This window comes from Schistocerca nitens, chromosome 1 (genome assembly GCF_023898315.1).
Source record: "Schistocerca nitens isolate TAMUIC-IGC-003100 chromosome 1, iqSchNite1.1, whole genome shotgun sequence".
Classification (NCBI taxonomy): Eukaryota; Metazoa; Arthropoda; class Insecta; order Orthoptera; family Acrididae; genus Schistocerca; species Schistocerca nitens.
The window spans coordinates 908,378,632-908,450,720 of NC_064614.1; the positions used below are offsets into that span (position 1 = coordinate 908,378,632).

Here is a 72,089-nt window from a genome sequence, read left to right on the forward strand (position 1 = left end):
CATTTCCCCGACAGAGAAAAGTGAGAGAGCAGAATGGGGCGCGCCATGGAACTAACGGACTTCGAACGTGGTCAGGTGATTCGATGTCACTTGTGTCATACGTCTGTACGCGAGATTTCCACACTCCTAAACATCACTAGGTCCACTGTTTCCGATGTGATAGTGAAGTGGAAACGTGAACGGACACGTACAGAACAAAAGGGTACCGGCCGACTTCGTCTGTTGACTGACAGATCCGACCGACAGATGAAGAGGTTCGTAATGAGTAATCTATCCAGACCATCACAAAGGAATTCCAAACTGCATCAGAATCCACTGCAATTACTATGACAGTTAGGCTGGAGGTGAGTAAACTTAGATTCCATGGTCGAGCGGCTGCTCATAAGCCACACATCACGACGGTAAATGCCAAACAACGCCTCGCTTGGTGTAAGTAACATAAACATTGGACGACTGAACAGTGCAAAAACGTTGCGTATAGTGACGAAGCATGGTACACAATGTGGCGATCCGATGGCACGGTGTGCCTACGGCGAATGCCCGGTGAACGACATCTGTCAGCGTGTGCACTGGTAACAGTAAACTTCGGATGCGGTGGTATTATGATGTGGCCGTGTTTTTCAAGGAGGGGGCTTGCACCCCTTGTTGTTTTACGTGGCACTATCACAGCACATGCCTACATTGATGTTTTAAGCACCTTCTTGCTTCCCACTGTTGAAGAACAATTCGTGGATGGCGATTGCATCTTTTCAACACGATCAGCCACGGTCGTGATTACACGACAATAACACCCCTGTAATGGACTGGCCTGCACAGAGTCCTGACCAGAATCCTAAAGAAGACCTTTGGGATGTTTTAGAATGTCGACTTCGCACCAGACCTCACCGACCGGCATCGATACTTCTCCTCAGTGCAGCAAATCGTGAAGAACGGGTTGCCATTTCCCAAGAAACATTCCAGCACCTGATTCAACGTATGCCTGTGAGAACAGAAGCTGTCATCAAGGCTAAGGATGGACCAGCACCGTATTGAAACATCGATACTACTCCTCAGTGCAGCAAACCGTAAAGAATGGGTTGCCATTCCCCAAGAAACATTCCAGCATCTGATTCAGCGTATGCCTGTGAGAACAGAAGCTGTCATCAAGGCTAAGGATGGACCAACACCGTATTGAATTCTAGCATTACTGATCGAGGGCGTCATGAACTTGAAAGTCATTTTCAGCCAGGTCCCCGGATCACGTAGCGTAGGACCGCCACGTTATGCACAAAGCACATCGTAACCCCTTGACATCTACGTTTGCCATCCGAGATCGGGTAATGTTACCTCTGCTATTCTGTGTGTCACCGTGGACCATTGGTCGGAGCCTAGCGTAACCAACACTAGGGAATTATGGACCAATGGGTTGCTATCAACACCGTAACACAAATGGCTGCCTTAAGAGCAGTGCCTTGACTGGGAAGCAACAACTGCTGATGAATGGCGTCGCTATTGTGTTCAGCGATGAATCACGGTTCTCCACTGTCCACGGGTGACCAAGTCAACGAGTAAGGTGACGACCTGGGTAGTACTGTCGTTCTTACAATGTTTTGGACAGACACAGCGGTGTTAATCTTGGCGTCATAGTGTGTGTTATTGTGTGACGTCAGGAAGGCTGGTAGTGTTTGAGGTAATTATGACAGGACAACAGTACGTTACGTTCCTCCTGCGTCCTCGGTTATTAACCCTCATGTGACAGTATCTTGGTGCCAGTTTTAAGCCTAACGATAACTGTACACGCGTGATACGTACCTCTATGAAATGTCTGCCTGATTCTGAAGTATTCTCGTTGTCAGACTTGGACGTTTACTGTTTTCCCAGTGCCAGCTTCCAGGATATCAAAGGCCCGTTACAACAGTTTTGGGCTTCCTTGGATCGGACAAGGGTACAACGGCCTTATGACGCTCTTCCCAACAGAAGCATAGCACGTGTGAAGGCCAGAGTGTGTGCAACGTCATACTGATAGGTGGGCACATACTGCCAATTGTATGTAAATTTGAATCGATCGACAAAGTTTCATTTCGTTTCCTCCTTCGTATTCTGAGTACTTCATTTTTTTTTCAAATAGTGTACAATCAGCAAATTGAAAAGTAAAATTGTATAAGTTAACAATGAAATCATACAACCACCAGATGATTTATTTATTAGCTAAGGCAGCTGCGGACGTTGACTGCAGTGACCGGATGTAAATGAAACAAAATAAATAGAACAGTATCGGCAGGTTTCAAAACTAAGCCTGTGATGTGTGTGGAACAGAAAATTAACAGCCAGAGCACATTACCAATTTTCAATTACGGCAGTGAGACATGAATTGCTCCAATGTGAAAAGTTTCCAAAAACTGACTCAGCAAGAAATTGACACATGCATGGTGGGAATTAACAGCAGAAACAGTGAAACGATCGTCGATGAACCTAGAAGGTTTATACGGAATTACGAAAGATAAAATAAAAAACAGAGTCGACGACCCAGTGGATGATACATACTTGGCATTAGAGTCCATGTATAAAAGAAGGTCATATACAATAGCGTGGAGAGGTCGAGAAATGACCTTCATTAGCATGTGGGTGTCAAATGGCTGATTGTGATACGCTGTTGCCTAGTATTCTATGATGGTAAGTATTTTCTCAGATTGATTCTAGTTTTACATCCCATTATTTGGAATAAAGCAACTGGGGTACCAGTAATTAGAGAAAACATCACCATCGGCCACCTACATTGTTACTGTTATGTCTGTTACTTTCGCTAATCAATACCATTTATTTCTACAATACTAATAACTTCTTGCTAATTAAAAATACTTTGCTGCGGTCAAGATTCTTCACGGTCGCTTATTTGTACCCCGACCATAATGTGATCATAAGAGGCCAGTCCCATACGCGAGGCAGAATGTGTTTTGATGGGGTCTGATTTTAATGTATGTTTTCTTTCATGGAGAACCGTGTATTTCATGTAGAGGTTCTGTCATTTTTCCTGGGCTTCTTGCTGGCAGGAGACTCATGCATGGTCGGAGGGCAGTTGGTTATATCCGATGCAGAGCGTAGATGTGAGAGCAGATTTCTAATACCAGTCTCTCGAAGTCCTAGGGTGCGCGAACCAGTATTTCAGCAGCACTGCAGTTCAGATTGTACAGCAAGTTTCCATTATAGTCAACCGTGCGTCTCTTCCACCGGCCTCAAAATTCCTCACTTTATAGCAAACGTTATCAGTTACATTACCTGAAGAGGAGGACGAAGTAGGAGGGGGCCAAGTTCTACACTCCTGGAAATGGAAAAAAGAACACATTGACACCGGTGTGTCAGACCCACCATACTTGCTCCGGACACTGCGAGAGGGCTGTACAAGCAATGATCACACGCACGGCACAGCGGACACACCAGGAACCGCGGTGTTGGCCGTCGAATGGCGCTAGCTGCGCAGCATTTGTGCACCGCCGCCGTCAGTGTCAGCCAGTTTGCCGTGGCATACGGAGCTCCATCGCAGTCTTTAACACTGGTAGCATGCCGCGACAGCGTGGACGTGAACCGTATGTGCAGTTGACGGACTTTGAGCGAGGGCGTATAGTGGGCATGCGGGAGGCCGGGTGGACGTACCGCCGAATTGCTCAACACGTGGGGCGTGAGGTCTCCACAGTACATCGATGTTGTCGCCAGTGGTCGGCGGAAGGTGCACGTGCCCGTCGACCTGGGACCGGACCGCAGCGACGCACGGATGCACGCCAAGACCGTAGGATCCTACGCAGTGCCGTAGGGGACCGCACCGCCACTTCCCAGCAAATTAGGGACACTGTTGCTCCTGGGGTATCGGCGAGGACCATTCGCAACCGTTTCCATGAAGCTGGGCTACGGTCCCGCACACCGTTAGGCCGTCTTCCGCTCACGCCCCAACATCGTGCAGCCCGCCTCCAGTGGTGTCGCGACAGGCGTGAATGGAGGGACGAATGGAGACGTGTCGTCTTCAGCGATGAGAGTCGCTTCTGCCTTGGTGCCAATGATGGTCGTATGCGTGTTTGGCGCCGTGCAGGTGAGCGCCACAATCAGGACTGCATACGACCGAGGCACACAGGGCCAACACCCGGCATCATGGTGTGGGGAGCGATCTCCTACACTGGCCGTACACCACTGGTGATCGTCGAGGGGACACTGAATAGTGCACGGTACAACCAAACCGTCATCGAACCCATCGTTCTACCATTCCTAGACCGGCAAGGGAACTTGCTGTTCCAACAGGACAATGCACGTCCGCATGTATCCCGTGCCACCCAACGTGCTCTAGAAGGTGTAAGTCAACTACCCTGGCCAGCAAGATCTCCGGATCTGTCCCCCATTGAGCATGTTTGGGACTGGATGAAGCGTCGTCTCACGCGGTCTGCACGTCCAGCACGAACGCTGGTCCAACTGAGGCGCCAGATGGAAATGGCATGGCAAGCCGTTCCACAGGACTACATCCAGCATCTCTACGATCATCTCCATGGGAGAATAGCAGCCTGCATTGCTGCGAAAGGTGGATATACACTGTACTAGTGCCGACATTGTGCATGCTCTGTTGCCTTTGTCTATGTGCCTGTGGTTCTGTCAGTGTGATCATGTGATGTATCTGACCCCAGGAATGTGTCAATAAAGTTTCCCCTTCCTGGGACAATGAATTCACGGTGTTCTTATTTCAATTTCCAGGAGTGTATGATTTCGTCTACGTCTATGTATCATCAAAGAGAGGCTGTTGTTGCGTAAGTGTTATTTGTGGTGTTAGTCGGGCTCCATGACCGGTGGCTTTCTGCGAAGATTCCTTCTTATGTCTGCTTTCCTAACTAACAGATCCCAGGAGGTTGTGCTCGACGGCGAGTGCCTATCAGAGACAAGGATTTCGTCGAGAGTGCCTCACTGAAGTATGATAGGACCGCTGTTATTTTCAGTGTTCGTAAATGATCTGGCGCACAGGGTAAGCAGCAGTCTCCCGCTCTTTACTGATGACAATGGTGCATGGGAAGGTGTCGTTGTTGAGTGACTGTAGGAGGATACAAGATGACTTAGACAAAATTGCTAGTTGGTCGATTGAATGTCAGCTATTTCTAACTATAGATAAATGTTAAGTAATTAAAAATTGGTTCAAATGTCTCTGAACAGTATGGGACTTAACTCCTGAGGTCATCAGTACCCTAGAACTTAGAACTACGTAAACCTAACTAACCTAAGGACATCACACACATCCATGACCGAGGCAGGATTCGAATCTGCGACAGTAGCGTTTGCGGGTTTCCAGAGTGAAGCGCCTAGAACCGGTCGGCCGCCCCCGCCGGCATATCCATCACTTCAGTAAATATTGCGAGGATAAGAGCAGAATAATTCCAGTTCGAACAGCGGCGTTTGAGCAGTCATCCTTCCCGCTCCTACGCCATGAATGGAGCGAAAAGAGGCCTAATAACAGGCACAGTGGGACATATCTTCTACCATTCACTTCACAGAGGATTGCAGAGTGTCGATACTGGTGAAGATGTAGAAAGCACCCGCACACAAGAGCGGACTTTGGCCACAAACCGAGTAGCTGATGTTAAATTTGTGTTGACTCTTTTACCTATCTTGTTCGAATAGTAATGACACTTGTCAACCCTTGTCTCACGAGATGAATATTCTGTAACGTATATTACGAGGTGGAGTCTCTGAGACCCTTATGTTTAAACCGAGATTTAAGGCGAAAACCGTTTGAAATTTTAAATTTAAGTTAAATAAAATTTAGTTACATAATTACTTAAGTTTTATTTAAATACTCTTTGTGTACCTAATAGCGACAAATAAATTCTACACAAAGTCACACATTTTTTGCGGTTTTTTTAAATAGTACACGTGAACTAACTGATAGAGAAATAAATTTTACATTCTGAAAAATTATTGTATCAAGTAAATTTTCATATCAAACTAAATAGTAATGTTTAAACGTGCACATCAAAATTCCCCTCGATATGTAGAAAGATAAAATCTCCGAAAGTGAGATCCAGTGCTGGGATCAACAGTTTCTTCATCACCACTGAGAACACATTTGATTTTATCTAACACTTGAAGTATTTAATTGGAGAGAGCGCGATCACCAAAGTCCAGAACTTCTTCTTCTGAATGACCCTCCGCTAGCAGAACTGTGATCACTGGCTATTGTAAAATCGTCGTCGTTTCCATCTCTTTCTTGTTCTACAGGGTGAACATTAGTAAAACCGACAAACTGCAGGAATGGATTCCTGGCTGGAAATACAGGAAAAAAGGCCATATGAACATGTAACCGAAAATGGACGGTGTGCGTGCAGCGACAACAGATAGTCCCGCAACACTGTACAGAGCTGCATTTCATCCACGTCACAAAAGATATTCAAAACGTCCTCCGTGGGATTGCAGGTGATAGGAACAGTAGTGGTCGTCATGCGAAACAATCATAATCGTACTAAGGCTTACACCATGTTCGCGGGCCACTTGTCTCGAGCTTGTGCTAGGGTTCGTTGGTCGGTTGGTTGGTTTGTTGTTTAAAGGGACTAACTACTAAGGTCATTAATCCCCAGTGTTCGTCTCAGTATCCTGAAGAACGCGGTCCAAATCTGGTGTGTGCAGTCCGCCGCCTCACTGCACGGTCGTGTGCCAGAAAGGACCCACGACCACACGAACTCCCTAAGAGAGCTTGAAATGTTGGGTGATGTTTGGGTACTTGTATTGGTACAGCCATGTTGCCTCTTGGTCATTTCTGTCCTCTTGGGTGTACGCAAACACCATCCCGGCTTGTTGCCAATATGTTTACCATACCATTCTGCTGCTTATTGAACGCTGCGTCAATCACACGGCCTCCAACACACAACGAACACAGAGCGCGTCGTCAGATTAATTTCCATACGTCAGCGCCATCTACCGCGGCAACGATGCATTTCCGGTCACGTGTTCATACGATCTTTTTCCTCCATTTGCAGTCAGAAATCCGTCACTGCAGTTTGTCGTTTTATTAACGTTCACCCTGTATGTCATAGACATCTTCCTTCATCCACAGCGCGGGATATTCGCGCGGTCTAGGGCGCCTAGTGACGGTCCGCGCGGCTTTTCCCCCGTCGGAGATTCGAGTCCTCCCTCGGGCATCGGTGTGTGTGTTGTCCTTAGCATAAGTTTAAATTAAATTAAGTAGTGTGTAAGCTTAAGGACCGATGACTTCAGCAGTTTGGTCCCATATTATCCAAACACAAATTTCCAAATTTCCTCCATTCACTACAAATAATTTCATCAAACTTAATATCGTTAAAACAGACACGTTCCTATGAGCATAATGTGTACTACACTGAATAAAACAAGTACGTAGCTCACGAGGTTCGTTCTAGGAGACCACAACATATGTCAGTAATACGCGTCAGCAACAGACAACGAAGACGACGTTGCAAATGGCTCTGAGCACTATGCGACTTAACTGCTGAGGTCATCAGCCGCCTAGAACTTAGAACTAATTAAACCAAACTAACCTAAGGACATCACACACATCCATGCCCGAGGCAGGATTCGAACCTGCGACCGTAGTGGTCGCTCTTTTCCGACTGTAGACGACATTGCAACTGACAGCAAAACATTAGTTTTTGTATGTCCATCCTTCTATTTGAAGGGCTAAAGGATATTTGCTGCTCACTCATGTAATAAAATGGAACACCTGCCACCGTCCTTCCGATATTATTTATTGTATAGCTACCAGTTTCGATGATTCAGTACACCATCTTTAGATCTTATCTGAAGGGGTGAACTCCAGTCGAATACACGATCCCATCAGTGGTTTCGGTAGACTACTGCAACACCGATGTTGTGTCCGCAACAATCAATTACCAACTCACCATCTCTGTCACAGTAGTCTACGGTAACCAGTTCATAGATTTTGGCCACTGATGGGAACGTGTATACGATTGGAGATACACCCTCAGCGTCATTTAAGGCCTGAATATATACTGAATCACCGAAGTTGGTAGCTATGTAATACATACCAGGTGTACTGGTATGAAATGAGCGTTAAGATACAAATGTGTCGATAGGAAACATTTGTTGTGAACGAGCCTCAACATTTTTTTGTTTGGTTGGTGTGACATCTGTCAAAGATATTTAGTATACATCAAGTCATGGAACAAACAGCATCATATGTTTTCATCGTGTTAACAATGTCGAATTTTGTACCAGAAAGTGATGATTGGCGGAAAGCATAAATTTTTGGTTTTTATTTGAAAAAAAAGTGCTACTGAGTCGCATAGAATGCTTGTCGAGGCATATGGTGATCATGTTCTATCAGAGGCAACATGCAAAAGATAGTTTCAACGGTTCAGAAATAATGATTTTGATGTAAGAAATGAAGAACGTGGAAGACCACCAAAAAAGTTCGAAGACGCCGAATTGCAAGGAATATTGGATGAAGATGATACTTTTAGTGAGAACCAAGTGGCAGCAATGCTAAATGTTGCACAACAAACAATTTCTGAGAGTTTGAAAGCTATGGGAAAGATCCAAAAGTGTGGAAAATGGGTGCCACATGAATTGAATGAAAGGCAGATGGAAAACTGAAAAACCATTTGTCAAATTTTGCTTCAAAGACATGAAAGAAAATCAGTTTTGCATCGAATCGTTACTGGCGATGAACAATGGATTTATTTTAGGAATGCTAAACGGGAAAATTCATGGGTTAATCTGGACAACCATCAACATCGACTGCAAAACCAGATCGATTCGGCAAGAAGACAATGCTCAGTGTTTGCTGTGATCAGAAAGGTGTCTTGTATCATGGACTTCCAAAACCCGATGAAACTGTGAATACTAATCGCTACAGATCACAAATGATCAATTTGAACTGTGCATTGATCGAAAAAAGACCAGAATGGACCAGACGTTATGGCAAAGTAATTTTCTTACACGACAATGCACCTGCACACAAAGCAAAACTGTTTCAGGATACAATCAAAACATTGGCTGGGAGCTGCTACCCCACCCGCCGTATTCACCAGACTTGGCCCCTTCTGACTACCATTTGTTTTGGTTCAAATGGCTCCGAGCACTATGGGACTTAACATCTGCGGTCATCAGTCCCCTAGAACTTAGAACTACTTAAACCTAACTAACCTAAGGACATCACACACATCCATGCCCGAGGCAGGATTCGAACCTGCGACCGTAGCAGTCGCGCGGTTCCGGACTGAGCGCCTAGAACCGCTAGACCACCGTGGCCGGCACCATTTGTTTTCATCAATGGGACACGAATTGGCTGAGGAACACTTTGATTCCTACGAAGAAGTCCAAAATTGGGAGTCTGGTTGGTTTGCTTCAAAAGACGAACATTGAAACGTCCCCCTTTTGAACAATTATACAAGTCTGTGCTTATCCTGACACACAATATTTTTTAGCGCAACGTAATCTGACTTTCAAAAATCTCTACAAAAAAATGGCCCTGATCAACATTAACCTATACGTTTCGCAAATCACTTACCTCACAAAAATCTTCGTTACTCGAACTACTGCAATACAGCGAGCGCCACTACTGCCAGCTAAATAAAAGATTCAAACTACGGAAGGCACTAACTACTGATAGGCATAGTTAGCAAATTAAAGATTTTAATAGAGAACAAAAAATGTATTTACCTTAATAGTCATAATATATATAGCAGTTCATGACATCCAGTCTTACAAATTTCAAAACTCCGCCATTTCTCTCCCCACATCCACCTCTGCTGGCGGCTCACCTCCAACTGCGCAACGCTACGCGCTGTTCACAGCCAACTGCCCAACACTACAATGGCAGACAACAATGCAAACTAGCCACAGACTGCACACAGCACAGCCAGTGATTTTCATACAGAGCGCTACGTAACGTTGCCAATAAGAAAACATAAACAGCCTACTTACATAGCCCCCATGCTCCACACAAAAAATTTTACAAATAGTTTTGGGCACTGGCCAATACATATTTGTTGAAATTTTTTCCCAATTACAATAACAAAGAAATCAAATGCACACACTTATTGATACAATGATGTCCCAAAGCTAAAATTTTCTCACAGTCCATAAAGACAGTCCTGATCGTTCATCATAGTAAAATTGCAGTGTTCTTCTCAAAGTCTGAGCAGTAAAAGAAATTGCACATGGAAGTAGTGGATTTCCATGCAGTCTTGAAGAAGTAGTGTTGTCCTTCCAACAGAAAGACAGTGCTGACCCTTGACATGCTGACAGGTAATGGGCCACAACAGAGCAAACCCACAGCAGAGTCATTCGACGTTCTGAAGAATATTGGTAGGTAGGTCATCACAGAGCAGACCCACTGTAGTCCTGGTAGAGATTACGGTATTGGTGGGTCACCAAAGATGCAGACCCACTGTAGTCCTTGTAGAGATGGCCAGCAGCCATCTGTTGTGATTGTGCAGGTGCACAATCAGCACTGAAGTGTCTTACGGATAATATAGGAAGTCCATAACCACCACTTGTGCACTCACAAAGTTTTTGGAATTGACCTTAGAACCAGCAATGCTGTTATCCAGTCCCTTGCTGAATTATTAACACACGTGCAACCACTAACAGTCCCTACTTCTTGCATATTGTCCATATACTATGACCAACAGAAACGTGTGCAGTGAAATGGAACTTACAAGTTACTTAATTTGATGAACTGGTGTCAATTACAATTTTATAACATAAGAATACTATTACAAAGGTACTAAATACATCATTAAATAACATAACAATACAGATAACATTTGTAGTACAGGCTTTAAAAAAGAATCGAAATAACATATACATCAGTGTTAAAGGAATTATGACATAAGTTCATACATAAAAGATCAGAATAACTTTTGAAACATCAACTTCACATATGAGCATTAAAACAAAACAGAATAAATAATGTCTAAACATCTTTACAAGGAAAATAACATATTATTAGAAAAATTCCACAACATAACTCATATCAGCTAAACACATAAAGACAGGAAAAACACAAATATGCAAGAGTACACAAACACATAGCAGAATAACACAAGAGGAAAGGGCTGGGTTTGTTTTCAGTGTAACATTTGGTACTGCAGTCCAACCTAAAACTTCGTTCTGTAGATCTTTCCCCTTATTTCAATATTTGTTTCCACCAAAAAAAATCCTATCCAAGCATGCTTTCTGTATTCAGTTCACATCCCCTTTCAAAATACATTTTGGCCAAACCATTTTCTTATAGCTTCCCAATGCATTTCTTCCAATTCATCCCAACTCGTTCTCACATATAGCCTACCCCATCTTAAGCTAACTTAAATCTACTGAGCTCAGATGCTAAACTAAGGAACGAGGCAATGCAGCAGCACAAAACAATTAACACAAACAGCAATGATAAAAAAATACAAAAGGCAAAGCAAGCAGCATAAATTAGCAAAGCAAATGCAATATTACAACTAATATAAGGCAATGCGCAGCAAACAAGAAAAATAAATTCGTAGTAAAACTGGCTTAACAGAGTAATACAAAGTGAAATTTAGTAGCACTATGCCTGGCAAACAGCAGCAGCAAATGCAATAACTTATATCTAAACATGACATAGCTCAAGCAGAAAAAAATATTACACTAAAGACAACAATGCAGACAAAGGAAATGTATAATCACATGTTAATGTCTATGTAATTAAAGTGGTGCACCACAACTACTTCTACAAAAGAAATTACCAAGTGCTTGAAAAGAAAACTATATATGCAGTTACTGTTATTAGTCCCTTCTTATTGTTCTTTCCATTCCAAGAGCTCCTTTTTCGAAGAATGTGGGTCATAAAATAATTACTTAATAGATCTGTTGACAGAAAGTGTTCAAATTAGCAAATGCATTTAATTTTATTTTATAAAACCAATGCTGCAACATAGCTGGAAACCAGATATCAAATGAAATATGCAACTACGCAAACCAAAGCATAAAAACATCATTTATTAGTTATGTGGCATTTCGTAAGTCAGTAGCTCGCAACTCTCGTAGAAAGACACTTGTCATAATCAGGTTTGCAGGTGTAAGAATATTTCCCATCAATTCATAAGCATGACCGATCGATCGGTAATGCTTCCCTGTTCACTAATTGTTTCGCTGTCCACACCATTGTTTGCAGCCCGCTCCATTTCCCTATGCACAATTACCAAATTACTACTTTGAACATTAGTTAATTCATTACTCGGTGGCGCTAACACACTGCTTTCGTCTTCACTGTCATTTCTCAGTTTACTTTGGAGCCTAGTATTACGTTTATCACACGCCATTATGTCACAATATTTCACACGATAACACAGAAAAGCACAATTTGAAGAGCAAAAATAAGAGAACACATTAGCATAGCATTGAAAATAATATCTAGTTAATTGCAAGCGCAGCTGCGAAATACTTGCTGCAAATCTACATGCATGCCACAAGTGTTTTACTGTACAACAACAACTAAAAAGGGAATTCTCTCTATAATTACGCGCTAGCAATAAACAAAAGCTACACTAATTACACAAACTACAAGAAAAAATCAGAAGATTCCAGTGAGGTATCCTCGGCTAAGGGTAGACATATGAAACGTCCCCTTAGAACAATTATTCATGACTGTGCTTATCCTGACACACAATATTTTTTAGCGCAACGCAATCTGACTTTCAAAAATCTCTACAAAAAAATGGCCCTGACTAACATTAACCTATACCTTTCACAAATCACTTACCTCACAAAAATCTTCGTTACTCGAACTACTGCAATACAGCGAGCGCCACTACTGCCAGCTAAATAAAAGATTCAAACTACGGAAGGCACTAACTACTGATAGGCATAGTTAGCAAATTAAAGATTTTAATAGAGAACAAACAATGTATTTACCTTAACAGTCATAATATATATAGCAGTTCATGACATCCAGTCTTACAAATTTCAGAACTCCGCCATTTCTCTCCCCACATCCACCTCTGCTGGCGGCTCACCTCCAACTGCGCAACGCTACGCGCTGTTCACAGCCAACTGCCCAACACTACAATGGCAGACAACAATGCAAACTAGCCACAGACTGCACACAGCACAGCCAGTGATTTTCATACAGAGCGCTACGTAACGTTGCCAATAAGAAAACATAAACAGCCTACTTACAACCTTTCTATTGGCGTGCTGTCCACAAATTGCCAGAAAGGTGATCAAAATATATAGAAAGCAATGGTCAGTACTTTGAATAAAATGTTTTTACTTTTCAATTCAAAATTAGTGTTGCATTTTCACAAAAAACGCTCATTTGATACCGGAACACCTGGTAATGTCGAAAGGATGGCTGCAGTTGTTCCATTTTATTACATTAAAAAACATTATGGTTGGCGATTAAAGGAGAGTAGAGGGGATAAGGAAGCGTTCCGCCAAGAACGACCTTGGAGAGCGAGTTCGAAAATATTCGCGCTGACTGAAATATCAAATCTCTTGAGTTCAGGGATAGCGAGACTCAATCTTCCAAAAACTGCCTCTGCGACAGCACGGCGGAACGTGGCCTTTGAGAGGAGGGAAGCTGCCGGCGAACGCGCGGCGTTGCGCGCCGTGCGCGGTCGCGGAAAGGAGCGTCAAACGGCCGCCGAATTGCTGGCGAGCTCCAAATTTCGGCGCGAGAGCGGGGCCGTGGGCGTGGGCGGGCGCGCGGCGCGCGGCGCTGCCTTTGTGCGCGGCCGGTCGGACAAAGGGAACAAAGGGAGGCACGGCGTGGCGCGCCAGGCGCCGCCCCGCGCCGGGTATCGAAGCGGGGCCGCTAAGAAGCGGCGCCGGCGGACGGGCTGCTCCGCGCGCCCCTCGTGCCGCGCCGCCTGATCCCGGCGGTATTGGTTCGAGCCCCGGGAGGATTAGCCGCGTCATCAAACGGCAAAGCCGCTGGCTTACGCGCCCGATGCAGTATTAATGGGGTTTGTAAATGCGTCGCTCTGCCGCAAGGAGCGCCCCTCGCCCACCTCTAGTGGCTGGTGTTGCTCCGGCGGCGTTGCCGAGCTGCGCACCGGGCGGTCCGTGCTTCTGGACCAGGAACAAGAGAGCACGAGAAGTGAACTACTGAAAGACTTCTACACCAAACTTTACTCATAAGCTAAGGGATCTTCGAGAGCAACGAAAAGTGTATAATGTCCATAAATTACCACTATCGCACCACAAAAATATAACCAACTGTTGGAAACAGAGCATAGTGGTCGCTGTAGAAAGTATAACCACTCCAGAAGCTTTCTTTTCTGTTATGTAACAATTTCAATGTTCGCCCACTCGTCGGTCGTAGAGCGTCAAGGTGGCACCCGAGTTCTGTCCAACTACGGGCCAGCATCTGCAACATGGACAGTTCTGAAGACTACTTCGATTCGTACACGAAGGGCAGCAGAGTCATTGACTAGTCTTCTGGACACACATTCCTCGACGTAACCTCTGAAAAAAGAAGTCCAATATCGCGACATTGTGAGAGCATCGTGGTCCATCCACCTCTTAGGAAATGAATCATTCAGCACATTCCGTATGTTCAAACTCCAATGTCTGGATGCGCCATCATGCTGGAAGACGGACTGCTGGAACTCTTCTTTCTGTGGTTGTAGGAACTTTTCGAGGATGTCCAGGAAAACACTTCCCATTGTGGTATTCTCGGCGAAGAGAAATGGGCCTATCACCCTACAGCGCATTAAGTCATGCAGACAGTAAACTCCAGGCTATCCCGTTGGTTTTGTATGTGCAGAGTGAAGCGACGAATGAAAATCTGTACCAAGGCTGGAATTCAAACCCGACTTTCCTGCTCATTAGGCAGATGCGCTAACAACTACGCCGCCCTGACACAGTGGCTTGACACTGCTGATGGACTGCCTTATTAATGCGGCAGCCCAGTTGGTATTCCACCCTAACTCAAAAATGGTTCAAATGGCTCTGAGCACTATGGGACTCAACTTCTAAGGTCATCAGTCCCCTAGAACTTAGAACTTCTTAAACCTAACTAACCTAAGGACAGCACACACATCCATGCCTGAGGCTGGATTCGAACCTGCGACTGTAGCGGTCGTGCGGTTCCAGACTGTAGCGCCTAGAACCGCTCGGCCACACCACCCTAACCCGAACAGCACGTATGTGTTTATCTGTCTTGTTTTGGTTTTCAGAGCCAGATCACTCATTGTGCCTTCCCCTGGTCTGTTGCCATTTCGATGCACTCCAAATAGGCAAGGAAGGATAAAAGGAAGCTTCCTGGCAGATTAAAACCGTCTGCCGCACCAAGACTCGAATTCGGGATCTTTGCCTTTAGTGGGCCATTGCACTACCGTCTGAGCTACCCAAGCACGACTCAAGCCCCGTCCCCACAGCTTCACTTCTGCCAGTACCTCGTCTCCTACCTTCCAAACTTTACCGAAGCTATCCTGCGAACCTTGCAGAACTAGCACTCCTGAAATAAAGGATATTGCGGAGATATGGCTTAGCCACAGGAAGGTAGGAGACGAGGTACTGGCAGAAGTGAAGCTGGGAGGACGGGACGTGAGTCGTGTTAGGATAGCTCAGATGGTAGAGCACTTGGCCGCGAAAGGTAAAAGTTCCGAGATCGAGTCTCGGTCCAGCACACAGTTTTAATCTGCGAGGAAGTTCCATATCAGCGCACACTCCGCTGCAGAGTGAAAATCGCATTAAGGATAAAAGGAAATAAAAACTTTGTGATCAGATAAACGTTTGGACAGGAACTCTAGTAGTATATAATTTTCTGAAGTGATTGCGGAATTCCACGGACACTCTGTATTCTGCCATGTTAATGCTGTATAGACTGAACAATGGTGGGACAAAATAAAAAAAAGTCGTAACTTGCATGCTGCACGCTCGCCATAATACTCATTGTGCCTTCAACAATCGGACGAAAACTAAATAAGGCAATAAATTGCAGAGAACCGTCGAAGTTGCAATGTTAATTTCCTTTCTTACTCGACTAGTTTTGCGCCTAAGCTCATTATCAAATCATGAAATAGGCTACGCAGTGACATACATTACGACAGCCACATGAGTGTTGATTGTAGCTAAACCGTACGGAGCTGAGCTTCATTCGCCTAAGTGGAGTGAATTAGGTGAATGAAGTTCAGTCCCGAGCTGCTGTACAGTAAAGATATGTAAACTGCAAACAACATTTAAGTTGCTCTCGCAATATATGTAACTGCGTTGCTTATTAGATGATTTGATAATGAACTTAGGCTCAAAACCAGTCAAATAAGAAAGGAAATTAATATTGGAACTTTGAAGGTTCACTGTACTTTATTGCATTATTTGGTAACCAAATTAGCTTCCAGAAAGCTGGAAATTAGCAAAAAAAAAAAAAAAAAGCGATGCGTTGAAGCTGAGTTCATTACATACTGAGCAGGAACATTAATGTTCTTTTTTAAGGACAGTCCAGGCTTTCACTTAATCGATCTGGAGAAACCGCGGAAAATGTAGAATGACAGACAGGGGACGGAGTACGTCCAAATGCAAGTCCTGCGTCTCATCCCCCCTGCTTGGGACGACCATTACGCAGAGGTGGATACGAAGCTGCAGACTGCGAGTTATGCGTTTGGTACATAATATTCGAACTGTGAGGAAGAAACGTACCACAGTAAACATATTTGGATGCCATTAAGATTCACATTAAACGTCGCACTGGCTGTGATACAGAGTCAGCTCTCAGAGTTGAGTACCGCCCCTAATGTCATTTCATAGTTGTGAAAGAAATTCCAGGAGAACGCATTCAATGGTTATCCATGTAAAGTGAATTAAGTACTACAACCCATCCACATCCAGAAACTTTATCTTAGGTTAAGTGCCCAAACATACAAAACCAACATAGCACCTGCCCTTCCCGGAGCCTCTAGATACGTTGCGGCGATCTCTGTTTACAAGCTCCTGTCGTACTGTGTTAGATCGACATCCAGAGATGCCTCAATGGGCCGGCCGCGGTGGCCGTGCGGTTCTAGCGCTGCAGTCCGGAACCGCGGGGCTGCTACGGTCGCAGGTTCCAATCCTGCCTCGGGCATGGATGTGTGTGATGTCCTTAGGTTAGTTACGTTTAAGTAATTCTAAGTTCTAGGGGACTGATGACCTAAGATGTTAAGTCCCATTGTGCTCAGAGCCATTTGAACCATTTTATGCCTCAGTGTGCTCGCGAAACCTTCTAGCGCACTCTCCTCGTTAAATTCATCGTGAGGCTCCGTAAAGGTGGGGCGCGTCTTAACAACCACAGGTGGGTGCAGGAGAGTTGGAAAAGTGTCCGCTCTTGCGCGTGGCAAACTGTTCGCCAGGTGCTCCAAGTTTGGTGGGAAAATAATAAATAACAGTATTTAACGAAATCCATCAATGACCACCTCTTTTTTTTTCAGCAAGACAGAGTTTTTATATGTCCTGCGAAAAGACATAGCTTTAAAAATCAGTATAACTCTCGTTTGCGGTATAGACAAGCTCTTCCTTCCATGGAAAGATTTTCAAGTCATGTTTTCAGGTGGTTGTGTTGTTGTTGTTGCTGTTGTTGTTATCGTGATGGTCTTTAGTCCGATGACTGGTTCGATGCAGGTTTCCATGCTTGTCTATTCATCTTTCCACAACTACCGTGAAACTATATCCGTTTCAACGTGTTATCAGTATTCGAACCTTGATAACCTTCTTTATCTTTTACCCGGCTTCCTCCTGCATACACTTCCTTCCATGACTAAATTCACTCTTCTTTTAATCAGGTTGTACCATAAATTTCTCCCGCGTGGGGTAGCCGCGAGGTCTAGGCTTCTTGTCATGGTCCGTGCGGTTCCCCTCCGTCATAGGTTCGAGTCCTCCCTTGGGCATGGATGTGTGTGTCGTCCTTAGCGTAAGTTACTTTAAGTTTTATTAAATCGTGTGTACGCTTAGGGACCGATGACTTCAGCAGTTTGGTCCCATAAGACCTTACCACGAATTTCTATTTCCATATTTTTTTTTTCCAGTTCCACTCAGTACCTCTTCACCAGTTATTCGATATAACCACCTAATATTCAGCATTCCTTTGTATCGCCACCTTTCCACAGCTTCTATACTTGTATTGCCTGAACTGCTTAATGTCCATGTTTCTGTTATGTGCAATGCTACGCTCCAGACAAACAACTTCAGAAAAGACTTCCCAGCACTTAAATTGATATCCGATGTTAACACAATCCTCTCTTTTAGATTTGTTTTTATTTTGTTGCCAGTCTTCATTTTATATGCTCTCTGCTTCCACCATCGTCAGTCTTGTGCTGCCCAAATAGTAAACTCACCTACAATTTTTAGCGTCTTGTTCACGATACTTGCTTTCCGCACCCTCGGCAGGCCTCCTCAATTTTATAAATGGCACCTGTACTATAGAAGACGCCGGCGGCCATTTGCAGCAACAAGCATCAATACTCAAACTAAAGTTTTTTTCGGTGGTTTTGATCAAGTTAGAAATAGAATATTATTATAATGAAGTTTTAATACCACCTTACAGAGTTTATTAAATGAAATATGCCCATGAGTGGGACATAGACAGGTGATTAACTGAAATACGCATACCAAATATTCTGTGAAATGATAAGGGATTATGGTGTGGCTGGGAGAAGTCACTGTAACATATTTATATAATCACAATCACATTTATTCAATAAACATTACCATCTCAGATATTTCCTCTCACTTGTCACGGAATGCTGGCGTGGTACAAATAGTATAATATCTAAGTAAACTTAGTTAAACATCAAGCTAACATGTGTCGTGAATCGACAATGACTACCGCCTGCATATTTCTATCATCATTTAGCCACACACACACACACTAACATTCACTCTATTCATTTTATCTAACAGATAAAAGAGGAAGGTTCCCATATACCAAGTGGGACAACATTGGGAGAGAGCACATGGTTCCAACTGTAACTTTAATTCGGGCAAGTCCCGTCTTCACGTTTAACTTTCTCCGCGAGTTTTACTGGATATTATGAAGGAACAATTAAATCACACGCGTGAATTTACGTAGAACATCCAGCTCGATCACGAAATGTGATTACGGCGAGCAGAAGCTTCTCACCAAGAAATGCACGGGGTCTGCGGACCACGTGTTACCAATCTCTCCACAATCAGTAGTCAATAAAGACATTTAAATAAAATACACTTTGCATATATACTTCACACTCACACTGAAATGCAAATTGAGCAATTCTGAGTATTACTCGGCAATGAGCGCCTGTTCACTCCCAAGTGCAGTGAACACAATTCCCATGAAATTACTTGGCAAAAGAAATCATCTCCCTATCTCTCCTAACCGATATGATTCTAGGAAATACCATAGTGGCTTTCCTCAGCAGGGAAGCTGCTTCCAAGTTCAAAGTGAACATGGAATTCTAAATCTTCGCTAAGTGTCGGAGCGATAGAGCAGAGCGTGCTTACTCACCCAGGTCTTCCCAGCAACAACCCCGATACGGTCTCCCTCGTCCGGGTCCACACATCGTGGCCGCAAGGACTCAGAGATACTGCACACGGTTATTTGCCAACCTAACGAGCGCTAATGACGCGCGTGGAGTTTTTGCCTCTCTGGTCCAGTGCAGTCGCGCCCTACTAGATTCGAGGTTGGCTACACTTCCACTATGCCTATAGCACACCCACAGCCGACATCTCACGCATACCTCATCATACGTTCGCATTCACACTTTGCAGACAATTACCATATCTAATATTAAAATGGTCGTCTGTATTTAAATAACCCAATCTTACTAATTATCATCAGGCTCTTCCCTGAGTGTCGGAAGGGCACTCAGGTGTCTTCAGTTGTGGTGTCGAGCCATGTAGCGGCTCACATGGAGCCGTTACATAACCCTCCCCTTCTGACGAAAAAATGGGCAGCAAGTGTCCTTGCTTTTGGAAGGGCACTTTCAAGCATTTTTTTTTTACATAGTGGTCGGAGGTGTGTCATTTATCTATCTGATTCTTTACTGAGTTTATTACACATCCTCGTCATATGTTCCATAGAACGTAGTATTCAAATTCAAAACTCAGGCTACAAAATTTAACATTCAAAACCCTCACACATGGTTATCTCCTTCTGAGAGCATTATGCAGCTATTAACACATAAACATATGGGCCTATGCCCCTCTTAAACATCATCATTGAAACATATACAATTTACCATTAATATTTCAATTTAACACAAATTTTACCTACCATCTAGGCCATGCATCCGTTTTTCAAATGTAACATTAGTGAAAACTTTAAATTTTTCGACAAACATAATCAGTTCTTATAAACTAGACATTTAAATCTTTGTGGGCACTTAAATTATTAAAATCCTGTTGCCAGTGTGTCCCACTTTGAAATATTTCACATAAATTCTTGAAATTGCACAATTTAAACAATTTATATAATGAATTGAATTTCATACAACAGATAGACAAGTTGGTATTAAGCTTGTAGGTATTTAAATTCTTAGCGTCTTTTCGCATTTGTATCCCACTTTGAAACATTTGCGAAGCACAGAAAACATACAAAATCTATTAATTAGAGAAATTTTCAGTAAATCACATTACATCTTTAGGCAATTTCGTTCTTTCACTTCTGGATTGACGTGTTAAAGTTTTTTCTTCATCTCTTTCCCTATTTACTTCAGTAACTAGCCAGAATATATGCAAAATCAGTTCTGCTGAAAAGTAAACACACGCGCTACATATTGAATGTACGTGGCACTTTCAAACACCTTGCACTTCACTATGGGATCGGGGTACTTGGAGGACCACAGTTTTGGGCTACTTGGAGGACAGGGGAGGAAGTTATTCTGCAGGTGTCAGCGACTGCAGGCTCTCCGTCGATCATGCCGGCCGCCTCCTTGCATCAGGCCGCTCCCTCACCTTTGTCAGCTCCCCAGGACCCATGTTGCCTCGCGTTGATGGCTGCCTCAGGACGTGGTGGCACGCGTGTCCGCGTCAGGTGGGCGTCGACCTCCAGGGCAGAATAGCATCCCCCTAGCAGTCGTCGCCGCGTGCCGCATCGTGAGCGCCCGGACCCGTCTGGCTACCTCTCGTCGATATGTGAGCATATCCGCAATAATTGCTGACAGCCACACTCCTGACGTCACCCCCTCGGTAACATCACTCGCCTCTCTCTTCCGTCTGCAGTCCCGGCATGTCCGACTCAAGTGGTGAGTTTGACATGCCTCTTGAATCGGTACTGCGGACGTTGTAGGTGTGGTGGTGTCGTTGTTGACACGCCGCCACTGGTGCCACGCCCCTGGCGCGCACCGGTTCTCCTTCCTTGATCTGCTGCACCGCGACGCCTGACCTGGATACGCCAAGCTCGCCTCTTGCGGGTGCTGCAGTTTCCATCCCGGGTTTGTTTGTGACGATGTCTACCAGGCGTGACAGCGCGTCACCTCACGGGTCGTCCATACGGACTGCCCGTTACCATCTGCTGCTGTGCGGCGCCCTCAGAGTTGGGGGCGTGTCACCTGCTGGCGCGGGCGCTCGGCATATGTAGGTCACCGCCGCTCGCTGTTCGTCTGTTCCGTGATTGCGGCCGGCTACCTGGGTAGCCACCCCTTTCTTCCTGCATGTGGGAGGCCCGGTAATCGCCTCCGGCGCGTGTTGACACAGTCGCGGACAACGGCCGTCACTTAGGGAATCCCAAGTGCCATGCGCTCGCCCGACGTCTAGCCGCTAATTGCTTGCATCGGCGACCCGGTCTCCTCGGCTGCATTCTCCCCTGGTTGCTAATCGAAACTCAGGGAAGCTTGGCTATATCGATACATTTCAGACAAATTTTCCATCACAGTCCCCTACAGTTCTCAGCAATCCATAAGGTCTTCCTACATTACTCAGATTCTATTTCTCTCTCGCCATCTCCTACTGTGCCTTATGGGCGCTATCCTTCCAATGATATTTTAACATGGCTTTTAATTTAGCCGCCTTTTCATACATGAATCATTATCCTATCAATTTACAATAATTTTTTATTTCTTATTTGATCTCTTCAGTGGCTTTATAGTAGTGATATTTTAATCAACATTAATCTACGATATTTTCTTTACTGATGGACAAGAAATGGATAGAACTAGAATTCCATTTGTTTTAAATTATGATCTATAGTATTCTAAAGACTAACTTATCACACTTCCACGTCCTTCAGTAATTCATTTCTCACTCTTCTCACATAAATGCAACATACACACATAGGCACTCTTTACTAGCTACACAGCAAGCATTCCTTGTGACGTCACACATTTCGCATCCACAATTTCTCATTTAGGGCAACCTTCCCCTCTAGTTTACAAAATGGTTCAAATGGCTCTGAGCACTATGGGACTTAACTACTGTGGTCATCAGTCCCCTAGAACTTAGAACTACTTAAACCTAACTAACCTAAGGACATCACACACATCCATGCCCGAGGCAGGATTCGAACCTGCGACCGTAGTGGTCACGCGGTTCCAGACTGTAGCGCCTATAACCGCACGGCCACTCCGGCCGGCTCTAGTTTACAGTACATGCGCTACTGTAATAGGTATAACAGAGAATTAACTACAAAACATGCACTATTGTAACAACTACGACACATATAATTAACACCCAAAACATGCCTTATAGTAACAAAATCCTACACACACAATTACCGCTACTCCCACTACAACCGGTTTCTACGATAACTTACACCCTTTTTCTTTTGTACACCTCATTTGAGGTTTTTTTTACACTCAACGTATACAATATACTCTAAATCTATTTTACCTGTATTCTATTGTTCCACAGTTTTTATTCAATGAGGGGTTTCACGTTTGATACGTGATGAAGCCCTCTCGATTTTCTCGTCCTCAGTGTCAGTACTTCTATTGCGTTCGGATGGGGGATACGGCACACACGGTACGGACCACTGTACAGGCTTAGGAACTTCTTGCAGATTCCCTTACCTCTGTTTGACAGTTTGTGTGACCGAACCCACACCTTCTGTCCAATGAAGAATTTTATTTTTCTCGTTTTCTTTGGTACGCCTTTTGCCTCCGGTCTGCCGCACTCTTGATATTTTTCAGCGCTAGATCAACGACCTCCTTGTGTCTTGGTTGTCTTTCCTTTGGCCAAGGTATGACTTCCCTGATTGGATTAGGGAGCTCCTTATTCTTTAGCACTAACACCGGTGGCAACATCGTGGAGGCATTTGGCAATTCATTTAGGATCTCCTGAAACGTCTTTAGGTGTATGTCCCACGTGTTATGCTTCCTATAACAGTACAGCCTGCACAGCCGCCCTAATTCCTTCATTATTCTCTCGGCGGGGTTAGACGACGGGTGGAACAAGGATATAAAATTCGGCTTTATTTTCCTCCGCCTCAACATCCGCAGCCAATGTTTAGATCGGAACTGCGGTCCGTTATCCGATATCACTCGTTTCACCGGCCCGACCTCGCGCACGAAATCGTTCGCGAATGCCGCCGCCACCGTTTTCCCCGTTGCTTTCCTCAGCGGAGTAAAGCAAACGAACTTCGACGTCAATTCCACGGCTACAAGAATGAACGCGTAGCCAGATTTCGTTCGAGTTATTGGCCCGAACAAGTCCACCGCGGCGACCTCTCGCAACCTGCTTGGAATGATCGGGTACATCGGTGCAGCAAAACATGTGGTGGGCGGTTTAGTCCTTTGGCATGGTTTACACACTCTAATTACCCGCTGTCTCCTCTTTAGCATGTTACTGAAGTAACAGGCCTCTCGTAACTTCTGGAAGCACTTCCGTGCTCCGAAGTGTCCGTAACTTAGGTGTATATACCACACTAGCTTATTTATTAGCTCCTCAGGTATTACCGCCAGCCATCGCGGGTCTTCTATGCTCCGTTTCCGGAAGAGGATTCCGTTCTCTATTCTGTAGTACTGCCGAATAGCAGCTTGGGACCTGTCCTTCCACTTCCCTTTCACCTCCTTTAGTATCGGGTCCTTCTCTTGTTCGCACCCGACATTCTTTAGTGACATCGTCACAAAGTTTTCGAACGTGACGTTTTTCAGGTAGAGAATACTGAAATTATTCTCGCCCGGGTCACCGTCTATGCAGTGTTTTAGGCCTATCGGAGCCCGAGACAACGCATCTGCTATCAGGTTTTTTTTCCTGGAATGTATTTAACTGTGAAATCGAACTCCTGTAGATACAGCGCCCAGCGAGCTAACCTGCCGTGGGCCAACTTTGCCGACATCAGAAATTGTATTGCCCGATGGTCGGTGAACACTTTAGTATTTCTCCCATACAGGAAGTACCGAAATTTGCTAAACGCAAAGACGACAGCGAGTCCCACGAGTTCCGTCACCGAGTAATTTCTCTCTGCCCTCGACAGCACTCTACTCGCGAAAGATACGGGCTTCCATGTCAACATATCCTTCTCGTCTTCCCCTTGGAAGAGAACCGCGCCGAGGCCGTTTAATGAGCTATCCGTCATCAGATAAAATTCCCTACTCAAATCTGGATGCGCGAGAATCGGTGCATTCACCAATGCTTTCTTTAACCTCACGAACTCATTCTGTGCTTGCTCGTCCCAGTACCAGATCGTGTTCTTGCCAGTAAGCGCGCAAAGACGTGGCGTGGACAGCACACTTAGGTTTACAAATTTCTTAAAGAAATTCGCGACTCCTAAGAATCCTCTTAGTTGTCGCTTAGTCGTGGGTCTTGGGAACTCCGCATTTGCCTTATTATTTTGTGCGGGTCCGTTTGTATCCCGTCCACCGAAACTATATGTCCCAGGAACTTTATCTTCTGGCGCCCGAACTGCGACTTTTCCAGGTTTACGGTTACTCCTGCTCTTTCGAAGGCGTCTAATAATCGATTTAATACTTCATTATGTTCCTCCCAGGAACTTTCCGAGATTAATACGTCGTCGACGTAGATCGTAATTCCTTCACGCAGGTCTTCCGGAAGGAAGCTGTTCAAGCCTCGTATGAACGCCGCCGCCGAAACATTCAACCCGAACGGAAGCCGTTTGAATTGGTAGCAGTTACCGTAGCATAAAAATGCGGTATACTGCCAACACTCTTGATGCAACACGATTTGCCAGTAACTAGCTCACAGGTCTATGGAGGATAACACCTTCACTCCATGAAACCGTTGCAATAATTGCTCCAGGCTTTCCGGTCTGTCTGTTTCTGCTTTTATTACCGTATTTATTTATTTGCCGAGAATTCAGCACCAACCTTACCGATCCGTTCCTTTTCGGTACTACTAGGAGTGGTGAGTTGTATGTACTCACGGCGCGTTCTATAACGTCTTGTTCTAACATCTTCGCAATCTCCTTCTTGACTTTTCCTTATGCGCTAGTGGAGTCGGGTATGGCCTGACGAAGAACCTTTTATGTTCTCGTATTTGGAATTTGAACTCGAAGTTCCTTATCGCACCCGGTGCGTCTGAGAATATTTTCTCATGGTTCCTCAGAACTTCTAATAATCGTACACGGGCATCCTCTTGCATGTCTCCTACATTGCGCATGCTTTCCTCAATTATTCGCTCGAAGACCTCATCCTTTCCATGCGTGGAGGACGGTAAACTCACGCCATTTACACAGTTTATCAGGATCTCCGGCTCAGGGCGCAATTCCGGGTAAGTGAGAATTCGTAGGCAGCTAGTTTCCGCTCCGTCCCGTAGGACCCAATTATTGAACTTTAATTCTAAGGGGTTTCTATCTCTGTTCAGAGGCATGATGCCTCCACCCATGTCTACAATTGCCTGGTGAGCGCTCATAAAATCCATCCCGAGAATCATTTCTGTGTTCATTAGGGGCACAATGAAGAAGTTTGCCTCGAACTCTTCGTCCTGGCATTGGAACGTAATCCTAGTCTGCCACTTGACTTCTACACTTTTCCCGTATATCGCTCCCTTCACCTTTGTACCTCGCAACGGCAAAGTCGGCAAAGTTCCCGTCTCCTCGCATTTCTGGAATGCGGCCTCACTAACGATCGAAACCGGGCTTCCCGTGACGACTATGCAGTCCAGTGAAATTCCTTTCACCGAGATCGCAATTACTGGGCTGACGGCCGAAATCCGGTTATCCGTCTGCTCCTCCAGTAATGTTTCCCTAATGTCGTCCTGACCAATGTACCTTATCTCGCGGTTATTCGTTATCGGGGGTCGACTAAGGTTGTCTCCCTCGATTGGCACAGGTCATAATGTTTGATTTCCTCCTGGTTCTGGAGCATTCCTCCGTGGATCGGCCGATCTGATTTCTACGTCGTCAGTGATATTTTCCCTTCTCTTTCTCCCTGTGGCCTGTTCGCTTCCTTCACCCCTATTTTGTGGTGAATTCGCACGATTCCCGTGGTTGTTCCTACCTTTATCCCGGTTATCGTACCCATCGTGCCGCCCATTCTGCCCTGGGCCTTGTAGTAGCCATGCTTGTTACTATTTTTTCCAATTCGCCTTGTATGGCTGGAAACTGGTATTCGCATGCTCCGCTACATGTGAGCTTGTACACTTTCGCGTTTTACTGCGGCTGCGACTCACTCTCCTATTTCTTCCTACGTCCTCTCCTCCTTCTTGATCTTTTCCTTATGCGCTAGTGGAATCGGGTATGGCCTGACGAAGAACCTTTTATGTTCTCGTATTTGGAATTTGTACTCGAAGTTCCTTATCCGTCTGCTCCTCCAGTAATGTTTCCCTAATGTCGTCCTGACCAATGTACCTTATCTCGCGGTTATTCGTTATCGGGGGTCGACTAAGGTTGTCTCCCTCGATTGGCACAGGTCATAATGTTTGATTTCCTCCTTCGCAGCTTCGGACCAATATGCTGAGAGAAATTCACGCTGAAATTCCTTCACCGTTTTACAATTTCTCGCTATGGCTTTCATCCGTACTGCGGGTTCAGCCTCAAGATGCCCGCACATGAACTCGATTTTATACTCATCCGTCCAACTGGGCGGAAGACAGAATTGGTACTGTTCCAAGAAAGCCCGTGGGTGGATTCCGTTCACAGAATTTCTAAAGACTTCGAACTTCCACTAGCGCATAAGGAAAAGGTCAAGAAGGAGGAGAGGACGTAGGAAGAAATAGGAGAGTGAGTCGCAGCCGCAGTAAAACGCGAAAGTGTACAAGCTCACATGCAGCGGAGCATGCGAATACCAGTTTCCAGCCATACAAGGCGAATTGGAAAAAATGGTAACAAGCATGGCTACTACAAGGCCCAGGGACAGAATGGGCGGCACGATGGGTATACCCTTTCCGGTATACATTGTCCTATATCATACTCCAATTCTTGTAGGAGTAATTTAAACGACTCTAAATCGTCCTTACAACGCCCAGCTAATATGATATGGCGAAGCTGCGCTGGAAGCTTCATTATACACAGCCTTATCAATTCGCCCGGACTGTAAGGGTTGTACAAGAATTGGTTATTCTGCAACATGTTTTGAAACAGTCTTGCAGGACTCGCTAAACTGGATTGACTAAGACTCGGCAGTATTATTATCTGATGTTTCACCCGATCTTGTGCAGCTTCGGACCAATATGCTGAGAGAAATTCACGCTGAAATACCTTCACCGTTTTACAATTTCTCGCTATGGCTCTCCTCCGTACTGCGGGTTCAGCCTCAAGATGCCCGCACATGAACTCGATTTTATACTCATCCGTCCAACTGGGCGGAAGACAGAATTGGTACTGTTCCAAGAAAGCCCGTGGGTGGATTCCGTTCACAGAATTTCTACAGACTTCGAACTTCCACTAGCGCATAAGGAAAAGGTCAAGAAGGAGGAGAGGACGTAGGAAGAAATAGGAGAGTGAGTCGCAGCCGCAGTAAAACGCGAAAGTGTACAAGCTCACATGTAGCGGAGCATGCGAATACCAGTTTCCAGCCATACAAGGCGAATTGGAAAAAATGGTAACAAGCATGGCTACTACAAGGCCCAGGGACAGAATGGGCGGCACGATGGGTATACCCTTTCCGGTATACATTGTCCTATATCATACTCCAATTCTTGTATGAGTAATTTAAACGACTCTAAATCGTCCTTACAACGCCCAGCTAATATGATATGGCGAAGCTGCGCTGGAAGCTTCATTATACACAGCCTTATCAATTCGCCCGGACTGTAAGGGTTGTACAAGAATTGGTTATTCTGCAACATGTTTTGAAACAGTCTTGCAGGACTCGCTAAACTGGATTGACTAAGACTCGGCAGTATTATTATCTGATGTTTCACCCGATCTTGTGCAGCTTCGGACCAATATGCTGAGAGAAATTCACGCTGAAATTCCTTCACCGTTTTACAATTTCTCGCTATGGCTCTCATCCGTACTGCGGGTTCAGCCTCAAGATTCCCGCACATGAACTCGATTTTATACTCATCCGGCCAACTGGGCGGAAGACAGAATTGGTACTGTTCCAAGAAAGCCCGTGGGTGGATTCCGTTCACAGAATTTCTAAAGACTTCGAACTTCCGTACAGAGAGAAAGTGCTTATAGTCGAAGCCTTCCACTTCCCTCCGGTATGGAACTGCGCACGGTTTTAGGTGTCGTTCCCGACACGTCCCTACATTTCTGCGTTCGCTAGCCTCCTCGTAATCATCCTCGTGTCCGGAATCGCGACCCTCGCTTTCGCACGCGCCCTTGCGCACATTGACCTCCCTCTCGTCACCGCGAGTGAGGAGATTTTCCACGTGGGCCATGCATTCACATATGTCATTGGTAACTATCCGTTGCCGCCTACTGACTTCGCATTGGCCTTCTTGAAATTTCCGCAATGCCTGTATCTCCTCGTTATCCCTCGAGTTCAGAATTGCAGCACTCTCGCTTCCCTCTGATATTGTTAAGTCCGCAACCTTCCCCGCGAGTTTTACTAACTCCTCCTTTACTTTCTTTGTCTCCTCGCTATTTAATGTCTTAACCGTATCTATCTTTTCCTCGCGATTCACAATTGCCCTACTGTTTTCGTGAACCTTATCTTGCATTGCTTCTACTGCTTTTACTCGCGCTATTACCTTTTTCCTTTCGGTAATGCATCGTTCCCTTAAAGTTTGGAGCCCATTTTCTAATTTTTCTCCGCGGGTTTTCATGTCAATCCTAACTTTTTTTGTTCCTTTTCGAGGGCGTTTAGTTTACTGCCAACCACTTCGAATTTCTCATTGACGTCCTTTCGAACCCCTTCGATTTCGGACATAGTGCCCTCGAATTTCGCTTCCTGCCTTTTATTATATTCTTCCTGCCTTTTATTATTTTCTTCTAATCTGGAATTTACTCCGCTGAAGATCGTTCTCGCGTTCTTTTCCATCATTTTCAGCAATTCGGTCATTTGTGTCTGCATTGGTCGGCGCATTTTGGCTACTCGTTGCATTCTCTGATTCATCTGCGCTCGCGCTCGGTTCCGAAGTCCCGCTATTTGGTGTGGAATTGGCCTGCTCATTTTCCAAGTTCAACATTGCCGTAGCGCCGCTGAAATCTTGGTAATTCCCGTTGCCTGCCTCGTCTCTCTCCGCTGCTACCCGATTGAGGATAACTTCCTCCTCACCCGGCCGGTTTTCCCTAGCACCGCTCTTCGAGCGAGCACGTGTCTCCATTCTGGACACTAGGCTTACGCTTCGGGCTAAGTGCCTAAATAACGGCTTCGCTCGCGGAAACCAGACTTCCTACTTTCGATGCACGAATCGCGACAAATTCTCGTAGCTTAGCGTAAGTTAATTTCACACGCAACCTAGTACATTTATTTGGTCACACGCAATCTAACACATTTATTTAGTCACACGCAGCCTAACACGTTTGAATTTCCCCCAATATACATGGATAAATACACACAAGAAAATTGCCCCCAAAATCACACAAATAAAATCACAAGCAACGCAGTATATTCAACGCCGTATTCTCAACGCTGGTTCTATTCACAAATATGAATTGTGAATCCTGTGGAAATTTAATTTTGTTAGCACATCCTAGCAATCTCCCAGCATCACAAAGGGTTCCTAAACTGAACGAGATCCTGGCAGGCTCGCCATTATGCACGATACTTGCTTTCCGCACCCTCGGCAGGCCTCCTCAATTTTATAAATGGCACCTGCACTGTAGAAGACGCCGGCGGCCATTTGCAGCAACAAGCATCAATACTCAAACTAAAGTTTTATTCGGTGGTTTTGATCAAGTTAGAATTAGAATATTATTATAATGAAGTTTTAATACCACCTTACAGAGTTTATTAAATGAAATATGCCCATGAGTGGGACATAGACAGGTGATTAACTGAAATACGCATACCAAATATTCTGTGAAATGATAAGGGATTATGGTGTGGCTGGGAGAAGTCACTGTAACATATTTATATAATCACATTCACATTTATTCAATAAACAAAACCATCTCAAATATTTCCTCTCACTTATCACGGAATGCTGGCGTGATACAAATAGTATAATATCTAAGTAAACTTAGTTAAACATCCGGCTAACATGTGCCGTGAATCCACAATGACTACCGCCTGCACATTTCTATCATCATTTAGCTACACACACACACACTAACATTCACTCTATTCATTTTATTTAACAGATAAAAGAGGAAGGTTCCCATACACCAAGTGGGACAACATTGGGAGAGAGCACATGGTTCCAACTGCAACATTAATACGGGCAAGTCCCGTCTTCACGTTTAACTAACTCCGCGAGTTTTACTGAATATTATGAAGGAACAATTAAATCACACGCGTGAATTTGCGTAGAAGATCCAGCTCGATCACGAAATGTGATTACGTCGAGCTGAAGCTTCTCACCAAGAAATGCACGGGGTCTGCGGACCACGTGTTACCAATCTCTCCACAATCAGTAGTCAATAAAGACATTTAAATAAAATACACTTTGCATATATACTTCACACTCACACTGAAATGCAAATTGAGCAATTCTGAGTATTACTCGGCAATGAGCGCCTGTTCACTCCCAAGTGCAGTGAACACAATTCCCATGAAATTACTTGGCAAAAGAAATCATCTCCCTATCTCTCCTAACCGATATGATTCTAGGAAATACCATAGTGGCTTTCCTCAGCAGGGAAGCTGCTTCCAAGTTCAAAGTGAACATGGAATTCTAAATCTTCGCTAACTGTCGGAGCGATAGAGCAGAGCGTGCTTACTCACCCAGGTCTTCCCAGCAACAACTCCGAACTCCAGAAATCATTGATGAAATCCATGATTTGGTGATGGATGACAGAAGAGTTAGGGTGTGTGAGATTGCTAGTGCTGTGGGCATCTCGAATGAACGTTTACAAAATATTTGCCATAAACATTTGGACTTGAAAAAGCTATCCGCAAGATGGGTTCCGCGATTGCTTGCGCTTGACCTAAACGGAATCGTGTGAAGTGTTGCAAGGATGGTTTGCAGCAGGAAGAATCTGCAGGACTTTATACGTCGTTTCGTCACTGTGGATGAAACATTGATGCATTACTATACTTCTGAGACCAAACAACAATCTAAACAATGGGTTACCAAGGTAGAATCTGCACCAAAAAAGGCGAAGACGATTCCTTCGGCTGGAAAGGTTATGGCGACTGTCTTTTGGGATTCACAAGGGATAATCCTCATCGACTATCTGGAAAAGGGTAAAATTATTACAGCTGAATATTGTTTATCGTTATTGGACCGTTTGAAAACAGAGCTGCAAGAAAAAATCCGACAATTGGACAGCAAAAAAGTCATTTTCTATCACAACAATGCACCAGCACACACCTCAGCAGTTGTGGTTGCAAAATTAATGGAAATAGGATTCCAACTAATTTCACCTCCCCCTATTCTCCAGACTAGGCTTCCTCGGACTACTATTTGTTCCCCAATTTGAAGAAATGGCTAGCGGGACAAATATTTTATTCAAACGAGGAGGTGATTGCAGCAACTAATAGCTATTTTGCAGACTTGGACAATTCCTATTATTCGGAAAGGATCCACAAATTAGAAAAGCGTTGGACGAAATGTATAAGTCTAAAAGGAGACTATCTCGAAAAATAAAAAAGGGTTACCCCAAACTCGTAAGTAGTTTCCATTTTTGCACGGACGCCCCCCGTTAACCCACTACACCCTGCATACACATCCTGACAAAAAGTGAAAGACCCAGCAAATATGATGCACGTCACTGTAACTTCCTACATTTGCACACCATCGGCGGTTATGTGTATGATTGGATACGTATTTCTAAGTAACATGTAGAGTGACCACCAAAGTAGATAAATTTTTTACACGTTTACTATATTCAGCGCTAGCAGTCAAGGAAGTCTGAGTGAAATAAGCGCAGAAGCGAGTGTGTATCCAGTAGGGCAGTTCGGCGAAATTTGACGTTAAAGGGCTTTGGCAGCAGACGACTGACGCGAGTGTCTTGCTAACAGCACGACACAGCGCCCGTCGTGGGCTAATGTGGGATTAAAGGGACCAGACTGCAATGGTCATCGGTCGTGGGCTAATGATCATATCGGTTGGGCCCTAGATGACTGCAAAAACGAGGCCTGGTGAGATGAGTCTCGATTTCAGTTGGTAGGAGCTGATCGTAGGGCTCGAGTGTCGCGCAGACCACAAGAAATCACTGAGTCAAGTTATCATCAAGGCACCGTCACAGCTGCTGTTGCCACCATAACGACGTGAGCTGTGTTTGCATGGAGTACACTGGGTCTGAGCAAAAGAGATCGATCAATGACTGGAAATTGTTATGTCTGGCTACTTGGAGACCATTTGCAGCCATCCATGGACTTCGTATTCCCAAACAACGATGGAATATTTATGGATGACGGCGCGCCATGTCAGTGGGCCACAATTGTTCCGGATTGGTTTGAAGAATTTTCTGGACAAATCGAGCGAATGATTTGACCACCCAATCACCCGACCTGAATCCCATCGGCTTTTTATGGGATATAACCCAGAAGTCATAGAATACTACACCAGCAACAGATTCGCAGTAATGGACGGCTGTAGAGGCGACATTGCTCAGTATTTCTGCAGTGTACTTCCAACTGCTGTCTGATACTTGTCACATCGAGTGCTGTACTGCACCGGGCAGAAGGAGGTCCGAAGCTATAGAGCGTTGGGAAATTCCCGTTATAAACTTCAAGGACTTGTGGAGGGGAGTGAATATACAGGTTGTTTATAAATGAATATCGGGGTTTTAACGCTTTATAATATTTACTACATTAAACTTACAGGTATATTAGAAGAAGGGATGGGAACAATAACAGCTACTGAGGAATATAAATATTTAGGTGTGAAAATTACAAATGATGGGAAACAGGACAAAGAAATTAGATCAAGAATAAATTCTGGAAAGACGACAATCTCTTTATTGAATGGAATTCTCTGGGACAAACACATAACAACTGATAACAAAATAAGGATTTTTAAAACAATAGTTAGGAGCATTATTACATATGGTTCAGAAGTGTGGACAACAAAATGGCAACTGAAATCAAAATTATTAGCCACAGAAATGGATTTCTGGAGACGTTCAGCAAGAATATCAAGAGAAAGAATAAGAAATGAAGTAATCAGAGACAAGATGAAATGTAAAAATTCAATTATTGATTTCATCGAGCACAAACAACTTAAATGGTATGGACACATCAGACGAATGGAACAGGAAAGGCTACCAAAATGCATAATCGACTGGGTACCAATTGGAAGAAGAAAAAGGGGACGACCACCTGATACATGGATACAGGGAGTTCAGTCAGCAATGAGGAAGAACAACATTCCTGAAGATTTATGGACAAATAGAGAAGAGTGGAGAACAATAATTAGTGACTTACTGTAATCTAGAATAGGTGCTGGAAAAATGTACTCACATTGTAAATCCAGAATAATAATAATAAACTTACAGGTGTAAAGGATATGTCAAATGAAAGATCAACTCAAACAGTTTTACCAAGAACCTTATAAATGTCAATGTGAGCGCCATTTGACACACGGCAAACATCAAGTGTATAGCCGAGCTCTTCCCAAACGTTGATAAGTATGTCTTCAGGGCTTGCTTTGCATTGCCTCCAAGTTCACCCGACCTAACGCCATGCGATTTTTTCCTATAGGGCTTCATCAAGGATCGATTGTACGTGTCTCTTCTACCAGCAGACCTCCCTGAATTAAGAAACCGGATTGAAGCAGCTGTTGCTACAATTACGTCGTATTGAGTAATGTGATTAGACGTCTGTCCTACCTCTCTGACCTGATTCGAGCCTAAATATGATTCGGCACACGTTTGCAAAACACACCGACAGGAACGTTCTTTACCGCGAAGCTGACGGTAATGGAAGGGCTGCTAGTCGCTTTTATGAGAATCGTACTCCACGACGTCCGACTCCACCCTCTTCGCCACAGTTACGGAGCGGCTTCAAGAAACGGGTACCTTCACCAGCGGCAGGTGTGGCTGTGATATTGAAAAGAGGCGTCGCATGCCCGAATCGGAAGAGGCCGTATTTCATCAAGTTACAGAGAACCCGTCTGTGCGTGCAGTTGTACGTGCAATCGAAGTTACTTCCAGTAGTGTGTGGTGTGCTGTGGATGACCAACAACTACATCCATACCACTTCCAACACTCCTCACCACCTCTAACACTCACACACGTGAATGATGTTCGAACGTGTAAAACCTACCTAATAAACATGTGTTCAAATGGCTATAGCACGGAAACTGGAAACATGGTAAGGGATTCATTGACAATAGCTACAATCCTATGTTTCCTTTTTCGTAATATGTAACGTGTTTTTGTACTAGTTTCGTACCAGATGATGGTTATTAACCGAACCGGTAGTGCAATAAAAGAACCAAACAGAGATTTGTGTTATGAATTCTGCGAAACACATTAGCGCTATTGACAAATATCTGAAAAAAGTGTTCGAAATGTTACGTTGCATCTGATAGAAAGTTCGAACAAAATCGATACAAGGATCATATCAACAGCTAAGCCACTTAAAAAAATAACCCACTGTTTCATGGAAATGTCTTACACTTTTGAATCAGCATTTAGGCATCACTGTTTTTCTAATAATAAACTACAGTGCCGGAAAATATTAGTGCACCTGAAAAGATGACATTGATTTTGCTCCGATGACGGCATATGCCAACTGAAGGAAGTAGATGTATTGATAACGGTTTCAACGTCGTAATGGCTTAACTACCTGTGTCCACTTCTTAATAGGCAATGCTCACAGCCGGAAGGCTCAGTGTGTGCATATGTGTGAACCAAACAGGGAGCCATGTCACAGAGACGCGCTCGTGCTTACTGCAGCCAACTGAGCGAGTTGCAAAGGGGTTGAAGTGTGGCCTTCCGAGTAGCACGACGATCCTTTCGGAGAATTTCCATACAAGTTTGAGGTGCTGCATCAGTTCAACGATGCTGGTGTCAGTGGTCGCTTAGAAACCTTCGCGGAGATGGTGATTTCCCAGATCTCCAGGAACCTCATGCGTCCCGCAATAGTGAAACACGCCTCCTCGAGTTACATATCATTCAGCATCAACGTCGCAGCTCGACAACTCTTGCACTCGCAACGGTCTTTGGTAGCCGCCTTCCATAAGTCAGAAGCTGTTGTGTTGTCTCTCGAGATCCAAGAGCCGTTACCGCTGTCAGCACTGCCATACGACTTCTCGATCGAATCTCTGTCCTACATCTCCGATGACTGCTGCCTGAAATTCCTTCTGACTTCTCCCACGACTGCCGGCCAGAGTGGCCGAGTGGTTCTAGGCGCTACAGTCTGGAACCGCGCGACCACTACGGTCGCAGGATCGAATCCTGCCTCGGGCATGGTTGTGTGTGCTGTCCTTAGGTTAGTTAGGTTTAAGTAGTTCTAATTTCTAGGGGACTGGTGACCTCAGAAGTTAAGTCCCATAGTGCTCACAGCCATTTGAACCATCTCCCACGACTCCTGATGGAACGCCATCTAAGAAAATCTCTCCTCACCTCTCTACTCCAACGCACCCCGAAGAAGTTTTCCAGCCTGTTGGATCACTTAATGATCGCCAAGACAATTTGTAGAAAGGAAGTAATTTCCCCTCGCGGACACCTGAGAATGCGACGTTTCACCGCGGCCACCCCTCCCCTACTTTTATTTGGACAGCAGTTTGGCTGGCTCTGAGCACTATGGGACTTAACATCTGTGGTCATCAGTCCCCTAGAACTTAGAACTACTTAAACCTCACTAACCTAAGGACATCACACACATCCATGCCCGAGGCAGGATTCGAACCTGCGACCGTAGCAGCCGCGCGGTTCCGGACTGCGCGCCTAGAACCGCTAGACCACCGCGGCCGGCTGACAGCAGTTTGTAAACGAATTTCCCTCACGTTGACAAGTGTATTGGTCGCCCCAGGGCGTCTTTGGAAAATCTCCGCCAGCGAACGGGACGCGATCTACCATTCAGCAGGTCTGAAGCGACACACGCCAGGTAGGTGTCTTTACGGACAATCCTGAATTGGTGTCGAGGCTCACCTCCCACAGGAGGGTGGCCGCTGGGTGGTCTGTGGACGGGGACCTTCTGTTTCGCATCCAAGTTTGGTGTTTTCTGTACCAGAGCTTGTTTGGGACCACCACCCAACCTAACTGCGGTGAGATTCATTCCAGTCTCTAGCAGGAATACACAACTGACCTAATTAGAGACAACATACAGCTAGATAGCTACGCATTAAACTACATTAAAATTGTGTGTGTCAGCTGCTCGATCTTCGCAATCATTAACATTCCCTTGACATTAGGATTCTGATCTAGATTAATAAAACGGCCCAAGGAATATATAGGTATCCATCAGTCGATGTAAAGGAGATAAAATACAGATGAAGCTAGCTCACTCCCAGGCTGATGCCCATCTATACGCTATTCCAGTGTTGCAATCAGTTTCTCTCACGTGACTGGTCGCTTACTTAATTTAGTCTGGAAAAATATATGCCAATAACTAGATCCATACCACTTCCAACACTCCACACCACTAACACTCACACACGTGAATGATGCTCGAACGAGCAAACATAGCGAGTAAATATGTTTTCAAATGGCTATAGCACGGAACAGTACGTTTACGAACATGGGTTCCTGTTCAGAATATTATGTACTCAGCCCTCTCTACAAATATGAAGCCTATAACGGGAACTTCCGAAAAGCATGTAATTTAGGAGGTATCGCATGGCTTTTGTCACCACAGTGTATATTGTCTGTCTGGCTGACTCTGAGCACTATGGGACTTAACATCTGAGGTCGTCAGTCCCCTAGAACTTACTACTACTTAAACCTAACCAACCTAAGGACAGCACCCACATCCATGCCCGAGGCAGGATTCGAACCTGCAACTGTAGAGGTCGTGCGGTTCCAGACTGAAGCGCCTAAACCACTCGGGCACACCGTATTGTCTGTCTGCTGAAGTGACGTTTTCCAAAAGCGCTGGTAGCTCACCGTGCAGAAACCGCTAGTATTCTCTCTTGTTACATCTGGTCTCGTCAGTAGGGGAGAAATAAAAGATACAAAGCGTAATCCGCTCCACCCTCTCGTGTTGTGCCGCAGGCTACCGAGCGACGACAGAGGAGGCGGCGGTGCCCGTGCTGGGCGGCTGAGACGGAACTCGGCGCCGGTGCGTCGCGCGTGGCCGGAGGTCCGCGGATGCCGCGCAGGCCCGGCCCGGCAGAAGCAATAAAGCCGTGATCGGGCGGCGCCGCGCCTCGGCATGTGAGCCCCAGGCACGCGCACAATGCACACGCGGTCGCCGGCGCCGCCGCCGAGGAGGAGGCGGCCTCTGCCTGCCGGCCAGTTCCCTCCGGCTGCCGCCGCCGACGCGGCTTTGAGAGATCGGGCCTAATTTATAATGCTCCAGGAATTCCGCCCCCGATCCCTTGTATCCCTGAACCCCGCGGTGGGAGCAGCAGTTAACTAACTGACCGCCGTGTAAACCCGCCGCCGTTAAGCTTGACCCTCTCCCATCCCCCCCGGCCGTCGTGCGGCCGCGTCCTCTGTTGTCCTGTTCCTCTGCCAGTCGTCCGCTGCCCCCTGGAGGCTCCGCGCCCCTCCACCGAGCCTTATCAGCGCCCGTTCCGCCCGTCCTAAGACGTCCGCCCGCTTAACACGAATTTACAGTCCCAATAACGGAGTAAATTCGGGAGAAATAGTATCGCGCGGTTCTATCTTAATGTCCGGCCGGCCTACCGCGGGGAGGCAATTTAATTATCGTACGATTATCCCCGACGGCTCACGGGTGGCAAGGCGACGCCCGGGGGCTTCTTACGTCTCCCGGGGGACGCGTCCTCGCCGGACTAAGGGGGGCGCTCTCTGACTCCACGTACAAGCCGGCCACGGCGTACAGCACCTCTTGTGTTACACATTCGGCGTATTCGGGAACACAGCAGGGGATTGACTATCCCACTTCTCGCCACGCCACTCACGATATTACCATTTTCTCCTCTTTCAGTACTCTGATTTTGTTAACTGTTCGCATAGATACTCCAAACAGCCAATTTTTTATTCAAGTGCCGGCCGGAGTGGCCGTGCGGTTCTAGACGCTACAGTCTGGAACCGTACGACCGCTACGGTCGTAGGTTCGAATCCTGCCTCGGGTATGGATGTGTGTGCTGTCCTTAGGTTGGTTAGGTTTAAGTACTTATAGGGTACTCATGACCTCAGAAGTTAAGTCCCATAGTGCTTGGAGCCATTTATTCAAGTAAAAATTCAAAGAACTTTATTATTCCCTAAGGTGCTGCAGTCGTGGACTGTGCGGCTGGTCCCGACGCAGGTTCGAGTCCTCCCTCGGGCATGGGTGTGTGTGTTTGCCCTTAGGATAATTTAGTTTAAGTAGTGTGTAAGCTTATGGGCTGATGACCTTAGCAGTTAAGTCCCATAAGATTTCACACACATTTGAACATTTTTTTTTTAATTATTCCCCCTGTAATTTTTCTATTTCTGATGAAAATATTACAGTTAAGAAATGTGTTTGCATAGTCATCATGCGCAGCAGGCACAGAAATATTCTTTTCTAAGAAAATCCCACCTTTTTATTTCTGCAATGTATTTTATTTCTTCCAGACGTCTTTCATCTTGTTCTGTAAACCATCTTCAGTGGGATCTAGTATGATACAGCGCTGTTTTCATATGCTATTTTTGTAGACTGAAAAAAATTACGTCTTGTTGTTATCCGAGTTTTCGATTAATAAGTGATTACTTATCGTTATTCGAGTTTTCGACTCGAATCTGCGTTTCCTCTCATCTGCTCAAATGTAGAAAGTCGCACTATAACTTCACTTACGAAACGTAAGTACATTTCCTCGTTACTAACATTTTTCTTCAAAATTTTCAAGATATTTGTACCAATTACTCTTCTGCCACTAGTTGTAGATATTTCACTGACAACTCTGACTTAAATTCGTAACTACTGTGTGCTCTCTTTACGTCTTTACCTAAGAAGGGGCATAGGTAAAATACACACATTAAAAAAAAACATTTGCGTTACACCAGTTCCCAGAACTCCTGAAGATAGACGTTGACAGTGGATACTGTATCACAGACACAGTCCCTTTGACTGCCGCGCGGGGTAGCCGCACGGACTAGGGCGTCCTGTCACGGTTCGCGTGGCTCCCCCGTCGGAGGTTCGAGTCCTTCCTCGGGCATGGGTGTGTGTGTTGTCCTTAGCGTAAGTTAGTTTAAGTTAGATTAAGTAGTGTGTAAGCCTAGCGACGTATGAACTCAGCAGTTTGGTCCCATAAGATCTTACCACAAATTTCCAAAGTGTCTTTGACAGTTCAGAGATGTTACTAAACCCGCCCAAAGATGTAAACAACCATGCATGAGCAGCGCCTACTAGAGGAGAGTGTCCAGTCGTTCCACCAGGAAGGAGGTACACCGCTCGTGTTGCCTGTAGTTCGACCACGCCTAAATAGTTAATACAGCGGTTCGATCGCATCAGCATTGGATGAACGCTACCTACGGATTGTGGCTCGGGGGAAACCGGACAGCAACGGCCGGCCGGTGTGGCCTTGCGGTTCTAGGCGCTTCAGTCTGGAACCGTGTGACCGCTACGGTCGCAGTTTCGAATCCTGCCTCGGGCATGTATGTGTGTGATGTCCTTAGGTTTAAGTAGTTCTAAGTTCTAGGGGACTGATGACCACAAATGTTAAGTCCCATAGTGCTCAGAGCCATTTGAACCATTTGACAGCAACGCCACCATGTTAAATAAAGCTTTTCGTGCAGCCACAGGACGTCGTGTTACGATTCAAACTGTGCGCAACAAGCTGCATGATGCCCATCTCCACTCCAGACATCCATGGCGAGGTCCATCTTTGCAATCACCACACCATGCAGCGCGGTACAGATGGGCCCAACAACAAGCCGAACGGACCTCTCAGGATTTTCAGCACGTTCTCTTCACCGATGAGTGAGGCGTATGCCTCCATCCAGACAATCGTCGGAGACGTGTTTGGAGTCAACTCGGTCAGACTGAACGATTTAGACACATTGTCCAGTGAGTGCAGCAAGGTGGAGGTACCCTGATTTTTTGGGGTGGCATTATGTTGGGCCGACGTACGCCGTTGTGCTCATGGCATGCACTGAAACGGCTGTACGATACGTGAACGCCATCCTCCGACCGGTAGTGCAGCCGTACCGGCAGCATATTGGCGAGGCATTCGTCCACATGGACGATAATTAGTGCCCCCGTAGTGCACATCTTGTGAATGACTTCCTGCAGGATAACGGCGTCGCTCCGATAGAGTGGCCAGTATGTTCTCCATACATAATCCCTATCGAACATGCCTGGGATGAATTGAAAAGGGCTGTTTATGGGCAACGTGACGCACCAACCACTCTTAGGGATTTATGTCGAACCGCCGTTGAGGATCGGGACAATCTGGATCAACAGTGCCTTGATGAACTTTTGGATAGTATGCCACGACGAATCCAGGCATGCTTCAATGCAAGAGGACGTGCTACTGGGTATTAGAGGTATCGGGTGTGTACACCAATCTGGACCACCACCTCTGAAGTTCTCGCTGTATGGTGGTACAACATTCAATGTGTGGTTTTCATGAGCAACAAAAAGGGGGGAAATGATGTTTATGTTGATATCTATTCCAATTCTCTACACAGATTCCGGAACTCTCTGAACCGATGTGATGAAAAACGCTTCTTTGTGCGTGTATATACAGTGCTCCACAGCAATTAGCGCAACATGAAACTGTGAAGAAAAAATTAGGTGGTGTGAAATGCGATTATGTTTCATAAGTGATGTTATAATTGGACCTCAGCAATGTGACCACATGAGATGAAACGCAAATGCCAGCGAAAACCTCGAATAACTCTAATTTATTTATGTATTACATGAAATCAAGAAGTGAACTATTTTATGTCACACAAACATCAAATATCTAAACAAAACTGTATCATTCTAGATTCCACTGAAGAGCCCTTAAAGTGAAAAGCGAAACTCCAGGTTTCAAGACTTTGTAACTAAAAGTCTAACAAGGTCTTGCCTAGGGTATTGGACGGGTCACAGGTGGCGGATAGTGAACGGTTCATCAGATATGGTGGTCAGCTGCGAATACAGAACAAGCAGTCCCGGACCAAGGCAAAATAAAACCAAATCCACTCAGCGTCTGCCTTGTAGCAAGCGGCTAAGTGGTCAGTGTTTGTTCATCAGTGGTGCGGCTGAAATTCATATTCTGGAACTAACCCTCCAGTCTTAACACTCTGAGTTCACTCAGTGAGTCTACTCAACCCCACCTGATTCCATGTACAATCATCATGGAGCATTTTGATAATTACAATTTTACCGCTGGTGTTGAATCCACCGGCATGGCGCAGCTGGTCTTTCGGATTCTGAGGCGGCCATGTTAAAATGCAATGTGCTTCAACAGAGGAAGTCGGAGTCCTCTAACCAACTTAAAACCAAAACAAATACATTTTACAACACTTAACAAACACTTTTGTAGCCAGGTAAACTTCATAAATTGGGAGATACATTAAAAGAACAAAAGATTCAAATTTAGGTAATTCAAGAAACACGAATTTTGGACAATATCACCTTGTATTTCGCCAGGTATCTTCTTTTTAAAAGTAAAACTGATAAAAGAATACTTAATAATAAATCACATCTGGGAGTTTCTCCTGCAGTCTCCAAAAATATTTTAAACTCGTTAACGGAGGTAAATCCCATTAATAAGAGACTAATGACAATTTATCTTAAATGCAGAAATAAAGCATGCACTTTAATTAACGCCTATACGTCAGTCAATGGAGGATAACAGTAAAAAAACTGAAGAAGTTAATGAAGCTGGGGAAACGTTAGAAAGCTTCAGAAATGAAAATGGCAGTTTGGCTCTTAAGAACCAGGAAAATTGTAAAGTTACTTGCTAATTATTTTGAAAAATTATTGAACTGTCCAGAACCAGCGTATAAAGTCCAACCACAGCAAACTGATAACACCAACGTTAACTCTAAAGAACAGGACGAAATCGAAATAAGTAAGCAAATTAAGAGACTTAACAACACTGAAGCATACGGAGGAGACGGTATAATTGCGGCACTTCGTGAATCAGCTGGCTATAACACTATAAAAGAGATCACTCAACTAATAGGATATGTCTGGCAAACTGAGAAAATACCTGAGGTCTGAAAAACTGTCCTAATTATCCATTGCATACAGAATCGATGTCAATAAATGCTGAAGAATCCCTCTCCTCCATACTAAATTCTCTCGCAATGTTTGCTTGATAGAGCCCAAGAACAATTAGAACCTAAAATTGACTAACGCCAAGCAAGCTTTGGACAAAACAGATCCTGTCCAGAACGAATTCTTAATTTAAAACTAATCCCTAGGCACCAAAGAATTTCCGGTAACAATATTGTATGTACATTTGTGGATTATGAAAAGGCCTACGACTGAGTTGATCGTAAATCTCTGTTCCAGATTTTAAAGTAACATGTGCTAGATAATAAAACTCTAACACTGATTAAGAAATCGTTAACTGACACTAGCTACAAAGTTAAATTGAAAGAAGAAATTTCTGAACCATTTGACATAAAGACGGCTTTTACAGAGGGATATGGACACTCTCCATTACTGTTTAATTGTGTTTTGGAAAATATAATTGCAGAATGGCGAGAGAAAAAGTCGAGTCAAAATATAGCTCAGTCAATCAAGTTAGCTAGAAGTAATATTAGAGTAGACTGCCTCACCTTTGCAGATGATCTGGCAATTTTAACTAGAGATGTCACCACAATTCAAAAACAAATTTAAATTCTTTAAGAAGTTGCCGAAAAAGTAAGACTACATATATCTTTCGAGAAAACGGAGTTTGTGACATGCAACGAACATGGACCAAAGTTTTTGAACACGATATATGTAAAAATTAAAAGGATTTCTTAGTTTAAATACTTAGAGGAAATCTTACAAGAAACCGGTCTGGAAAAAGCAGCAAACGAAGATCGCTGTCAAAAAATGGGAACCGCATTCAGATTAACACAAAATATTTATAATTAAAAATCATTTTCTAAATTCAGTGAACTTAGGCATTACAGCTCTGTAATCAAACGTGTATGTCTTTATGCAACAGAAACTTTAATTTTAAAGAGAAAGAGGGATATTGAATAAATTCAAGGGAAAGAAAGAAACATTGCTAGGAAAATGTTAGGCCCCAAAATTACTGATGGAGTTACTTGTAGGCCGAGAAGTAATAATGAAATAGAAGACTACGCAGACATACATGGTGACATGAGAAAACGAAGAGTTAAATTTTATGGACACATTAAAAGAATGGTACCTACTAGGTCGACAAGACAAATAGTAGAAATTTACGAAAACAGAAGTATGGGCAAAACTGAGCCAAATACATGGATCGCTGAAGTTAAGGAGGACCTTCAAGTAGCCGGTGTTAGGAAAACGTTAAAGATAGAAAAACATTCAGCCACAAGATATTTGATAGGAAAGTTGGTCACAGGGAAATTAGAAAACCGACTGGAACATCGTGGTCTGATGAAAGAAAGAGACTTCATTCTGGAAGGGAGAAACAAATCTGCTCACAAAAGAAGGCCAATCATCAAAACCGACAATGAAGGATTGTACCGGGCGTGGTCCTATTGTGTCCATAGTGAATAATAATAATAAAAGGCGATACACATGTTGAGCAAATAAAATAGCTTGCAGCAAGAAAAGGAGACTCTGTTTATGAGACGAATAATGTTTATAGTTCACTTGCAAATTTTTTATTCAAGGAACATGGGCGTCCGCAGAAATTAATCCAAGAGGAGGGTCAAGATTTTAAAATAACAATTTTTTATGTTACTGATTCGACTGTTTTGTCAACGTATAGTGACAGGAATTGCACAAAACTGGTCATACCTCAAACAACTCAATGGTATTGAAATGGTAACCATATTTTATTAGTACATATTTCTGTAGTATTGACATAAATATTAATTCCACGATTGTGATTCAAACATCTGAAATTACATCCTTCTTTTGAGAATGCTTGGGGTATTCGAAAAGTTTTTCATTAGAAGTGTTTTTCTTCACAACCAGATTATGTGACATTACTACTGAAAAAAAAATTGAAATAGAGTAAATCAAAACGATTTAAATATCTTCTTAAGTGGCAACAAAATCTCAAGGGCAAATACTGCTCAAAGTGAAGAGACGGGAACATAAAAAACACTCTTCTTATAGAGCTAGGCAATGTGATTTTGTGTAATCACAGAATGTCAGTACGTTCCAAGAAGTTGGTGCCTCACAGCACGTAAATATTTGAAAATATTGTCATCCACCGCCAAGAGCTGTTGACAAAAATTTCTTTATTACGCAGTGACTACCATTTCAACAATTATAAAATTTTCACAACAGCATACAAGCCGATGTGAAATCAGGAGCGAAAAATAATTTAAAAAAAAACCATTTGCCGTTACTATTGTCAAGTAGTAATGTGAATGACATCGCCAGTAGTGAAAACGTACCAGACACTGATCTTGAACATGAAGGTTGCACAACAAATAAATTTTTGTCCCCAAGTCTTGGCCGTGAATCATCACGTTCTCGAAATGACAGAGTCACTGATAGAAATGTACGAGAACTTTTCAATAAGTATAAAAGCCTACTATTCTAGATATCCTCCATGCTTCTCCCAATCTGGGCGCCCGTGTCAGAGAAGTATTCGTGATTTATTATAAACACAAACTATGTGAAGGCGAAATTCTCGAAGTACTAAGACTTGGTTGTTTGTATGCTGATGTAGCTCATTTAAAATTTCTCGTACTACTCTTGACAGTAAAAGTTTTACTTTTCCGAAATCTTTATACTTCAACACTTATTGTTATTCGGAATTTTCGTGTTACAGAATGTTCGAATCTTAAACTTTACTTATGTTACATTCATAAAAACAAGTCTGATACCCACCACGAATGCAACAGGAAGTGAGCGCCTGCTACAGAAAAATCGTTGTTGCACAAGATAGCTGTCTTGCACGCTAGTAGTTGACTTGCTCACCGGGTATTATATCTACACTACTGGCCATTAAAAGTGCTACACCACGAAGATGTGCTACAGACGCGAAATTTAACCGACTAGAAGAACATGCTGAGATATGCAAATGATTAGCTTTTCAGAGCATTCACACAAGGTTGACGCCGATGGCGACACCTAAAACGTGCTGACATGAGGAAAGTTTCCAACCGATTTCTCATACAGAAGCACCAGTTGACCGGCGTTGCCTGGTGAAACGTTGTTGTGATGCCTTGTACAAGGTGAAGAAATGCGTACCATCATGTTTCCGACTTTGATAAACATCGGATTGTAGCCAATCGCGATTGCGGATTATCGTATTGCGACATTGCTGCTCGCGTTGGTCGAAATCCAATGACAGTTAGCAGAATATGGAATCGGTGGGTTCAGGAGAGTAATATGGAACGACGTGCTGGATCCCAACAGCCTCATATCACTAGCTGTCGAGATGACAAGCATCTTATGCGCATGGCTGTAACGGATCGTGCAGCAACGTCTCAATTCCTGAGTCAACAGATTGGGACGTTTGCAAGACAACAACCTTCTGCACGAACAGTTCGACGTCTGCAGCAGCATGCACTATCAGCTCGGAGACCATGGCTGCGGTTACCCTTGACACTGCATCACAGTCAGGAGCGCCTGCGATGGTGTACTCAACGACGAACCCGGGTACACAATGGCAAAACGTCATTTTTTCAGATGAATCCAGGTTCTGTTTACAGCATCATGATGGTCGCATCCGCGATTGACGACATCACGGTGAACGCACATTGGAAGAGTGTATTCGTCATCGCCATACTGGCGTATCACCCGGCGTGATGGTATGGGGTGCCTTTCGTTACACGTCTCGGTCACCTCTTGTTCGCAGTGACGGCACTTTAAACAGTGGACGTTTCATTTCAGATGTGTTACGACCCGTGGCTCTACCCTTCATTCGATCCCTGCGAAACCCCACATTTCAGCAGGCTAATGCACGGCCCTATGTTGCAGGTCCTGTATGGGCCTTTCTGGATACATAAAATGTTCGACTGCTGCCCTGGCCAGCACATTCTCCAGATCTCTCACCAATTGAAAACTTCTTGTCAATTGCGGCCTAGCAACTGGCTCGTCACAATTCGCCAGTCACTACTCTTGATGAACTGTGGTATCGTGTTGAAGCTGCTTGAGCAGCTGTACCTGTACACGCCATCCAAGCTCTGTTTTACTCAATGCCCATGCGTATCAAGGTCGTTATTACGGCCGGAGGTGGTTGTTCTGGGTACTGATTTCTCAGGATCTAAGCTCCCTATTGGTTGAAAATGTAATCACATGTCAGTTCTAGTATAATATATTTATCCAATGAATCCCGTTTATCATCTGCCTTTCTTCTTGGTGTAGCAATTTTAGTGGCCAGTAGTGTACATTCTAATGCAAAAGAAAATCGATGTACCAAGAAGCAATTAACCAAATGGGACGAAGATCTGTAGATGTGATGTACATGTATAGACAAGCAAATGATTACATTTTCAGAAAAAAATGCGAGATTTATTCAAGGGAAAGAGCTTCAAGCCCCGTTTTGTTGCCCATCGTGGCAAGCAAGCATCCTGGGTTAATATTTATGTGAGATAACGCCCTCCATCGTACCGCGAGTGTTTCTACTGCCTGTGTTCGTGCTTGTAAAAGTCCGCCACGGCCAGAAAGGTCGCTGGATCTCTCCCAACTCAGAAAGATTCCAACATTATGGGTAGGGCCCTGCAGCCAGCTCACAGTTTAGACCCACCAGTTGGACAGAACTCGGTGCGATTTCCCTCAGGAGGACATCCAAGAACTCTGTCAGTCAGTGCCAAGCGGATTAAGTAATTGCATGAGGGCCACGCATGCAGAGATGGGCCAACGTGTTACTGACCTTCTGAATTTATGAAGCTCTTTCACTTTAATAATCATCCAAATCATCCAGTATTTCTGAAATTGTAATCATTTGTTTGTCTGTACATAAACATCACATTTACCGATATCCGCTCATTCGTATAATTCCTTTTTGTAAGATGAATATTTGCCGTTTTCTAGCTATATCGATCTTAGTTGACCGAATGTACTTTTATGCTTATTGTATTTCTGTGTCCTTTAATTTTGCTATCTTTTATGTTAGTTGCGATAGTAGAATAGTCCAGCATTTGGCCAGTTTATAACTTTCAGTTTTATGAGCGTGTATAAACAGGTGTCGCTTACAGAGTTTGCGTCAGTAAGGCGTCAGTAGTAAAGTCGCGAACGACCTTTGTATTTTTATGTCGTCTCAGGAGCACTTAGTCTTGCGCTTTTCGAAGATATATGATCGTTCTGTAATCAAAAATCGTTTGGTATGGAATTATAATTCCATTTCAGAATAGAAATGGCCAATCCTGATACAGGCTCGGTAACTCCTATTACTGTGTAGCACCATTTTGGCTACAAAACTCTCGTTGTATCGAAGTTCATAACAGCGAGTCGCGATGTAACAAAAGAGTGATTATACGGAAGTGAGGTCATCTGCAGCTTCTGCGCCCGCGCAGGCTGCTGCGCAACTTCTTGAGCCAGCAGCGGCGGCGGGCGGCGAGCTCCCGGCTCGGCGGAAGTGAGCAGCGGCCACTTGCGGTGGGCAGCCTGGGCCGCCCGGAAGCAGTGGCCGTTCTTCCGGTGCGCAGCGCCTCAGCTGTGACAAAGTTTCGCCGGGATTAGGCCCTAATTTCGGCGTGCCGGCGGTGGCTGCCTCCCTAATGCCGGGCCCTGCGAACAATGAGTGACCCCAACCTGGCCGCTGTTCCGTCATCCCTCGCACAGGCCGGACAACTCCTGCTAATCCATCTTGTAACTCTCTTGCACCGCCCGACAGGGAACGCACAGAGTTCTCAAGTTGGCAACACTGAAAACTCAAAGCTTCCGGGAGGAGTTGCCTAACGGCGCGTCTACGATGTGGCAACTTTGTTCATATTTTGTGATCCACACGTTAGCGTGTCTCCAGGACATAATATAGCGCCACGGAGCAGCTTCAGTGCAAGTTAAGCCCCGAGTGATATACGCCCACCTCAGCCTACGCGAGCATCGCAGGAACTTTTTCTTTTCGCGAAACTTTAATTTTCGAACGACAACGAGGTCTTTAGCGACAGTGTGCACCACGGTCTCATCACCTCACGTGTGATCTGGAAGGACTTAAGCTCCTCAGAGTTTTCGGGGAAGGACATTTCGAAGAGAAATTCATGCTTACTAACATGTTGTCAGTAGTTGGAATACTATAAACACACTACCCTCCAACAATGTTCACTTTTCCTGACTTGTAAATGACGCTCTCGTTTTTCATATAAATCAGATTTTACTATATTTTCGCAGTGGTTGTTTCGTGTGGAATGTTTCACTTCTTTTTTGATTTGTTATATGCATGTCAGTGAGCTGTGTAACTAATCTTTTCTTCTTCATTTCTTCATGTTTCAGCACTTTTTTGATTTGTTATATTCATGTCATTGAGCTGTGTAGCTAATCTTCTTCTTCTTCGTTTCTTCCTCTTCGTCTCATTTACCAGCTTTAAGGTGCTAAAGCTTTTGCTATTGTATTTAGTCGAAAACTGATATCTTGAGAGCCGTGCCTGTAGTACTGTAAGGTTTGTAATTGAAACAGCAACCAGCCACAACAATAGAAAACTTTTAAACTTCCCTATCCAGGCGATGAGAATGTTACATGCTTTCGAGAAATCTAAGACTGATGCAACGAAAACTGTTCTTAACTTAAAATTGAACCTGATGTCTTTAAAACTTTGTTTACGTTTCTCAAGTGAGGCTGGGTCACCCTCTCTTTAAAATTTTATCGTGTGTGGTGCCATTATACAGAAATGGTGTGGTAGAAAAAAGTGTTTTTCAATTAATTGAGAAGCACTCAAACGTCCACAAATGTGGTAATTTCAAAGATCGCAACAAAAAAGCTGTTCAATTTCGTCACATAGGAGCATGCAGCACGTAAATTTTAACCACATTTCACGTCTTAATAACTTTAGAACATTTTCATAAATGCTTTCATAGTCATATTGTAAACTTTATCACACAGTGAAGAAAAAACTTTGTATCTATCCTAGTGCAGAAAACCAATAACGAAAACAGAACGAGGCGCCAGCAAGAAAATAATGAAGATGTAGCGACCATCTTGAGATGGATTTGTGAAAAATCTGAAACCTGTCACAGTTTGATTCAATAAACCTTGTTAAATAATGCTAGTGGCTGATTGCTGTTTCAGTTATAAATCTTGCAGCTTTTTCTAGTATCCCCACCTCGCCCTTAATCTTCCTACAGTTCATCATTAAGGGGTTTTATTACACAATTTCATTCGGTGCGCTTATCTCTGGCAGTTGAAAACCGCACTCTTTCCATTTAATCCAGCTCTAACGGTTTCATGATATCTGTTCTAGTGGAAATTGATCGGGAGTAGACTATTTTCTTGATGTCTTATCTGAATGGAAAGAGATAGCAGCAGAAGACGCGATCAAAAGATTATTTTTTCTCCGTCAGGTATTTATCAGCTGACGTCCTCACCGTGTCCCATGACTATGGTAACTACAAGACTGTAACCACATGTTCAGCAGTTTTACTGCACATACAGTCCACCATTTGCGGTTTCAGTGAGTGTTACGCTCCTGGCTCTTCAATAAGTCAATGTTCTGAGCCCTCTTTTCAGTGAATTATGTGTCCCACGACATAGCTGTATTGTAAGCCAGGCGAGGTGCTCTAGGGGATTTTCTAGAATTTTACAAGGAAAGTTACAATTTTTAGTTTCAAAATTAATATATTATTTTGTTGAAGGAGGGCTGGAATGGGTAGTGGTAAATGGAATCTGATTAACTGTTGCCTGAAGTAAATTTGCAAGTTTGCCTACAGTTTTAATTGGATAAAAAAAAAAAAGGAAATAGGATTGATATTTCCCATTGTTACTCCACCACATTCACAGTAACTAATTCCTCGAGCGTGCATTCGGTGATGATGGCTGGGGCGTGACCCATGATTGAATCTCATGTGAATTATGAAACCAAAAAATTTTATTTACTTTAATGGTAAACCAGAAACTCTAAGGAACGTTTGAGTGAGTTTCTGGCTAATATTTCACTTCTTCCATTACATTTAGTTCTGGAGCCGTCAGAAAATATCACGACATACTACGTCAAAATTATCTGCAATGCAAATATTTACAAGTTTCTCCGCTCCAGCGAATAGTTTTGCTGGATACGTCGGCTGCTAATGTTATTTAGTTATCCTGGTAATCGGAATTAGGATATGTTCGTTTTATTCGGAGATCAGGAATGATTTATTTAAATAACTGAAGCTGAAATCCAATTCTGTTAACTCTACGTCCTTTTATTTCTGTATAACACAATCTTTCGCGTTTCTGTATTAATGGTTGGTCAGTTGCAGAGAGTCTTTTCAGGAACACTAAACCGACCTGACAAGAGTTACCCGATACCTTCTTTTGCCGGATGTAGCGCAACAACTCGACTTGATATGGACTCAACAAGTCGCTGCAAGCCCTTGCAGAACCACTGAGCCATGCTGCCTCTACAGTCATCCATAACTGCGAAAGTGTTTCGGCTGCAGGATTTCGTACACGATCTGACCTCTCGATTATGTACTATGAATGTTCAATGTCGGGCGATCTGGGTGACCAAATCGTTCACCCGAACTGGCCACAACGTTGTTCAAAGCAATCGCGAACTACTATGGCCCGGTGACATGGCATCGTTGTTTGGGAACGTGAAATCTATGAATGATTCAAATGGTCTCCAAGTAGCCGAATATAACCGTTTCCAATCAATGATCGGTTCACTTGGACCAGAAGAACCAGTACACTGAATGTAAACACAGTACACGCCATTATGGACAGTGCTTTGTTGACAATTTGGATCCATGGTTTAATGGGCTCCGCACCTCATTCGAACCCTACCATCAGGTCTTTCCAAGTGAAACTGGGACTTATCTGACCAGGGCTCGGTTTTCCAGTCGTCTACAGTCCAAACTATATGGTCATGAGCCCAGGAGAGGAGCTGCATGTGATATTGTGCTGTTAGCAGAGGTACTCACGTCTGTCTTTTGCTACCACAGCCCATTAACGCCACATTCTCTTCGTACTGTCCTAGCGGATACGTTCGTCGTATGTCCCACATTCGTTTCTGCGGTTATTTCAAGCAGATTCGCTTGTATGTTGGCAGCAACAACTCGACGCAAACGCCGCTGCTCTCGGTTGTTAATTGAAGGTCATAGGCCACTACGTTGTCCATGCTCTAAGGTAACGCCAGAAAATTGGTATTCCCGGCACACTCCTAGCACTGTGGATCTCTGAATATTGCCTAACAAATTCCGAAATGGAATACCCCATGCGCCTACCCCCAACTACCATTCCGCTTTCAAAGTCTGTTAATTCCCATCGTGTGGTCAAAGTCCCGTCGGAAACTAATACACATGAATCACCTGTGTGCAAGTGACAGCTTCGCCAATGCACTGCCCTTTTATATCTCGTGTACGCGATACTACCGCCATCTGTGTTTGTGAATATCGCTATCGCACTACTTTTATATATCCGCCGTTAATTGCCATCGTAAGCCTTTGGGCATTTCTAAAGCTTCAGGAAACAATGCATTTGTTGGCATGGAACGGATGGCTAGGTCCTAGACATATCCTGGTGCAACTAAACTGGACTTTTCTGTTTCGTAAATTAATTTCCTTTTGCCTCTTCAGGGAAATATGCTGGTAGCTTGTTTCGTAGTCTACTGTGTAAACATTAAACCCTTTAGAAGCCAAACGGATTTCACGAAAATGCCATCTGTATTGTTTTCCCTATGATCGTGGCATCCTTTTGGGTACTCTCCTCTCTGCCTGTTGTGTGAGTGTGATGGAGCAACAGAACTTCTGTTTAATATTTTATCGATCCAAGGCAATCTCGTCCGTCCCACGCATCTAACGACAAGCAAGTCAGAGGAAAAGGAGTCTGAGTGTTGTAAGCTTACTGGCCTGGAACTGCATCTCAAAAGTTTTGTAAACTGTGTTTTTGAATCTTCGTCCTAATATCAACGGTATTGATGAACATTTGATAAGTGGAAATGAAAAACAATACCTATTAATACATACCTATTGATTCAAACGCTCTACTTGTCAATAATTACTATTTAAGAGCGGAAAAAGGCTCCTACCGCAGCACAACAAATTCAAATATGCTCTAGTTTATTTAAAAGACTCTAGATGTCTCATTCTCCCTTCCTCAGCAGCTTTCAAATTTTTCCTAAAAATTTTGATGTGCGAATATACTCTAGCTTTTTCTAATACGCAACTCACCACAAACATCCACAAGCTCCCCTAACTGTAATTCACTAGTCCATCCCTTTAAGACGCTCATACACATCCACTCCCAGTTGCTTTTTCGTCCCAATTCATTGTGGTTCTCTCTTAGCGTCTCTCTATCATTTTCTCCTGTGTTCAGCCACTGTCCCCTTCGTTCTGTCCTAGTACTAGAGTCTCCTCTCAATGTCACGGCCTCCCTCTTGCTCTCTGTTACTGCTGATACCTCATTCGTCCTTCCCTACAGCTGCTGTCTCTTCTCGATGTCACTATCTCTATTTTCCTCTTTGCTGTTGTCATATACTCAGTCTCTCATTATCACTAGCTCGCACTCATTTCAGCTCTCTCTTTATTCGTCTCGCTCCACCACCCTCACTCCCCGGCACTGTGTCTTTCACTCTTTTCCTAGCACTGTTCTGTCAACCTGTTCCACTGCCCCTGTGTCCCTCTCTTTCACTCACCGTTGTCGCCTTCGCTCGTTCTATAACAGAACCAGTGTCAACTATCTGACAGTATTTATTACTTACACATCTCTTTGCCACTGCCACTGTCTTCTTATCTCTCCGCGTAAAAAGATGTGAATATGTTCGCATGCCAAAAATTTTGGGAACATTTTTAAAGGTGCCGAGGAAGGTAGAACGAGGCAGCTGGTACCCCACTTTTCAGTCAGAGTCTCTTAAATAGACAGGGATATATTTTTTGTGGTCCGAAAGGAGCATTTCTCCTCTGGTTACCTCATAAGAAAAGAAATGTATTGCTCCGTAAAAGTTAGATTATTTTCTTATGTGAAATGGAATAACACATCAGACCAGATTTTAGGTTCAAAAATATTTTGCATGTGCTTCAGTACTACAACATGGCATCCCCAGATGATAACAGAGAGACTTTAAAGCATCTTTCTCCTTACTGTGTCACTCTATAAATTACTTTTTCGCTCCACACCGGATTTTAATTGCGTATTTTACGTGTGTAAGTAGAGTTACTTGAAACTGTGTAATTCGGAAACGGATAAAGACATGAAGAAACTTATCAAGGTTATTTGAGATCGGGATCTTAGGAATACATCGAAAAATTACAGCCATTTGCCGTGAATATCCATCTCGAAATCCGCGATTGGATTTTGATACCCAAAAACAAGTTTCGGGGCGTTTTTCGATAACGGATATAGAGTTTTAAAAATGGGGAGATTGCTCTTCTAGACATATGCCTAAGGAATATATCGTTAAAAATTTGAGCAATTTGGTGCGGTTATTTGCTATGTAGATTTCACCTCATATCGGACTTTACGTGTGGAAGCAGGGTAATTTTGAACCTCTGTATCTTGGAAACTGATGAAGATATCAAGAAAAGTTACAGGGCTGTTCTAGATATGGATTTTAGCCACTTGCTGTACATAGCCGCGTTGAATTGGCTGGCGTTTGGTCCGCTGGTGACGGCTGAGGCATTGTGAAAAATCTTTTTTGGTGGGTTTGCCGATGAACTGCCCATGAACTAAAGGTGCCTCCTCTCATCAAGCCACCCCGTAGAACACATCAAATGCGGAAAGGACCAATTGATTTCCTCCATTTGCTTACGCAGGAGGAGGTGTGTAATATTCACATTTTGTATCTTTAGTGTAGACATACCTTTTTACCTCCAGTAGAGCCGGAGTATGAGTACTGGAATATCCCGTTCTTACGTGTGGCGTTTTGTTGCATATTAGGTACGCATGCACACCGATCATTCAGGTTTTGGGCGAACTGGACCTCGCGATGTATATTTTCAGACTTTGTTTTATCTTTTCTTCATGTCCATATTACTTTCATTCTCCCGCAAAGGACTCTTTTTCGCTCGTCAGGCTAAGAAGGCGAGCGCGCCTATTCGACATAATCGATTTCGTCCGGATTCATGTAATATGCAGGGCTTGGCCAGAAATGAATGTGAAAGAGCTGGGAACTCCAGGTGGCTAAACGTTTTGAAAAAACAGAATTTTTGGCGCGGCTCCGACGAAGCTTGCGACATTTATGTTGACGCTGTTCCCAGAGAGTTGTTGGCGGAGCAGAAAGGGTTCAGAACGGTATTCCCAAGGTCGTAGGGTCGAGTTCCTACACAGAAACTTTTCTTTCATTTTCAGTTTTTAAGTTACTTACACCTCAAGTAAACAGAAATAACGCTCAATGTAGTGTATTTATTAACTAGAATCTAGAATCTAGAAAAGCAAATTTTTGACTGATGTGATGAAATCCGAAGTACATAAGAACTAGTTTCTTCTGTTAATTGGCCCACGTGGAAGGCAAATCCGTAAAATATAAGCATAACTAAGTCCTCTGTTTTTATGATGAGCATCATTTAAGCACGTGTAAATCATCAACTGTAAAATGACAAAATTATGTAATTCTATATACTAAGTTCTCATGTACACCTGATCAATCCCATTCTGGGAATTTGTTGTAAATCCCTACTGTCCTTTGCTTTTCCCTTTCATGTCTTTTATTGTAACACCCAACATGTCACTTATCTGGTTTTGGCTTGTAATTGACTAACAGATCAACAGAGAGTGCAAAACTGCGCCGGCCGAGGTGGCCGAGCGGTTCTAGGCGCTACAGTCTGGAACCGCGCGGCCGCTATGGTCGCAGGTTCGAATCCTGCTTCGGGCATGGATGTGTGTGATGTCCTTAGGTTTAAGTAGTTCTAAGTTCTAGGGGACTGATGACCTTAGAAGATAAGTCCCATAGTGCTCAGAGCCATTTGAACCATTTTTTTGCAAAACTGCTGCAATGTCGGATAATGCAAAGAAAGTAATAAGGCCCTGTGACTTCTGATTGAACTGCGGTGGCAGTGTTGACATTAATTGATTCAAAATTGATCCCTTTTAATTAAAAAAGGGTGCACATTGATGTTATATTCAGCTATTGAACACCAGATGCAAATATTGAACATAAAATTAATTATGAAAGTGACTTGGGATTTCTACTACTTGATGGAAAACAGATGCAGTCGATTAACACAAATTTATTTTAACTCACGACCTTCAATCATCACATTACATGACTCTCCTAAAAGGCAATGGTAATAAATTGCGTTTACGTGGAGTAAAGTGCGACAACTCAAAAGTAATTCCTATTGACTGACCCAGGCGTAGTGTGAAGTGCGAGAAGAATTCTACAATACAAGGCCCATGAAACCCTTGTGGAAACTTTGCCGACATGATCCAACAAATTAATCAGTAGCCTAAATCAAGCCGGAGTGGGCGTAATATCACCGAGTTCTGCATGGTGGGGCGGCGTCGTTGTGCGGACGTCAGCCGACCTCGTGGTGCTGCAAGACTGCGCTCGTCTATTCACTCCTAGCTATCTTCCTCAGTACAGAGCTGAACGAAAACTTTCTATCTCCAAGCTCAATCATTCTGTCTGCTACGTCCTAAACTGCAGAGAAGCTCACTCTCTCTCAGGCAAGCTGAGTAAAGAACGCCACGTCCACACTCTAGGCAAGCTGGGAATGGAAGACCTCAACAGAGACTTCTGCCAGTCCGCTCTTTGCCTCAGTTTCCCCTCCAGCAAAATCACTTACGCCAATTGCAGCGCAAGTCGCGTTAATTATGCATCGCTTTCCAGCGCTGACCAATGCCTGCTCTGGGAAGTAAACAAGTTCCCACAAAATGTCCTTTCCTCTCAACTTGTGCTATTTAGCTCCTCCCACACCACCCATCAAGGTTAGCATCTGCATAAAACACCAATTTTTCCGGAATTCTGACTCCCAGAAGAGTACTTCAAATTCCTTGGTCCTATGTTCCCATCGGAGGCCAGCGTATTTCATTCTGTCGCTCTTCACCTGATTTACTTCAGACTGTGCAGACCGTGAATTCAGCGTAAAGTTGCTATAGTCACGAACATGCATATTTTTGGCCTCTGTTGACCACTCCACCGTAGCTTTGCGTGGATTTCTCGCATGTTTCACTGCAAACGGGATGACAGACATTTATCAACAGGTGTACAAGTTCTCTGTCTGCTTCCCAGTACACCGGCATGGGGTCAACCACCCCCCTCACTGTCACTCATCTTAAGGCAGCTAGAGGCCGTGCCCCGTTACCGCTTTCTCATAGTTTGAGCCGCCATAAGCTGCCTATTGTCGCTTCCCTTTGCGCTCCCCAGCCCGGCCGTGGTCAACTCTGAATACTTCCTTGGGATAAACTAGCCTCCAGTAAATCGACGCATTTTCACAAAGTTTTCATGTCGCGTGAATTACTTTAAAACCATCACCCAACATTAATAATTCCAATATGTCCATACTATACCCCCTACAAGATGCATTGTGCCTTGTCAGTCATTTTTGTTCAGCCCTACTGTTCACTCAACGTGAGTTCGGTGATCTTTAATGTAAGGGACATAGTTCTTGCCGTCTTACATTATGAAAAAATATATAAATTCAATATACTGGGCATTACTTCAGTTCATTTGTGGTGTAAGTAAAGTAACAATTGAAAATAAAAAAATAAAGGTGAATTTCTACATAGCAAATCAGTCCCTCCCCCCCCCCCCCCCCCGGAATACCATTCTGTCTGGAAACCATGCTAACATAAATGGCTCATGCCTCGTCTGCCCCACACCAAAAACTTTGTCTCTTTTAAACACTTGGCTGTCTGTAGCTCCCACTTATGTCACTTCTATTTGTGGCCAAATTTCGCATATACCAAAATCGGGATGAAATTGGTGATCACAAGTAGACACAGTCACCATGTAAGTTGCCCCACTCTACTTTTGCTTCCATGCCTGGCCAGCTGTTTGGTCTTGAACTGTCTGCCACAGATATTTTTCAGTCTTATACATCCTGCAGCGTTCTTCTTGGTTCCTTGAGGTCTTATTTTCCCTCAGCAGTCCATTTCATTGTTTTAGTTTTCCTCAGAGTTTCGTACAACTCACAACCTCTCTAGTTAATCTGGTTGGCTGCATTTATTTAATATAAACATAGCATTTTATCCAATGTTTTTTCTTATAACTATTGGTATATTTTTCAGTTTTGTTTATTTGCTCTTAAACTGTTATGTTTCTTTCTTCAGTATAATGTGGACCTAAAATTATCCTGATTACTTTTCAGTCTCTCCGCTAGGTTTCTTTCTGTATCTATTTCTACGTTTAAAAAAGGTGGTTCAGTCCCACAAAGATACTTCGGTTTAATGGCTGTGTGAGGGGTCTCAGTTTTGTGTATATTGAAATGCATTTTTTGCAAGAGATGTATTTTGTGAGCCAGAAAGCTCACTCCACCTTGAGACATGACATTTTGTCACCAGATTTTTCTAGGCCAGTTTCCTGAATGGTTTCGCCTTATCATTTGAATTAAGAAAATTCCTCTTTGCCAGGTTGTCGCTAAACAAGTATTTTGTTTTCTCAAATGGTAATTAGAGCTCTGATCTTTCAGCTGTTTCTTTAAGAATTTCCATGTGGGTTTTGTAGTGTTTGAACATACTAACGTATAATCGCTAGAATGTCTACAAAAGTTGTCTTTCCTAATTATTACCTCTTCCTAATTTGTGAATTATGTTGTAGTTTTATTCACACAAACTGTTAAACCCAGTTACAAAAGGTAATGTGTGTTTGAATATTCTACTTATCTGTCTTCATTTGTGATGTCCATATCTACACCATGCCATCGATAATAGAGAAATGACTACAGTCTCAGATATGCATATAACATATCCAAAGTAGTCCTCTGCGTGTCAGACGAGCATATGTCCATCAACGTCATTATAACTATTGCTAACCTAGCTTGCAGAGGAGATCTTCTGTTGCTGTTGTTGTTGTTGTTGTGGTGGTGGTGGTCCTCTGTCCAAAGACTGTTTTGATGCAGCTCTATACTCTGGTCTACCCTGTAAGTTTGTTACTTTGATTTTGCTATGTAAGCGGTGCTGATCGTTAATAAAAGCGGGTTAAAAGCTGTGGGCTGTCTGGGGAAGTTAATCTTGCATTACTAAGCAACTGTTTCATCAGGTATCTAGTCTAGGTTTACCAAATTCCCAAACAGACTAACATTAATTATAATCTTTTAATAGTCATACAACAACCGGTAATATATATATATATATATATATATATATATATATATATATATATATATATATATATATATATATATAAAAGAGAATTTAAATAAAAAGAAAGAAATCAGTTTATATTTGGAAATTTATTTTAAGATTGATCATTGAAATTTCAGCATATTACACATGATTCCTAACTAAACTGGTGCCTTATTTAGGATTGTGAAAATGTGAGATTGCAATCTTACGGAACACATCAAATATGGAACCAAGATTGGGAGACTGCATACAACACTGCATTCATAAAACAACACACAAAGAACGTTGAAACGCATGCAAGAGAAAGTTAACCAATACAAACAGATTCAAATTTTCACCCAAAGAAATTACATTCGTAGCACAATCCTGTCCGTCATGTAATTACCACACACTGGTATACTAAATTCATACTAACTCTCTGTGAAATCTTCCCAAAAAGAATAGCTGAGGGGTACTTTGATGATTACACCACATGCTTCACGTGGTCCACTTGGTTTACACAAAGCGTATAACTCCACAATAATTTTGATAATTAAAATAAATTAGATCAAAACCAATTTCCAAAAGAAAAACCTCGAACTGGTTACTAACGTCTTACTGTTAACCTGACGGGTCAAACAGTTATACAAGCACGTGGTACTGGTCTCGTAAAGTACACCCCACGTGGGTTGAACATAAAGAAAAGTTGCTATATTGAAAATATTGTCAAGACGAGACGTTATAATCACACAAGCATCCGCATTTAAGATTGATCTTAGTTAGAGTTACTGATCAACACGTGGTTCCACTTTACTCACAAAGTAGTGACAAAGCAGCTACCGGAAAATAATCTGAACTTCACACGAGAATTATACTGCGCTGCAATTTAAGATAACATTAGATATTTTAGAGCTAAACCTGAAATAAAGGTGATTAAATTTTCAGTTAGGCTGAACTTAAGAAATCCATTGTCCTACGGATTTAGCAGACACGCGCTTAGCCGGAGATCTTACCACTTCAGACGCTAGCCACGGACAGACTGCCCTGCGCTACTACCGAGCGTGCTTCCTGAGGGTGGCTCACAAATACAAACGGAAGTGGCCAGAGGGGCAGGTTCCTATACCAACATGACAACGGACGGACAGGACCATACTAAGGATAGAAACCTCTTTGCTTTTAGAAAGCGTAGCTACCTGTTCCGACGTTGGTCCTACTGTTCTCTAGCAGACAGCCTTGTCTGCTACCCTCAAGCATGCAACTAGAAATACATTTGCTCATTCATCCTCTCACACAGAAGGGAAGGGGGATGGCAGTATCTTATCATATACAGTACATAAAAGAAAGCGGATGTAGGTTCTGTATGAGACTGTGTGACATGAATTACATATAAACTGTGTTTTAAAGTGTAGTAGTGTGACAGATCGTTCTTGTTTATGTGTAAAAGTAACATGTTCCACTACTCAGTCTCCTCCCAGATAGTCAGAAACGCCACAGTAAATTTAGAAGAGGAATTTATGCCGTAAATGACAACAGATTTAAGAAATTAAACATGAAAGGAATCCAACAGAGACCTTTCATAACGCCAACGCTCCGGGAAAAGTCTGTGCAGGGAATTTTCTGGCCATGCTAGGACATTCCCAAGCAGGCTTCTCACACCCTACTTAAACCAAAATTGTAAAGAAAAAGGCAAAAGGTCACCAGCTACTTGCTAAAACACAATAATTTCAACAAATCTTTAAAATCTACCAATTTCAAACAGAAAAAAAGAACACAATCTGTGACACCTATTTAAAAGATAGTGTAGACCTAATTCGGTCAGCAAGTAAAAACAATGGTTCCTGTGTCATTAATATGAAAACAATTTCTGATTGTTACCCTTATGGAGTTCACCAGTATTTGCTCATTTCAAGAGCCAACTGATCACAGGAAAATTTATGACTGTTTATTAACAAGCAAAATTTATGAAAATAGCAAAGGTGCCACAGCAATTAAAAAAGAACATGAAATAACATCTGTATTACAAAGCAGAACATTACAATGCACAATCCGCAATAGCAAAAAAAATGATAAGAGAAAAAACATGTTTTACAAAGTGGTTATCGCAAAAAAATTATATATCTTATAAAACTAATAATTTGTAGAATTAAAATAACTATGTGGCACTAATTTAATCACTCTACTATAATTTCAATTAGTTAGCAAACAATGAGCACTGTGTCATTATACTGAAACTACAATAATTATGTGATTGTTACCCTTAAGGGGTTCCTCACAATAAATATGCCCCATGCAAAGGCTAATCTATCACAGCCCAATGAGAATGAATAGCTATCTGATAAACGAAGCAATGCCACAGGAATGAATTTACGAAACAAAGTATCACAAATCTAATACATCACACAAGAATAAACGTTGATCAATAAAACAGTACAATAGTCAACATCTAAAAAAAAAAATAAATAAAACACCTGCAAAATACAAGAGTCAAAGTCTAAAAAAAAACAATAAATAGAACACCTGCAAAATACAAGAGTCAGTCTAATAAACACCAATAAATCGAATCCCTGCAAAACACATGAGTCAAAGTTTCTATGACCGAAACACACGTATATGCATTGAACTAAGAACCGTATAATCACTGTTCACTGATACACTCACTAGTTCCACTGTTCCGAGGCACAATATAAGGGGTGGGGGAGGGGGGTTCGTCGCCGCAGCTGTCAGTAGGGATTTTTGTCCATCTGTTGCGTGCGATCCCGCTGTCTCTGCCCTCTCATGAAGTTTCTCTTGGTGGCCCGTGTCACGTACATCTCGATATGGTTCCATGTTTGTGTTGTCAAATTCGTGCGGTATCCTCGTTTGACACGCCAGGTTGATATTCCTGGGCAAGGATGACACTTAATGGCTCTTCTTTTGTGCCACCCTTAGCGACCAGAGAACATCGAACCATGATTTAATGTCGCTTGACAGTAGGCATCAGTCAGGAAATGTCGATAGGCGTCGTTGACGTCTGCAAGTTTCTCAGGACAGTACCTGTCAAAAGGCTCCACGCCCTTTCATCCCCTGTCTTTTGTCGTTTCACCGCGGCCGTCTCGTCACGATTGCGTGCATGTGGTGCGTTGCCAGCAGATGGATTTCCGCGCGGTGGACCGCTCGCCCATCTCAGGTCATCGCCTCGAGGAAGGGTCGCACGGGGCGGCCGCCCATTAGCTCCAGGTGCAAGGGAAAGTGTTTGCCGCGTGCCCTTCTTTTGTTGTCGACCGCGCTCCCGAAGTGGCCTGGCTGACAGCGTGTCCTGCTGGGAAACCCGCCAGTTTACAACAAGTCCGGCTGCTCCCACTGTCTCGTAAGAGTTTAGCCGGTTCGCTTTCACGTTCTCAACTGCATTCACAGAAATTTTTTTTATCATAGTTATGTGATTACACAATGTCATACATAATACCACTTAGTATTGTCTTTCACAATTTTTAAGAAGAAAAGTGAGACTTAATTTTTTTAAATAAAAGAATTAGATGAATCGACAATATAAAATAAAATTTAAATGACTTGACAATGTAAAAAAATAAAAGTGAAATGACTTTACAATGTAAAAAAATAAAAATTAAATGAACTGACAATATAATATTTAAATCCACATCACTAATGTGGTTCACTTACGTTTTAATAAATCAAATGCTATTTATTAATTCACTAAAATGAATAGGATTATCCCTTGTGCAAGTATAGGTCAGGACAGCATAGGGTTCACATGTTATTTACACACACACACATGCACACCTGTTGTCTATTCTACAAACTAACTACCCATAAACATGCATTACTCATAATTCTACTTCTATCCACTACTAGTTAATCCAACAAACTACTTCAATGCTACTTCAACAAAGTGTTCACACCACTACAACATTGTTCTAATTCGTCCCCTTCCTGACGCTCGCCGCATGTGTCTTGTCATATAATGAATATGGAGAACTTTCCTTAAACATACACATTAAAAAGAACAATGGTTATTTACACGCCAAAACATTTATACCAGTTGACACACCTGATAAGAGACTCGCAATTATACATTTATCATACTCATATATTCACACATGAAACAGGAAGAAAATTTCATCTAAAATTACGTTATCACAAGAATTAATCACGCAGATGACTCTGAGAAGGTTAAAAATATCTGCATTATACAGGTTATACTACATTTTCTTACCCATTTTTCTTCGATTTCGTTCCTTCTTTACGTTACCTTTCGCTTTCAAATCAGTTATTTCGCCTGTGGTGGTTATTCTGGATTCATTTCTCATGAATGGCAAAATTGTGGTCACCTCTATTCTGTAAAACAGTATCATCTTAATATGTTGAACTTACAACAGACACAAAAGATCCGAATCCTCCTGTAGTTTAAATGACAAATGTTTTGCTTCATCCTTATCACCTTAAACCAAGCTTTCCTTCGGTCCCATAATCAAAATTATTTAATCTTCCTTTACCTTCAAGAGGGAAATTTCCTCAGTACAAATCATATAGGCTGCAGTGCATCCCGCACCAGCGAAAACAGTAAGCTGTAATGCTCACAGCATCAGCAAAACACATAAACGTCGCTTTTCTACGACAAGTATTAACGCAGAATAATTTTTCAGGCTCTGGCTCAACATCAGTGAAGACTACAAAAAGGATCCACATTTCGGTTCCATTCTCCATTTGCTGGAAAACTGCTCGTATTTGACTACCACAATAATATTTCAGGGCCACGTAAATTACACAAACCACAATTCTTCTTTCACCTTGAAGGGAATCAATATACTTACGAAATCCACAGACAGCACTTTACGTACTCAGCTATAAAGAACAAAAAAGACATATATCATCAATATTAACATATCATCGCATATTGGGAAGCCAATGGTTAAACAATCGTATTATCGCATCCTGTTTTCAAGAATCTAAACTTACTCATTCCTTTCTCAGAGTTCTCCTATCTTAAAAATATTCATACAGCACGCATACTATAGTAAGAGATCCTCATTTATACTGACAGATATAGAATAGTAATAGATAGATAGTAGCAGTGAAAGCAGAAAATCGGAAACAAGGCTACTAACAGCTGGGGACCTGGGTTTGCCAGACCCATAATACCCACAGATCGGATATTCCCCTGAGTTTTGCATTAATTCAACACAGATCTTGCTTCTCTCAGGAGCGACTCTTCTCAATTTATACAAAAACAAAAAAAAAACATAAACAGCATTTCACTCGTTCACAAAGAAACCTTTTAGGTTCACATTAGAACCAACCTAAATCCTAATTGCACAAGGAAAGAAAAAAATTAAAACATCACTTAAATCCATCACATAGAAACATCTTTATCATAATTTTTTACCAACATATTATTCAAAATGCATACGTCACAAATATAAACTAATCAATTCTTTCTCCTCACCGTCCTCTCTACTTCTCACTGTCCTTTCTACTCATTTGCCATGTCGCTCATTTGTTCCGATTGGGCGCCTTCTGGGCTGATCATTTGTCATTGCCGGTTTCGTTCATTTCCATTTACTGGATTATGTCTAGGGTTGGCCGGCCGAATTTCAACATCATGTGGTGCTCCGCCTACAATCCTATTTCCACCGTGTTCATCGTAGTATCGATTCTGGTTGCCGTACCTGTTGCGTTCACGATCTTGTCCCCATCCTCTATCATTTCTGTTGTTCCACCTGTGTTCGCGACTGTTACCCCAGTTTCTATACGGCCGGTCCCGATTATTGTTCCGTTCGCGTCGCGACGACCAGTCACGCCGTTGATTAGTAATACGGCCACGACTGCGGTCGCGCTGCTGTGCCCCGTAATAACTTTGTGCCTGATTAGGCGGGAATTCTGCTGTATTATATTCCAACTCTTGGAGAAGTGTCTTAAACGTTTCCACATCCTCTTTGCATCGTCCCGCAAGAATGACGTGGCGCAAGTGCATCGGCAATTTGGTGATGCATATCCTAATTAGTTCCGCAGGCCCATATGGGTCGAATAAAAATTGATTTGCCTGCACCATGTGGTCGAATAGGCGTGCAGGACTGCCGAAACCAGACTGGTTCAAATTTGGCAGCATAATTATGCCATGCTTGACCCTATCTTGTGCCGCTTCCGACCAATAGGCGGAGAGAAAGGCTTGTCGAAACTCCCGAGTGGAGTTGCAGTGACGCGCTGCAGACCTCATGCGAATCGCCGGTTCGCCTTCCAAATAGCCACACATATATTCTATCTTATGTGAACTTGCCCAGTCGGGGGGAAGACAAAACTCAAATTGCTCGAGCCATGCTCGTGGATGTATTCCTTTTTGCGAATTTCGAAATATCTCAAACTTTCTCACCGTAAGGAAATGTTTGAAATCAAATCCCCGCATTTCCTCCTGGCGAGGCCCTTGAATGTTTCTATTTTTCTCATGTCTGCCCCTCAAATTACATTCTTCCCTGTCGTCAAAATCTCCCTCGTGGCCGGAGTCCCTCTCTGCACTGTTCGTACGGCTATTTTTAGTGCTATAGGCGAGTTCGGAATCACACGCCATGCAGTTTTCCAGATGCGCCACGCGTTCTTGTAATTCACCTGTTACAGCTTTGTGCTGCCTGTTCACTTCGAACTGTCCCTTCTGAAATCTAAGAAGCGAACGCACTTCTTCGATCTCTGCGGCCGCTACCGGTGTAGTATTGTTCTCGCTTTCCGTCAGCTTCATCGTGCCTACAATGTCCGCTAATGCCGCAATCTTATCCTGTATTTGTCTCTTGTCCTCCGCCCCAGTCTGTTTCAATTGTTCTACTTGCTGTTCCAACGCGTGGATCGCTAGACTGTTGTCCGCTATTGTGTTGCTAACGGACGTGGGACAATGCGTTTCCGCCTCTTGGACCCTCGAGAGTACCTGCTGGTGTTCTCTTTGGCATTCTTCTCTCAGCACTTGGAAATTCCTAAGTAGCTGTTCTTCGCTCTCTTTCGATTCCGTATCGCGAATCCGCTTGCCCTGTTCTAAGGCTTGCAGACGATCATCGATTTGTTCAAATGTACGGCCTAATTCTTTCATAATATCACTTTTTATTTCACTTGCCAGATTGTTTATTCTTTGTGAGATGTCATCGGACACTCTCTGCATCGAATAGTCAACTTTATTTGTCTGCTGGATTAATTTTTCATCTATTTGTTCGCCTAGCTCTTGGATCGATTTTTCTGATTTCTGCGTCATTTGTTCGCCTAGCTCTCGTATCGATTTTTCTGATGATTCTTTTTGTTCTCGGAAAGATTTTTCTGATTTCTGCGTCATTTGTTCGCCTAGCTCGCGGATCGATTTTTCAGATTTCTCTGCGTTTTCTTTATTTTGTTACAATAAGGCTTTCATGAATTCTGCCAAATCAATTTGGTTAGTTGGAGGCAAATTAATTTCTGGCTCTGATGTGAGCCCATTCGAGCTGTTTTGCATTTCCTCTGAAGCATTCCCCAATGCATTTTCGGAACCGTCCGGCGTGTTAATTTTCGAAATTAAATTATCCCCATGGTCCATGTTGCTTAAGTTGTCAGACCGCTTACTTTTAGCTTGGTTACGTGTCTGCATTAGTGCACTTTATACCCAGTACGCAACACACTAATCACAATAAATGTATCCCACAAAAATTACGACAGTCACACGAAAGATACCCAACCTAGTACGCACTTTTTCACACGCAAAACAAATTTTTATCTTTGATCGAAACCGTGGAATTTACAAGCAAGAAAAAAAAAACACACACACATATAAAACACACAAATATAGAAAACAAAACAAGACAAACAACTCAACGCCGCTCAACAACGCCGTGAATCTTTTGAAAGTCTGCTCAGAACAACGCAGAAGTTGTTTGAGCGCTGCAGGGAAAAAAATTAAGATTATATAACGCTCGCAATCTAACGTTTCAGAGATTCCAGAGTCTAGCGGAATCACAGAACATGGTCGCCATGTGTAACGTTGTAGCTTTATTTTGCTATGTAAGCGGTGCTGATCGTTAATAAAAGCGGGTTAAAAGCTGTGAGCTGTCTGGGGAAGTTAATCTTGCATTACTAAGCAACTGTTTCATCAGGTATCTAGTCTAGGTTTACCAAATTCCCAAGCAGACTAACATTAATTATAATCTTTTAATAGTCATACAACAACCGGTAATATATATATAAAAAGAGAATTTAAATAAAAAGAAAGAAATCAGTTTATATTTGGAAATTTATTTTAAGATTGATCATTGAAATTTCAGCATATTACACATGATTCCTAACTAAACTGGTGCCTTATTTAGGATTGTGAAAATGTGAGATTGCAATCTTACGGAACACATCAAATATGGAACCAAGATTGGGAGACTGCATACAACACTGCATTCATAAAACAACACACAAAGAACGTTGAAACGCATGCAAGAGAAAGTTAACCACTACAAACAGATTCAAATTTTCACCCAAAGAAATTACATTCGTAGCACAATCCTGTCCGTCATGTAATTACCACACACTGGTATACTAAATTCATACTAACTCTCTGTGAAATCTTCCCAAAAAGAATAGCTGAGGGGTACTTTGATGATTACACCACATGCTTCACGTGGTCCACTTGGTTTACACAAAGCGTATAACTCCACAATAATTTTGATAATTAAAATAAATTAGATCAAAACCAATTTCCAAAAGGAAAACCTCGAACTGGTTACTAACGTCTTACTGTTAACCTGACGGGTCAAACAGTTATACAAGCACGTGGTACTGGTCTCGTAAAGTACACCCCACGTGGGTTGAACATAAAGAAAAGTTGCTATATTGAAAATATTGTCAAGACGAGACGTTATAATCACACAAGCATTCGCATTTAAGATTGATCTTAGTTAGAGTTACTGATCAACACGTGGTTCCACTTTACTCACAAAGTAGTGACAAAGCAGCTACCGGAAAATAATCTGAACTTCACACGAGAATTATACTGCGCTGCAATTTAAGATAACATTAGATATTTTAGAGCTAAACCTGAAATAAAGGTGATTAAATTTTCAGTTAGGCTGAACTTAAGAAATCCATTGTCCTACGGATTTAGCAGACACGCGCTTAGCCGGAGATCTTACCACTTCAGACGCTAGCCACGGACAGACTGCCCTGCGCTACTACCGAGCGTGCTTCCTGAGGGTGGCTCACAAATACAAACGGAAGTGGCCAGAGGGGCAGGTTCCTATACCAACATGACAACGGACGGACAGGACCATACTAAGGATAGAAACCTCTTTGCTTTTAGAAAGCGTAGCTACCTGTTCCGACGTTGGTCCTACTGTTCTCTAGCAGACAGCCTTGTCTGCTACCCTCAAGCATGCAACTAGAAATACATTTGCTCATTCATCCTCTCACACAGAAGGGAAGGGGGATGGCAGTATCTTATCATATACAGTATATAAAAGAAAGCGGATGTAGGTTCTGTATGAGACTGTGTGACATGAATTACATATAAACTGTGTTTTAAAGTGTAGTAGTGTGACAGATCGTTCTTGTTTATGTGTAAAAGTAACACGTTCCACTACTCAGTCTCCTCGCAGATAGTCAGAAACGCCACAGTAAATTTAGAAGAGGAATTTATGCCGTAAATGACAACAGATTTAAGAAATTAAACATGAAAGGAATCCAACAGTGACCTTTCAACCCCGTGGAAAGCTGTTAATCTCTCCTTAGCTGCTACAAACTACATCTATGTATTTGAACTTGCTTACTGTATTCGGGGCTTGGTCTCCCTGTACTTAACTTTATTAAAAAATTAACAGTTCCTTGACGTCTCTAGCTATGTATTATCAACACCCCCCCTCCCCAAAAAAAAGAGAAGAAAGACTTCCTAAAAGTTTATTGTCTGCAGGGTTTCGTTGCTATTCTCGCCGAAGAAACAATCTTGTCGATTCTTAGGCCTTGTCACGTTCCTCTTTAATGTCTTTTTACCCAATCGATGTCTTCCTGTTAGCTCAACGGAGGACACCAGAAGGTCGCAACAGAGGAATCGGAACATCGATTGTATAAGGAGAAAATAAACAGAAACTTGATGCTGCCCAACAACCTCCAAGATTTTACCCCGGTTAAACTGATATTCGAAATTAACTGATTTCTCTTTTTCTTGCGTGTGACAGCCTCTGTTTTTTCGCAAATATCGCTGAAATTCTGAGAGATCTATCGGGAAAGACGGATCACACAAAAAAATCAATTACAGAACATTCTGAAGCCTGTTGAGGGATTATGCCGAGAGCAGGATGGGCAGCTAACCAGATGAATGAAGTCGGACAACACGCGTCCTTTTCTCGCTCATTTTATGATGGAGCTGTGCTGTCCTCGAATTAACTACTTAACACACATGATGCTTATTAAGTACTGAAACCACTCTAAACACTCTAAAAAGATTATACGTAATTTTTTATACCCTGTCTATCGGCATTTTATAGGTAATGGCCATGTAAATGATATCTTTCAAAAATTCTGATCACCACACACTATTGCGAAAATTAAGAATCTAGAATTTTCTGTCGCAGCAGTTAGTTTGTAACAAAATCGTAGTGCAGTGGAGACGTATACATCAGGATCATTTTCAAGAACACTGACATTTTCCCTAGCCATATATTTCGTACTCTCTCTCTCCCTCTCTCTCTCTCTCTCTCTCGTCTGATTACCATCTGTAGGCAGCCATATAATATATTAATGAGAACTCCAAACTGGTTACATCAGACCGATGAAACAGGATTTCATTTCAACTCCACCAAAACGCAAAGCAATCTCCATAGCTTATTAAAGATTAATCAGTTCTCGTTAGCATGAATCTCTTCCACACACCGTTCTAGGTAAGAAAGAACATACGCACCTAATATTTTATAAAAACACAGATCTTCTCTCAAAATACGTGAAAAGAAAAGTGGTTCACGACCAAACATTTCTTATCTTCCTGTCTTCAACAGCTCCATAGAGAGATAACTTAACCTCGTGTTAACTTCCTGTGTGAGATATATACCCAACATATTTTACTATGACCTTATACCTCTAACGACTGAGAACTATGCATTTAAATACTGTCCTGAGGTGCTTTTCAGGAACACTGTGATTCCAACATCGTCTCCTCAATAATCACAATCCGATGTATCTGTACTTAAATATAGCACAACACGTACGAGAAACTCTAAACGTTATTTTTGTATCACTGTCAATCACTTCATCATAAACCACGTAGCATTACGCCTAGTAATCTTGCGTCATAAATAGGACATAATGGAATAACTTGAATCACCACGTAAGGGTAGAACGCATAACCACACATTCAGAACTAATTAAGTAACGTCTTAGGTGTTGAAGTTACGGATTCTCAGAGACATTTTAAACCTGCTGCTTTTTTCCTCTATCTCGGTCTCCTTTTCTTGTTTCTTCCTTATTTTCTTTTCTGTGATATTTGCGCACCGGTTTAAGTTTCTTTTTATTTTAATCATTCTGTTCTACATTACATTATGATTTTAATGGATCGTGATAATACTTTTTGTGCTTGTAACTATGTGTGTCTACGTTACAAGACACATGTGGAATTTAGTGCAAAAAAGAGCCTGTAATGTGACCAAGTCGAATAACCTATAAATTTTTCGCAGGACCCATTCCTCTCTCTGCAGCTTGTTTTGAAGACAGTACAACAAACCCTAAGGCACCTGTTGTTAGGGGAAGGAAGTGACGTAGTCTTTCTGTCTAGTGGTGCATTTTGTTGGATGTTTCTCATATACTTTGGTATTTGTGTAAGAGGTAATTGGGAAAGGGCTGCTTTTACTGATCAGTTGTTTAATTATCTCATTGTTCCCTCGTATTACCGTAGAAGCTCTTGAATTTATTTGATATTAAAACGGTAGTATGCCTCTGACAGTACCCAGTAAGAGGAAAGAGTCTGACATTCGCGTAAGTCAATAAGAAAGCGCCTCAAAGCCTCACTTAGGCTAACCAGCGTGTTGGAGTACCAGTCGTCTTTGTAACGCTGGGATAACCTACATCTCGCAAGCTAGGAAGGAAGATTACACTTCTACGTCCCATCGACGAGGACATCATTAGCAATACAGATCTGAATGGGTAAGGACAACGAAAAAACTGCATACGTCGTTTTCAAGGCAACGTACTAGCATTCGCCTTACGAGTCAGCCTACATAGCTGCCAGGGCATCGTAGATAGTTGCCATGGAAGAGACTCGGTTTCGATTCCCATTACTGCCGAGGCTTTTTGCTTGGAGGAAGGACTGAAATGGGGTGCACACAGCGTCGTAATGACAGTTGATGAGCTGCTTCAGCGCGTACTGGCGGCTCCGCGGTCTGGAAAGCTCGCGAAACGGCCGGGACAGCGACGTGCTGACCACATGTCCCTTCGGACCGCATCCGCACGACACTACAAGGCAGCGGATGACACAGCGGTAGACATCCCTTCGGTCTTCATGTCATGGACTAGAATCTCGTTTGTTAATGGTTCAAAATGGTTCAAATGGCTCTAAGCACTATGGGACTTAACATCGGAGGTCATCAATCCTCTAGTCTTTGAACTACTGAAACCTAACTAACCTAAGGACATCACACACATCCATGTCCAAGGGAGGATTCGAACCTGCGACCGTCACAGCAGCGCGGTTCCGGACTGATGCGCCTAGAACCGCTCGCCACACAGCGCCGGCTCGTTTATTAATAAATTTAGGTAACCTAACTGTGGACGGACGTTTCAGTCTCGCTCCTGTAGAATGCGAGCCCTTTGTCGTAACCAATGCACCACCTTGCTCAACTCATTTCGGTATAAAATCAGTATATTGAACTTGTATTTATTCCATGATACGTAGAAAATGACTGAGCGAATGGCTACAGCGTTCTTCAACTATCAAAAATGGTTCAAATGGCTCTGAGCACTATGGGACTCAACTGCTGTGGTCATAAGTCCCCTAGAACTTAGAACTACTTAAACCTAACTAACCTAAGGACAGCACACAACACCCAGCCATCACGAGGCAGAGAAAATCCCTGACCCCGCCGGGAATCGAACCCGGGAACCCGGGCGTGGGAAGCGAGAACGCTACCGCACGACCACGAGATGCGGGCTCTTCAACTATCGCCAAAAAGGTCACCCAATAGGTTGAAGTATGAAAATGACAAATTCAAGCAGTCAAATAATTGTGTGAAAATGAATAACAACCTCCAGATTTCAAAGCAGTGAATGTCAGGAAGTGCCTGCTTAGACGAACGATGTGTAATTATCCAATTTTCCGCGTTGGCAATGAAAAAAATAAAT

At 43.3% G+C, this 72,089-nt stretch overlaps 1 protein-coding gene across 1 annotated transcript; it reads right to left on the reverse strand.

Moving 5' to 3' along the window:
* Positions 1–13,907: 13,907 nt before the first annotated feature.
* On the reverse strand, positions 13,908–48,222 carry LOC126212073 (uncharacterized). Its single transcript, XM_049940007.1, has 3 exons — positions 47,929–48,222; positions 37,505–37,743; positions 13,908–14,040 (listed from the first exon to the last, which is right to left on the reverse strand). Exons 1-3 carry the CDS (start codon positions 48,220–48,222, stop codon positions 13,908–13,910), a joined length of 666 nt encoding a protein of 221 aa, XP_049795964.1.
* Between the last annotated feature and the right edge of the window lie 23,867 nt (positions 48,223–72,089).

Excerpts from the sequence above, each read along its gene's own strand:
- LOC126212073 (XM_049940007.1), bottom strand. The coding sequence starts at position 48,222 with ATGACGGAACAGCGGCCAGGTTGGGGTCACTCATTGTTCGCAGGGCCC. Across the intron at positions 37,744-47,928 it reads CTGCAGATGACCTCACTTCC|CCGCGTCGGCGGCGGCAGCC; the intron begins GTATAATCACTC and ends GATCTCTCAAAG. Across the intron at positions 14,041-37,504 it reads GTCTCAGCCGCCCAGCACGG|AAGCACGGACCGCCCGGTGC; the intron begins GCACCGCCGCCT and ends TTCCTGGTCCAG.